The sequence below is a fragment of the Schistocerca nitens genome, chromosome 5 (assembly GCF_023898315.1).
Source record: "Schistocerca nitens isolate TAMUIC-IGC-003100 chromosome 5, iqSchNite1.1, whole genome shotgun sequence".
In the NCBI taxonomy this organism is placed as follows: Eukaryota; Metazoa; Arthropoda; class Insecta; order Orthoptera; family Acrididae; genus Schistocerca; species Schistocerca nitens.
The window spans coordinates 515,792,666-515,864,754 of NC_064618.1; positions in this window are offsets into that span (position 1 = coordinate 515,792,666).

Consider the following 72,089-nt stretch of genomic DNA (forward strand, 5'->3'; position numbering starts at 1 on the left):
GTCATTGTTACGTCGTGTCGGTTGTTCAATCTCAAAATTCGGTGCACATTGCCAATTTATTTCATAATTTCCGAAATGCGCTATGTTATTATTTTGTGGCTGTTCCGTATTTCTATGTCCCTCTTCCCGTATTGGGGGGCGAGTGTCCTCTGAAATACGTAATTCTTGTACTACTTGTGCCAACTGATCTTGCACTTCCCGGATTTCTCTTTGGTGTTGCGTATTAATTTGATTCTGATTTTGTTTGAATTTCCTAATTTGTTCGCACTCTTCTGTGTCATTAAAGACTACCGGTTTTGTGTCATTCAGATTATCATCTACCTTCGTAGATAAATTATTTAGCTGATCCGAAAGTTCAACTACTTTCTCTGATAATGAACTAATTTCCTCCATGTGTCTTTCTGAACCAATTTTCAGAGTATCTACTGTGTCCTTTAAGTTTTCCTGAGTTTTTGCAAGTTGCGTAACCGAATCAGTAGATGCAACTGAGTCAATTTTAGCTTGCAAGGTCTCATGATTTTCATGAACAATAATTTGCAGTTCTTTTATGGCTGCTTCGTGATTCTGTAATGCATTTTCATGCCGCGAAAAAATAGATTGAAAATGCTCACAAATTTGGGTTTTTACGTCGTTACAGACTTTTTGACATTTCGATTCGATTTTATGTAACTCAGTAGTGAAATCTTCACGTGTTTGTTCAAGCGTGGTGTGAAGATTTTGTTCCATTGCGTCTAACTGTTGCTGTGTTTGTCTCTGGTGTTGTTCCATTGTGTCTAACTTTTGAAGCTTTTGCTGTGTTTGTCTCTGATTTTGTTCCATTGTGTCTAACTTTTGAAGCTTTTGCTGTGTTTGTCCCATTTGTTGTATTAATTGTAATAACAATGCATTGGTGTCTGAAACATGTTCCTCAGTGCTTTTCGGCAGTGAATTTGCACCGGCAACATTCGCATTTTGACAAGCAGAAAATGTGTCTTGACTCATTTGAGAAAACGGTGAGAACCCAAAACCTGAGTCTACAGTTTTTGCGAGATCGTGTCGTGTCATTTCGGCTTCCTGAGGCGAGCTATTGCCGACCGATCGATCGATAATGCTTCCCTGTTCACTACTTGTTTCATTGTCTACGCCATTATTTGACGCCCGCTCCATTTCCCTATGCACAGTTACCAAATTACTACTTTGAATGTCTGTTAATTCATTACACAGAGGTGCTGATAAGCTACGCTCGTCGTCACTATTATTTCTCAGTTTACTTTGTAGCCTAGTGTTACGTTTTTCACACGCCATTATTGTCACAATATTTCACACGATAACATAGAAAAGCACAATTTGAAGAGCAAAAACAAGAGAACACATTAACATAGCACTGAAAATAATATCTAGTTAATTGCAGCTGCGAAATACTTGGTGCAAATCTACATGCATGCCACAACTGTTTTACTGTACAAGAATCAAAGACTGCAACTACAAAGGAGATTTTTCTCTACAATTAAGCGCTAGCAATTAACAAAAGCTACACTAATTACACAAACTACAAGAAAAAAACAGAAGATTCCAGTGAGGTATCCTAGGCTAAGGGTCGACATATGAAACTTCCCCTTTGAACAATTATAAAGGACTGTGCTTAAACTGACGCACAATATTTTTAGCGCAACGCAATCTGACTTTCAATAATCTCTACAAGAGAATGGCCCTGACTAACATTAACCTGTACTTTTCACAAATCACTTACCTCACAAAAATCTTGGTTACTCCCACTACTGCAATACAGCCAGCGCCACTACTGCCAGCTAAATAAAAGATTCAAACTATGGAAGGCACTAACTACTGATAGGGATAGTTAGCAAATGAAAGATATTAATAGAGAACAAACAATGTATTTACCTTGATATCATCATTTATAAATATAGCAGTTCATGACAAATTTCAAAACTCCGCCATCTCTCTCCCCACATCCACCACTGCTGGCGGCTCACCTCCAACTGCGCAACGCTACGCGCTGTTTACAGCCAGCTGCCTAGCACTACAATGGCGAGTATTACAACAATGCAAAGCAGTCACAGACTGCACACAGCACAGCCAGTGATTTTCATACAGAGGTGGCGTTACCAATAAAAAAACCTAAACAGCCTACTTACAGTTTCATGTGGCCATTCCAGTTACGGTCTCTGTGTATGGTTGCAGTTTGCCATCAATGTTGTGGTTGTACACTAGCGAAGATCTCCTATGTATGTGCAGTCTTTTATTTATGTTTATGGTCAAATGCAGTTCCAGCACCAACATCAATACTATGCAAGTCCTTTTGCAAATAGTTAGCGTTCTGGCGCAGCTATGGTTTCAGAGATAATAGTATCGTCTGGTGTCTTATGGAGATTCAGATATTTTCTACTAGATCACCATCATTTTTTTGGGGCCTTTGTACCGCTGCAGCGCGGGGTCGGGCATGTTACTATGGATTTGGCGTTGTTAGTGTCAGTGGATGGCCGGATGCCATTCCTGTCGCCACCCAATACCGCCGCCCCCCCCCCTTCCCCTGGGACAGAATTAGTGTACCACAGCTGTCTGCGTCTAGTGTAAGCCATTAAATATTGCAAAAGTTTTTCAAATGTCTGTGAGTCGTGTAATTGAGGCGAGACGTGAGGACCAGCCCGGTATTCACCTAGTGGGATGTGGAAAACCGCCTAAAAACTACACACACCAGCCCTCGTCGTTAATGCGCCAGGCGGATTGGATCCGTGGCCGGCGCGCCTAAACGAGTCCAGGAAGCAGTGCTAACGTGGCGTGTCGCATTTTCTACTAATCATTTATACGTATTGTAAACAGTAAAGGTCCTCTCTCACTTAGTTGTGGTACTCCTAAATTACTTTTGCATCTGCAGCTTTGTTCCATTAAGTGCGACATGTTCAAGGAAGTCCTAAATGACGTCGGTAATCAAGTCCTATATCCGGTAAGGTCGTTATCTTCTATTAAATTGCAGTGAAGGACAGTATTTCGCGCGTTCTCTGTTTGCAGAATCCATGTGATTGTCATGGAGGAGATTCTAATTCCCCGAAAACGTCATAATATTTGAGCATAAAATATGTTCCATAATTCCAACAGACTGATGTGAGCAACATAGTCCTATTTTTGGGTGTTCTACTACCCTTCTTGAAAGCGGAATGACCTGCGCTTTTTTCCAGTCGCTACCCTGTGTTCTTCCTATAACAAATTGCTGCAAATAGGGGAGCAAGATCATTCGCATAATCCCTGTAGGAGCTTACAGGTACCTATTCTGGCCCTAATGCCTTTCCACTACTAAGCGATTGTAGCTGCTTTTCTATTTCCGATCACTTATTTCAAAGTTAGTTTGATAATTGAAAGGAAGGACCATACTACAATCTTCCTCGAGGAAACCGTTTACTAATATCGAATTCAGTATTTCGGCCTTCTCTCTTTCGCTTTCCGTTTCGGTGTCAGTACGGTCCCTGAGTCACTGAAAAAATGACATCGATCCTCTTACTGATTGTACATTAGATAAAATTCTCTGAGAGTTTTTAGTCAGACCAGATGGCAAAATTTTACTTTCGAAATCATTGAATGCTTCTCCCACTGATCTCCTAAAGTTTATTTTCGCTTCTAACGGCTTTTTTGTCTACTGGGTTTTGGTTTTCCTTCTCCATCTACATGGATACTCAGTAAACCACACTTAAGTGCCTGGCAGAGTGTTCGTCGAGCCACCTTCACAATGACGCTCTATTACTCCCATTCTCAAACAGCGCGCAGGAAAAAGAACACTTATATCTTTCTGTGCGAGCTCTGATTTCCCTTATTGGAGTGTGATAATCATTTCTCCTTGTGTAGGCAGGCGTTAAAAATAATTTCGCATCCGGGGGAGAAAGTTGGTGACTGAAATTCCGCCGCTACGAAAAACGCCTTTGTGTTAGTGGTGTCCAGCCCCAAATCCTGAATTACGTCAGTGACACTCTTTCCCCTGTTTCGCGCTAATACGGAACGTGCTTCTCTTCTTTGAATTTTTTCGACATATTCCGTTAACCCTATCTGGTGAGGATACCATACTGCACAGTAGTAATCCAGACCACTTGCCCGCGAAAGGTTAAGGTCCCGAGTTCGAGTCTCGGTCCGGCACACAGTTTTAATCTGTCAGGAAGTTTCAGTCTTGTTCATGACTACCATTTCGTCCAATGAAAGACAGTATATGAGCAGTAGAAGAGTCATTTTCTGCAACATTCCCTGAGCGTATCTTCTTATTGTTTTATTGATGACGAGGGAGCTGACGACAAGCATCAAAAAGAAGAACACATAAAAAGACCTTTTTCTCGCTAAATATCAGTTTGTAAATAACTGCCGAGCAAAAAATAAGAATGGCTGCTCGTGCATACTCAGGCAACATCTCAGAAGAAAGTACGTTACATGCTTACAGGAGATTGTATTATGCCCAGCATTAAGCATTTAATATAATGTCTAGGTTCTTCTTGGATTGCTGATACGGTGTTAGCGCCTTTAAAATTAATAGAATGAGGAATACTATCTTTGAATTGTTGAACAAGGTCTCGGCTCACTGCCATGCGCGACTCTCGCCTCGTGGCCGTGACGTCACCGAGAGCTCCGCACGCGTCGCCAGCCTACGCCTAGCGCGCACGCAGCCAATTAAAACTTTGCGCCGCACCTGAGGGAGGAGCCCGCAGCCGTTCAGGGACTTCCCCGCCTAGCAGCCGGCCCGCCGGGCAGCTATCGACTAATTTTTAAGCATAGCTCGCGAAACTATATTTCAGGAATTTTTCCACGTCTCGTGGGCTTTTCCCGGTCCGTCGCTAACTTGCTAGATTTCACGAGTTTGAAAATTCCGTCTGCGGCAGCCGCAACTCGTTCCTGCGAAGCATTTACATTTCCCTTAAGCTCCCCTAGCACTCACTAATTTTCTGTGAGCAAACGACTGCTTCTCACCAAGTAGACGCCGTAGTGGGATATATTTCTGTCCCACCGAATTTGTAATGGAGTTACAGGCTGGGTGTACGAGGCTGTGTCATTTCAGGAACTTAACGATATTCAAAAGTATCCCCTGGAAAGTTGTGGCTGAATGTACAAGTGGAATCTGCGATACGTCAACCTTATAGCTTATATTGTGAAGTTCGTTGTTCTCTCATAGAACTGCTACGTTTTGTAGCTCACGTGATTTTGAAGTCATTCGAAATGTACGAAAATATGAATTTTAGCGCCCACTACTTTATGTAGAGAATAACATGAATAGAACCCTGTTTTCTGTTTAACCCTATATTTAGATCTTATGCAGTGCAAGTGCGAACAATGAAATGAACGCAGCGTGAAGTGATAATAAGCAACAGCCAACCAGAGTGTTCTGCACTCATCCTCGAGCCCCATCATCACTTACATGCAACTCTGGTTAATTACCGGACGAAAAGCTATCTCAGTTGATTGCATTCAATTTTGTCTTACAGGGCGTATTACTCATATGTACATGTACTTGGTGCTTGTAGCTGGGTGGCTGTGCAACTGAAACCGAAATAGTTTCTGTGGTGTTGCTGTATTTCCAACTGAAATATTCACTCCGTATAAAGCTGTCTTGGAAGAACACGTTAAGTCCATAATTAAGCTTCTGTAAATTATGTGCTTTTTACACTGCAGCGATAGAAGTCATGGGGCACCTTCTAATAGCGTGTCGGAATTCCTTTTGCGGGTCTTAATGCAGTAACTCGCAGTGGCATGGACTCGGCAAGTCGTAGGTAAACCCCTACAAAAAAAAAATGAGACGTGCTGCCCCTTTAGTCAACCATAATTGCGTAAGTATTGCCAAGCCAGAATGTTGTGCACGAACTGATCTCTCGATTATATCCCATAAATCTTCAATGGCATGGGCGATATCGGCCGATCTGGGTGGCCAAATCATTCGCTCGAATTGTTGAGACTGTTCTGTCGTAGCACATTGTCATTCATTCCGCCGTTGTCTGGGAATATTAAGTCCATGAATGGCTGAAAATAGTCTCCAAGTAGCTGAACCTAACCATTTCCAGTCAATGATAGGTTCAGTTGGACTAAAAGATCCAGTAAGACCATGTATACACATCACGCACCAGTATGGAGTCGCCACCAGCTTGCACAGTGTCATGTTGACAAATTGTGTGCCTGGCTTCGTGGGTTCTGCACCACACTCGAACCCTATCATCAGCTCTTACAAACTAAAATCGGGACTCATCTGACCAGGTCAGTCTTTTCCAGTCGTGTAGGGTTTAAACGGTATTCAAGGACCTGGCAGAGGAGGATAGGAACTCTGGGGACACCATACTACTCACAGGCCTGATCGACAGAGCCATAAATTCCTTTGAATGCGAGCGTCACGACTTCTACATCAGAGGTTCGAACGCCAATACGTGTTCCGTCCACAGGCGGTTACTGGAGGTCGTTACCACAAAGGAAAAGTTCCTTTTTTTTGGGGGGGGGGGGGAGGGGGGTCTCCTCAAGTCTTTTGCCTGGTTTGATCTGGTTCGTCACTACTTCTTCTCTGATGTCAACCTCTGCACTTCAGAGTACCACTTACATCTCCATTATTTGTTGGAAGTTTATCACTCTCTACCCTAGCCTACAGTTTTTACGCTCTACAGTTCCATCTTGTAAAATAGAATTTATTGCCTCATGTCTGATAGCAACCTTTCCTTTCTTCTTTTCAGTGTTTTCCATATGCTCCATTCCTCGACGATACTGCGGAGAACGGCCTCATTTCTTGTCTAAACAGTCCACCTAATTTCAGTATCTTTCTATTGCACCGCATGGCAAACTCTTCGATTCTTCTTTTCCGGTTTTCCTTACAGTCCCTGATATACTTGCTGTGCTTCAAATGCAAATTCTCAGAATTACCTTTCACAAGTTAAAGCCTCCGTTTGATACTAGTAGACTTCGTTTAGAGAGGAATATCCTCTCTGCATGTGCTAGACAGCTTCTTATATATTCCTAACCTCGTTCGTTATGCGTAATCTTGCTCCCAAGGTAGCAGAAATCCTTCATTTCCTCTACTTCTTTGTCCCAGATTCCGATGTCAAGTTGATCGCTATTCCAATTTCTACTACTCCTTTCGTTTTATTCCGTTTCCTTCAATCCGTATTTTGTGCTCTTTAGACTGTTCATTCCACTCACGACGTGCTCTAATACTTTCTCGCATTCACTGAGGATACCAACGTAATTAACGCATCTTATGGTCGATATCAATTAATCATTAATTTTCATCCAACTTCTACATCTATATATTATGCCTGTCTTTGTTTCTTCGATGTACAGATTGTACAGTAGGAGAAAAGCACTGCTGTCCTATTTTGCACGCTTTTAAATCCAATCAATTCGTCCTGGGTCTTCTTTACTAGTCATTCTCGGTTCTTGTACTTCTGTTTTACCCATCTTCCCTTATAGTTCATACGTATTTTTGATAGAATTTGAAACATTACACTATTTCACATTGTGGAAGGCTTTTTCTAAGTATAAAAATACATCATAGGTGTCTTTATTTCTCATAATAAAATCGAGTCGTTAGTTACCAAAATTTTTGTTCAGCTTCACCTGTTTCGACAGATTAAATTATCATCCTCAGAAGCCTACAAAATTAGGAATACTGTAAAGATTTAGACCTTGGCTATATATTTATGTGAAATATAAGAAGTATGTTGCAGAAGCAAAATGTTATGACCTGTCCAAAATTCTACATATTTTATGTGATTATTGCAAACACAGATTAATAATTTACAGTAGCTGAATCAAGTCTAAGTAGATGTGTAGCTATTGTGCCAGCAGTAAGGACCATATACAAAAGCATCTAAGAAATGGTATTGAGGTATATAAAGGAGTATAAGATCTAGACATAGCCGTTTGTGCAGTAATTATGTACAGGGAGGTGGACTAGATGCGGAGTGAAACTGCTGTGCTGGAAAACTGACTAGCCTAAGTATGGTTTACAGAGTCTTTGCCACACTCGCTTAGACAAATGCTGGGTTGGCCCCACGTTCCATCTCAGATATTGCGATACATGAACAGTTGAAATACAACCACACACAGAACAAAGTTTACATAATTAATAGCAGATGGTGCACAGGGCTTTCCTCCTCTCTCACGTTATCTTGACGAATCTGGCGTCAGAAAGGGTACTTGGTTTGAAAATTAAGCATTTAAATAAAATGTGACACATTCTGAAGTACATCACGTACCAGAGGGACTAAACGCTGGGGAAAATACGATTCTTATGGTTCTTTTCTTATAGCCTGCAAACTAGGTTCATACTTTGGGCGTTGGCACAAGCTTACTAACATTGTTCATCAGGAACACAGTAAGGTTCTCATATTTTTTCTGCTGTTGTAAATAAAATATAATTCACCTTTACTATAATGGGACATAGATGAATAAGTATACTGCATGAGTCATGACTCAGATCTTTGTATTTAGTTTATCTGTGGTTGGCTTCCTAGTCCGTCATTTGTGCAGCGCTGAAGTATTCTTATTTGAGGCATAGTAGCGTGCAGCTGAGTTTTTCAAAGATTGACGAGCTATCTAGAATACCTTATTATGGAGATGAGAACTCATTTATAATACTTTGTTGTTCTTTGTATTGATGGGGAAGATTTTAAAAGTATGTTTGTAGTTTCTTTGTAATGAGAGAATATTGTAATAGTAAGAGTCATCTTATCTTGTGCAGTCTCTTTGTCAATAATCAGAATCTAGTTTGTTAAAAAAATTTGGTTAAATTGAAACCGTTCTTCATGAAAGTAAGGCTTTAAATTATTTTCCTGTGTGCATTGCACCTTACACCATACAAAGTCACAAGTCGACTCTGAGAAAAAATTCAGAGTAGATTATTCATCATTAGCTGGTGCGTCTGTTGATTTGTATTTTGTCCCGAGAATTTCAATACGCCAGATACAAAAAACGGCATGCTGAGCAAAATGTAAGTCATTTTTTACGTCAGGACGGATCTCAGTTTGCACTCATCAGTAAACCCTGTGTAGTCGGGATTGTCATACGTAGGGCTAGCAAGTGAATTAATTTTCAGTGAACATGCTGGTAATTACAAACAGTTACTTTGTTTAGAGTGGCGCAGTAATTTATTTTTGTAGATATTCCTAGTCAAACATTGCACTTCCTGCCACACAACGTTTATAATGTACTTCGTTACTCAGTTTTAATTATGTAGTTATCATTGAGCATGCAGATAATTTCCTTTGGCAGTTAATTAGATTTATTTTCTTTATTTCACATTTTGCATTTTGTGAAGTTTTAAGCTTAATTTCACTACACTATTTACCTGCGAAACACAGGGCTAGCCAACAGTCACGTTTGCTCATATATAGAGTATGATACCTGTAAGTACCATTACACGTGGAGAAAGCTTTTGAAATCAGTATATTCAGTTTTCTCACATATAAAGAGATACTTAATAGAAAGCTTACACATGTCGCCCCTTTTCGCCTAGGCTAGCCCTGTGGTTTCTCTATGATTACGTAGTTAGGTTGCAAAACAGGTTCTCATAAGCACATCACCGCTACATGTATGAGTGCTATCATCAGTATTTTCTCTTTCAGCCATTGTAATTTGACTGTAATTTTTTATGTGATTTTCTGTGAAATTGAGTCTGAAGATCTTTGCAGTGTAGGCAGACAGCAGCACAAACTGTGTGAAATATCTCAGTGTTACATAGATTTTTATCAAATATTTCTGTAGAAATTTTGTTTGGTAATTCAGTTTTTACATTTCATTATAACTACCCAGTATTTCGTCGTGATACTAGATAGCAAACCATGTCACGAAGTAATTACACAATTATTAATGAAATAAAAGAAGCACAACGGTCGTTATCCATAAATAATTTGAGATTTCAGAAAATGCAAATAACTTTCCAACACAGCTGAGTTCATTATTAGGAAATACAACGGAACAAATATCCAACAGTGAACAAGAAATATTAGGAGATGAATCGGTAGGCGAAAAGTCACCTCGGTTATGCGAAATTTCAGAACAACCACTTGCTGAGATAGTCGTTATAGGTTTGCTGCCATTTCTTTTATCCAAACATCGTATGAGCCAACATCTATTACCGACAATGTGCACTCAGTCTTGCATATCCAGTAAACGTCAGTGTGAAAATCAATAATGCAACATTGTTATAGTAGCTACAAAATATGAATAAAACTTTGAACGCTACAAGTAAAACACCAGAACAAAACCCAGAATCACGATAAGAAATAAGCAATGATACAAAAAGTATGAAAAATGAACTCATATCTCACATTCGGAATTTAGAGCAAAAACAGCAAAACCTTTCTGTAGAAATCCGAGAAGGGATTATGGATGACTTACAACCTATCATTAAGAGTCTAGAGGTAAGGCTACGCAACCTTGGAACTAAACAAAATAATTTAAAAACTCCACAACAGAATGATAAAGAAGAGCTTCTCGCAAAAATAAATACCACAGTACCGAGTACGTTAGTCTCGTACATCAAAGAATGTCACGACTACCTTAGCATCACTGTTGCTACAATTAGTGAACAGGTAAATGCATTAAAATTAAATCTGACAAACAAAAAGTACAACTTTGTTAGTTAGCAAAGAGCACCAAATTAGCAGATAAAAGTTTAAACAGCGAAACAAGTGCGCAAAATGACAAAGTAGAACAACTATCTAAAGAAAACAATGTAACATACTGTTTCATTACGGCTCGTGGAGAACAACAACTCGAACATCTCGCTATTCCAACCTGTAAAAAATTCGAGTAAACAGCTATTTTTTCGACTAACATAAGCAGAAACCCAAACAGCGTTTTACCAGTTTGTTCTTCATGTGCAAAGAAACATTAAGCTTTGAGTCAATATAAAGAATAATCATGTAAGCATAATGGAGCTACAGCTTACTCCTATTGAAAGAAAATGCAAGTGCGGTGATTTTGGTTATTCTTATATACATTTTGGTTGTTTACGTATTTGTATGTAATCATGGTATTAGGTGACGGTTCGCGAGAACACAGTTGCAAATGCACTCGAAACAATATCCTTGGTGACATACCAAAGAAATTATCTGGATGCAGAAAGATTAGTTACGATTACAAATACTTACATATAGTTAACTTAGGCGATTATTTTCCTGTACGAAAATGCACTTGGACACAAGACAGTGAACAGTCCGTGCGCTATTATAGTGAGCATTTGAGCTAAAGAATTACGAAAAGAAATGACAATCTGAATTCCATATCTTTTCCTATGTTTAAAAGTAGGTAGGGCATCCGTTATAACATTTGGATACACTGATTGGTAGCGATGTCTCTCTGAGCTGGTTGTTAACTATCTTTCAGTTTCTTTGCATGTTCGTCTTCTCTTAATGTCTACTTTAGTTAATAAGTTCAAGGAATTTTCTTGTACTGTCCTAATACACTCCTGGAAATGGAAAAAAGAACACATTGACACCGGTGTGTCAGACCCACCATACTTGCTCCGGACACTGCGAGAGGGCTGTACAAGCAATGATCACACGCACGGCACAGCGGACACACCAGGAACGCGGTGTTGGCCGTCGAATGGCGCTAGCTGCGCAGCATTTGTGCACCGCCGCCGTCAGTGTCAGCCAGTTTGCCGTGGCATACGGAGCTCCATCGCAGTCTTTAACACTGGTAGCATGCCGCGACAGCGTGGACGTGAACCGTATGTGCAGTTGACGGACTTTGAGCGAGGGCGTATAGTGGGCATGCGGGAGGCCGGGTGGACGTACCGCCGAATTGCTCAACACGTGGGGCGTGAGGTCTCCACAGTACATCGATGTTGTCGCCAGTGGTCGGCGGAAGGTGCACGTGCCCGTCGACCTGGGACCGGACCGCAGCGACGCACGGATGCACGCCAAGACCGTAGGATCCTACGCAGTGCCGTAGGGGACCGCACCGCCACTTCCTAGCAAATTAGGGACACTGTTGCTCCTAGGGTATCGGCGAGGACCATTCGCAACCGTCTCCATGAAGCTGGGCTACGGTCCCGCACACCGTTAGGCCGTCTTCCGCTCACGCCCCAACATCGTGCAGCCCGCCTCCAGTGGTGTCGCGACAGGCGTGAATGGAGGGACGAATGGAGACGTGTCGTCTTCAGCGATGAGAGTCGCTTCTGCCGTGGTGCCAATGATGGTCGTATGCGTGTTTGGCGCCGTGCAGGTGAGCGCCACAATCAGGACTGCATACGACCGAGGCACACAGGGCCAACACCCGGCATCATGGTGTGGGGAGCGATCTCCTACACTGGCCGTACACCACTGGTGATCGTCGAGGGGTCACTGAATAGTGCATGGTACATCCAAACCGTCATCGAACCCATCGTTCTACCATTCCTAGACCGGCAAGGGAACTTGCTGTTCCAACAGGACAATGCACGTCGGCATGTATCCCGTGCCACCCAACGTGCTCTAGAAGGTGTAAGTCAACTACCCTGGCCAGCAAGATCTCCGGATCTGTCCCACATTGAGCATGTTTGGGACTGGATGAAGCGTCGTCACAAGCGGTCTGCACGTCCAGCACGAACGCTGGTCCAACTGAGGCGCCAGGTGGAAATGGCATGGCAAGCCGTTCCACAGGACTACATCCAGCATCTCTACGATCGTCTCCATGGGAGAATAGCAGCCTGCATTGCTGCGAAAGGTGGATATACACTGTACTAGTGCCGACATTGTGCACGCTCTGTTGCCTGTGTCTATGTGCCTGTGGTTCTGTCAGTGTGATCATGTGATGTATCTGACCCCAGGAATGTGTCAATAAAGTTTCCCCTTCCTGGGACAATGAATTCACGGTGTTCTTATTTCAATTTCCAGGAGTGTATATACGTGTCGAAAGTAATTTTAGTAACTTGTCAGCTTTGATTAAGAATGTCTCATATTGGGGACAAAGTACTTTTCAATTCCGACAAAACGGAGAACTTTGATCACACGCATATAGTGACTAACGAAATTTAAGTTCGATTAAAAACGCCTTACTGGTCGTTCCAGGCACGACGCTGAAATTCCCATCACAAGGAAATAGAAATACGAAATTTTTGAAAGTGAGTCACATATTCGCAAAACATGTATACAACTTTGAACACCCTTAGTTTTACATACAGTAGTAGCAGTCATGCATAATAAAATTAAAGATTTAGTACCAGTTCTGATGTGGTATGCAGATTATTGAGATTATAGTGATGTTATCCAAAAGGAAAGTCAGTTTTACAAATAGTAGTTGTATAGATGTATTTCACGCATCTAAAGGATTTTATATCAGTTCAAGAAATAATTACAGGTTGGTAAAGGTAAGACGGTGCTGTCTGAAAGAAATTATCAGTGTCCAAGGTAATATGTATTTTTGTAACTTTCTGGCAGATTCCGCTGCAGAGTGAAAATCTCGTTCCAGAATGTGTATTTTTGTTGAGATTTTCGTTTTATGATCAGTTGTTTAGTAATGAAGGTTTCTTTACTCTACAGTGTTATTTATGAAAAGTGACTGTGGAGTGTTTCTCGTGTAAAGATTAATTAATGAAGCAGGGTAGTGACTACTTACTAGATATGAGGATATTATAAGATATGAGCTTATTATGAGAAAAAAACAGAGTAGAGATAATGTGCTTGAGGAATTAGTGATTTTTGATGATGCTGATTATGAGGATAATGATAAGAATATGACATTAAAATAAAATGGTTATGAATTATGATGTATTATGAGGAGTGAGTGGGTAATGGTTAGAACATGGTTAGAGCATGGTTTTGTTGACGTTCACTTTTTCCTTGCATGGATATATTTCATTGACTTGCTTGTTGTTCAAGAAAGGTGGTGAATAGTTATATCGTTAGTAGTACAACTGAGATCTGAAATGGTAAGTAACATCAATATAGTAAAAGGAAACAATTAATTTTATGTGAAGGTTTTTGAATCGCCAGATATGACTGGTATGGCATTCATTTCTGATATATTTATATTGTATGGTGTGTGACCTCCTTTCTTGCTTGTGCTGCATGTCACATCTAAGTTTATTCCCCTTTGGAAGTGTGTACTACTTTTGTAACTAACTGCTCACGTTTTTGTCTTCAGGTCATAATATGACTGATATAGTTTGGCTACTATGCATATATCACATATATTCCAGGTTTATGAAACATAGTTGCACATAGGGTGCACCATTGAATGACAAGTTTTCATGATGACAATATGCAGAGAGGGAAGATATGAATGATCAAAATATAGATGTATGTTATTTTAAACTGTGCATTTTAGTGAACAATAGGATACTAATCCATAATGCTTTTTTCCTTCCTGCATTTTAGCACTTACTAATTAATTTTCTTACCACAGCTCGTGTTAGTATTGGAAATGTTTATAATCTTGTTGCATAATCCGAGTACTGCCTTTTGTGAAATCATTCATTACACTATCACTGGTGCAGCCACAACTTTTGACACTGCTGCTGATTGGCATTTTCTGATGACACATTTATCTTGCATTTTTGTTATAGCATACTTGTCTTTAGTTACAGCACTGCTTTTATGACGAAACTTTTGTCTATGATTTGTCTTAGCCTAAGAACGTGTATTTCATTTTTGGACTTAGCAGAATGAGGAAGTCTTAGATCCTGGTTTTCCTAATACGCAATAAAACTCACTTAATGCAGTATCATGGTAAACATGAAAAATGTGTGGCCACAGATGACCGTCGAAAGTGCACTGCTCGAAAGAATTAGGAGAATATAACTTTGGGCGCCTGCCACATTCCATTAGCAATAATTGAGTTCTGGATATGTTACTAAATATACATTTATCATCAACAAATGAAGTACACAGCAAAAGATCATTACATCCTCGATCCTTTACATAAAAAGGACTGAAATGTCCGACAGTTGTCGAAAACAGCTGCCATCTGTGAACCACAATGGAAATCACTGAGAAACCTATAACCATTTCCTTTTGGTGAGTTAGTTGACACTGTAATGCACAAGACAGCCAAAACATGGCTATTGGTCTTCATTGTTGCTTACATTGAAAACGAAGGGCTCAAGCCATTCAATAAGACCTCAGGTACAGCCTGTAACAAAACAGGTTTGACATACCAAACATTGGTACAAGTGTTTTCCTAATTCATTTGAAAAGTGTATGTGGATAAATGAAATATAAAATGTTGAAGTGGTAGAATGAATAGGTGAGCAAATATGTCGATGAAACAAGAGCTAACTAGGCGCTTAGTGAAGTTCTAAAGGAGACATTATAGGAGAAAACAAAGGTTAACTTAAATGAAGAAATCGTCGAAACTTTATCTGGTTGTTTTGCAATCATGAGACGACATCTGTGTATCTCATCTGTCTGTGTCTAGATTACATCTGATCTGGAAGTGTGAGAACGTTATCTACATGTACATCATCTCTTTCCAATTTACAATTAACTGGGTCATGGAGCCAATGTTAGCTTAACGTGTATCTGAGATGGGATCTTGGTACCAGCTACTTACCCAATTGGGTGTGGGAAAATGCCTGCAACCGCAACCAGCTAGGCACCTTATCAGTCCCCTATGTCAATCCGCGAGGGGCATTCAATCCGGTGCAGGCTCGTCTCCCCGAACCCTGGAAGCGGCGTGTTCACGAGTTCTGCTGTCTTGGAGGGTCACTGGATCGTGGAAACTTGTAGAAGAATTTTTACCTACAGCTCGAAACACTAGCGTACTGTAATAAGATTTCAAGAAACTGATGTCTAGAAAAATAGTTTAAAACGCTAGAAAACGTGGCAAGTAATTTGCGTTCCCAGTAATCTAGAATGTCAATAGTGTCATTAGCGAATGAAGCACATCATGATGGAAGGAAATGTGGGATCAGAAATGAAGATGTAAGGAACACGAAGGTTAAGAGCTAGAATAGTAAGAATGGTGGATGTATCGGACAAGGAAGCAAGAACAAAACGAAGAATATTCTCGGAAGATGAGAAAGCAAGAGTGACTTAGAGAATGAAGCAATACTGGCGAAGGCAAAGTGTACTCAAGGCAATTGTGTACTAGTATGCCACCGCAAGCTGAAACTGTAAAATAAATAAATAAAATTACAGTAATATAATTTGGCATCACCGGTTTCGGGTTGTATGTATCTTCAGGTGGTTTTACATTCATTTATATGTTTCATTGATGAATTTTGGTGATGGCTATTTAAATAAAAAGAAAACAAATCTCATGATGAGTAAATAGACCCAGCTGAAACAACAGGAAGTTGCCAAGTCACATGTGTTGTAAATTATTATAGTACTTACATACAACTGGATCGCGTGGAGCAACCGTGCGGTCTGAGGCACCTTGCCACGGTCCGCGCGGTTACCACCGTCGGAGGTTCGAGTCCTCCCTCGGGCGTGGTTGTGTGTGTTGTCCTTAGCGTCAGTTAGTTTAAGTTACATTAAGTAGTGTGTAATCTTATGGACCGATGATCTCAGCAGTTTGGTCCCATAAGACATTACCACAAATTTCCAAGTTTCCCACATACAGCTGGAGTATCCATGTCGTTTGCACGTTACTTTCATCACACCTTCTACAAAAATATCTCGAATTTTTTACACTGACTGTCTATTACATCATGGCAAATATTGGTACTTCTATGTTATGCCTTTGTCAGAATAATAAAAGTACCAATGTTTACCATGAAGTATAACAAACAGTTAATGTGTAAAAAATTGACATATTTTTGTAACACGTGTGATGGCTGTAAATTTGAAACGACATGGCTACTGCAATTGTAAGTAAGTGCTACAATGTTTTACATCACATGCCGCATCGCAACTTCCATTTGTTTTGGCTGGGTCTGTTTAGTCGTCATTACATTATTTGTTTATTATTGTAACAGAAATCTCCAACATTGAGCAGTGATACATGTAATTGAATGTAAAACCACCTTAAGATGGAAACAAGCTCGAAATTAGCCATATATTAAATAAAATCACCTTCTACTGTGACTGGTTGCGATTATTATTTCACAGAGTTCAGCTGCATCCATTATGTATAAAATTCAGTTATTTGAGTTCTGTTTGTGTCACAATGGTGCATCGTGCCGTCAACACTGTATGCACTGGCCGTTGTTCATTGGTATGTGCTCTGGTCGAAAAGGGTAAACAAATAAAATGAGAATCTACTCAAGAACAATCAACAGTCAAAATACCCTGGCTAAGTTCAAGTACGCTGAACGCCAATACATGAATCTTGATGACAAGTTCCAATAGCATCTCTCCAGCCTATGTTTTTATTTTTTGAAATACTCGATTGCTCTGCAGTTAATTGTTACGTACAGAAGCTATAGTTTGTATATGAAATAGGGGAATGGGATTGACAGGAAAATAACTCACTGGCACATAATGCATTTTTGAAGTTCAACGAGGAGAGTTAAAAATTGTGTCATACTAGGATTCGAGTCGGATCTACCGCTTCTAACGAGCGACTGCCTTAACCACTTCGTCCATCCGGACACGGTCCCTGAGTGACCCAAATTTCCTACTTTTCGCACGCTGCAATGTAGCGTATTTCTTCCATTAATCCTCTACTCGCAAATTATTGATTTCCCTAGGTGTTTGAGCGATATTAGTGGATCTGTATGAAATAAATGTATTGAGATGTCGCGATATCTATAGTGCGTCCCAAGAAACACCTGTAAACTTTAGGAAAAGTTCCTTACACCAAAACAGCAAAAATATGCCTAGTAAACAAGGGCTCCAAAGCGTATACCTTAAGTGATATGACCAACTGTTCATCTTCATTACTATGAAACGCAACATTTCTACTGATAGCTCTTCGCTTTTCAGGTTTTGGGAGGAGGTTGTATGGACCGCCAAAAGTTAAAAATGTCTAGTAACCATGGGATCCAAATCCATACCTCAAGATCTATGACCAGTTGTTTAATAGAAGAGAGGTTTTCACATAAGCGATGATGAGCTAGTGATCGTATCTCTTAAAATAAGCAATTTAGATCCATGTTTACTAAACACTTTTGTCTTGTGTTGGCCAGTATATTCTCCCCCAAAAACATGAAAAGTAAAAATATTGCAGTAGAAGAGTTCTGTTTCGTAGTGTCGAAAATGAACAGGTGCTCATACTTCTTAAGGTATGTATTTTAGAGCCCATCTTTATTAGACCTTTTTTATTTACATCTGTACAAGGAACCTGTCTCTTAAATTTTGTTGGTGTTTTTTTGGGACACCCTGCAAATACGAGTAGTGTCTATTCTGTCATACATGTGCATGTACGAAGCCATAGTTACCAGCCAGAGGCCAACATTGTCTCGTGTGCTGTGCTGGGCGCACTGTGATAGAACAGTCGCGACCTCGGGGTGCACAAACATTTGCGCATCGTGTGGACGGAGGATCTCGCTGGCGACGAGAGCTGGCATCTGCGACAACGACTGACGTCAGAGCGCAGAACAATGCACGCGTTGCTCTTTTGTTCGGAAGCGAGGACCGCCGCCTTGGCGTCTTTGAATGCCGCGGCAAACCTTTGGCGAGTGTTTTGGGATGTGCGACACTTCTAGAAATGAGGACAGCAGCATCAGCGCCGCCCGTCCCCTCGTTTGCAGCATCGCACACGCCACTCCACTTTCAGAAACTTCACTCGGCGTAAATTTCGGAACAAGGGCGAGGAATCTGTCTTTCATGTTATAGTTCTCATGATAGAACCGTGTAGGAATTGTTGAGCGGCCATTGTGCAAGTATATCACTACAGAAAATGTCAATGCTTAAATGTATTATTGTGTCATAAAATACAGATAGGGTGTCATCTATGAAAATGATGGATGTTCATTGACATTATCTCTAAAATATTTCTCAGAGAGATGAAGAACATGGAATGCTTTAATCTTTGCGAACATGGGTTGGGAGAAACACCTGTTCTTTGACTTTCCCCAGCTATGCCAAAATTTTCCAAGTGCTGTATATTCTGCGTAGAATTTGTTATTTTAGGCTCTTTCTAATTTTTTAATATAGACGACAGAGTGCACGAGACTCTTATTTATTAATAATTTGGTTCCGTTCATATCGAGAGAACAAAGTTTTGAGCTAAATGAACAACCTACCTTACACGAAGTGTGGTTCAGCTGCCCCTACCGATGTCGTTTTATGCACCCTGCTATGTTATACAAAATGTCTGACCTTCGAAAACTACGCGTGAGATTTTCATATACTCTTCCTCGCTACGTGCGAACTATTAGTCCTACAAAGGAAATTAACATGAGTATTTTGTGGGAAATTTCACGCACTTAAATTTTCTATTGCGGAACGTTTTCACTGGAGGCCACGATTTTTGAGGTATTCACGAAAAACGTACAAAAGTGACCTACAGATGCACCTCGACCTGCACAGTCATCCGTTCCCAGTCAGGATTCATAGAATTCCCAAAACTATGCCAAAAGTCTGACAAGGGAATGGCCAACACTTCTGAGCTCGAAGGTGATGAGAACTGAAGGTCTCGTACTCTTCTGTGAATCACACTAAAAAAAGTGCTCCTTTTTTCTGGATTTTGCCTTAGAATGTTTTCAGCAAAAAATTAAAAGAAATAAAATATCCGAACATCTGGTTAATTTCTCTAAAAATTTAGAACTCACTCTCACCACAGCTCATGAGTCACCTAATTCTGGACGTATTTTGCCTCAAAAAGTGAAGATCTTCGCAAGTGAGAGATATAATTATTAAAGAAATACCAGTTTTTTGCTGAAGACCAGATATACGTTGAATTATTAAAGAATGGAAGACCACAAATGAAATCATTACTACAGTCTTAAACACAGTTTGGAAGACAAAATACATACCTGATTACTGGAAAACTGCATGTATTATATACTTCATATTTATTAAGAATGAAGCTAATGTGTATGATAATTGCAGAGGAATGGCTTTAATGCAAATCACTTATAAAATCCTATCGATTTGCCTATCGAACAGGCTGACCCCAATAGCTGAAGAACTGACTGGGTACTACCTATGCGATTTCCGCAGAAATAGATCCGCATTAGATCATTTATTCAATCTAACACAAATAATTGAGAAGGTGTGAGAATTCAGAATGCAGGTCCATAGATGTTTTGTAGATTTCAAGGTCTATGATAGCATAGCCAGACAGGCACTCCTAAATATAATGAGGATATTTGAAATACCCTCCAATTTAATCAAATTAGTTAACAAATATGTACACTGAACTTTTCGGTGTACAAAGACACTTAGGCCTAGAGGAGAAACTGAAAATTTTAAGGTGTACATTGGATTTACAGAAAGGAAGCCATTTCACCTATTTCATTTAACCTCTTCTTGGAGAAGATCGACAGGCTTGCCTAAGCAGATGATGTAGCGTCAACAAATATTTCCAAACACGGTTAATTTGAATGATGCAAAATTATAACGAAATTTCTTGGAAAACAGAATTATGGTTTACTGAAGAAAAGATGGAATATATGGTCATAAGTAAGAAAATCCTAAGTGATACACCTTTGACTGTAGATATCTTCACATTTAAGGCAATTTGCTGCTTCAACTATGTAGGGAGTCTTTTTAACAACAACAATACCAAATAGATATTCGTCGAGCTACAGCGAATAAAACAATTTTTTGCTGTAGCAAAAGCGTAAGGAAAACAGAACTTAGTACTAACTTCAAAATCCGCTTATCTCAACCACCTATTATACCGGTAACACTATATGCACGTTAAACATTGATATTTAGAAAGAAAAACGAAGGAAAACACTAAGAAGAGAATTTGGCATGTATGTGATAAAAACAGCAAGGAATGGAAACAAGAAAAAATAAGGATTAAAGGAACTGTACAAACACCATAATATCGTCGAAGTGCTAAGAGACAGCTGGCATAGCAATAATGGCGGAGGATAGATTACCAACAATAGGACTCAGCATAACAATAACTGGAACGGTAGGGAACGGAAAACCCAGAATTAGATGGCAAGATAACACCTAGGACGACACAGCTAGGATAAAATCAGCTCCAAATGCTCAACAGAAAAAAACGGAAAAGGCTCATACTAAGGGTACATGTTGGATAAGGCCCTTGCCACATGTAAAATAAAGTAAAAGTGAGTGCCGACCAGAAAGTAAGACCCATCTCTAAAGAACTCAGTGTCAATGGGATATTAAACCTCAATCTTACTTCCTTCCTTCCCACAGAAAATGAAACAATCAAAAAGGTAAATAGAAACTACTATGAAAAATAAACATAAATGTATGATATGACAAGAAAAACACAACTAATAATGAGGTTTTTTTTCCAAATAATGTAAATTATTGGTATTGTGCACTGTAAAATGGAATAGGAACCTTCTCTCGCTTTGGTGTACACATATATTTTGCTTTAAATATATAACGGAAAAAGAAAGGTTACTTTGAACGTCAATTTGTTATTGATTAGAATGTCCACCGCCGTAGATCAGTGGACAGCGCGCTGGTTGGTCATGCGGGGGGCCCGGGTTCGATTCCCTGCTGGGTTGGAGATTTTCTCTGCTCAGGGACTTGGTGTTTTTGTCGTCTTCATCGTCATCGTTTCATCATCATCGACGCGCTAGTAGCTGAAGTGGCGTCACCTCAAAAGACTTGCACCAGGCCATTAGGTCTACCTGCTGGGACGATCTCGCCACACGACATTTCGTTTCATTGATTAGAATGAGACTGTTTATGAAATTCATAAGTTGTTACATAAATCCAGCATCCCCGCCCCCTCCCCCAACCCAGCACTACATTTTAGAAACACTATTGCGTAACAAGATGATATAAAGGCTCTAATCACAGTGTTACTTCACCATTACCTGCTGGTCACATACGCCTCGTTGCAAACAAGGCAGATTATATAAGGGGTGTTCAATAAGCAAAGGCCACTTTTGTCTGTTCACTGGCTGCCAGAACAGACCCAACAATGGCATGCGTTTACTACACTATTGTTCTTGTGCATTAGCAGTGTTGCTTTGTGAACAGCTCTATTCGCAGTGGCACTATATTCCCTATACACCAAGGATGAAAGCAGGGGAGTGAAAAATTTTCTATACTGTGAAGTGACTAAAGTTGTGGCATTATTCTTAGAATGCAGCGGTAATAATGTTATAGCTACCTAAGTAAATGAAAAATTCAGGATTGGATAATTACTGTAAAAGTAGAAGTGTATGACTGTCTGACGACGAGAGTTTGTGATGAGATATCTACCTCGAAATTGAACGGGACTGCCGAGGGAGCTGAGAGAATGACTCCTGTACAAAAGCCGGGCCTGAACTGACGATACTATGTGTGAAGTAAGCATGCACCACGGTTCGTTATTTGCAGTCATCCATGAATCTCTAAATTATCGCAAAGTTTGTGCTCGTTGGCTTCCATTTAAGATGGCAAACACAGACAGGAACGTTTGGATGTGTCGAAAACACACTTAAGAACTACTTAAAACATAAGAGAAGACTTTCTCAGTCGAGTAGAAACCATTGATGAGCTGTGAGTCCGTCACAAAGTGAGCAAAAGAGTATGGCGTGGAAACCTATATCCTCCCTTACAGCAAAAATTGTCAAAAGTCAAACATTTAGGAAAGTTGGTCAATGTGTTTTGGAAGATGAAAAGTACGCAAACGATTCATTACTGTCATCTCGTAGGGGTCAAACTAGCAGTACTTACAGCTCCAGTGCGATACTGTGACATCAAAAATCCAAAATTAAAACGAAGAGGAGATGGAAGCATTCAAAAAGTGTGATTTTGCTGAAGAATAATGCACACTCTCGGAGTGCTGCGAAAACAATCAAGCGCATTCAAAAATCTTCATTTTTGTTTGCTGAAACACTTACGGTGCAACGCTGTTATAGCTGCAAGTGGTTTTCACCATAAAAATACGATACCTTGATTGAATACAAATTTTCTTCGGATAATAAGTTTGTGGATGTATTGCAAGAGTGGATGTGTACGATTACTAAACGCTTCATTGACAACAGAATTACAAAATTTGTCGGGAGGTGGACCTAGTGCAGAAAGGTCGACATAGATTAAGTAGGCAAATGACGGTGCTAGCAAAGCTGTTTTTCAAGAAACAGTTCTTATTTAAACATAACTTTACTTTTTGACTTGCGCTAGTAAGAGCACAAAACATTTGTGCTAACAACATACGACAAAAATAATCAAGTGAATTCTCTTTATGTGGTCTCGCAAAAAATGTTTTTGAGATTTCATCTCACAGTGCACGCATGTCGAGGTTATTAGAGGCGAAACACAACTTCAGAGTAAAAAAATGATGACAAAACAGCGATCATCGTCTTGTTTGTTTTATATTTTTTTTTTACTTCCTGAAAAAACAGGCATTTCCCAGGTATTCATTTTGGCAATTTTGTCTTAGAAACATAAGGAAAAAATAAACTGTTGTAGTGAAGGTTTCAGGAATTTCGTTGGAGCATCGAAAAATCCCATCTGTTCATGAAAACACCTTTGAAATATTGGAACAGTTGTACAAAGAAATATGCAAAATGTACATATGTACAAGGACAGTGTCCAAATTAAGGACCATGAAACTGGACACTTTCTGTACGCCGGGAGAAACTCTGGTAAACGTCTCCATGGTAATGCCTCTGCATAGCTCTTTAGACTCACACTGTTTTCACCTACAGCCGTTTGCGCTTCGCAGTTGAAAGCTGCCAAAAGCGCTGTCAGGTGTTAGGAATTCCGTTGATTTGACACGACTCCACAAGTGTATTAAGACATCATACATGATGTGCCATTTTTTCACGTATGTCAGTATTTATGACGCCATATATCTTCAACTATGAGCCGTATAATGACAAACTGGTGTAGGTACATTCAGCATCATGTGTAGACAGTATCTGCGAAATATATTGCGAATAGAATTAGTAGCAAAGAAGAAATAAATTTAAATGTGAGGCATGATCAGATAGTTTCTCATGCGCCTCAGTGTTTATGACGTCGTATCTCGGGATTAATGTGTTTTAATGTGATATACTTTTGTAGGTACATTAAGCGGCATGCGTGGATACTGTACGAAATTTATTGCGAATAGAGTTAGCGGCACGAAAGTGATACATTTAAACGTCATGCATGATGCGGAACTTTTTCACGCACCTCATGGTTTTTGACGACATATCTCGTAAGCTATGTTAGGTAGGTGGTTCTTATCCCCACACTGATGGTTGTCTGACGGTAAATAATATGTGTATCAACTTTCGTTGAAATCACCCCTGTGGTTTAGGAGTACAAGTGGAAAACACACAAACACAGTTTTGTAATGTATATGGATTCCATACAACCGTCTTGCACTCCTAAAAAGGCATTTTACTCTTTGTAAAATAATTGAGTACGCTGCACAAGAGTAATATGAAATCTGCCTCCTAAACCCTCACTGTCATATTATTAACAATAGGCAAGGAATGTGGAAGCTGATGCTGATGTGTTTCAGAAACGCTTGCTGCATTCATGTGAAATTATTTGAGAAAACTACAAAATTCTCAAATTTCCGGCTCGACTGCGTTAACAAACATCTATACAAAAATAGTGATCAAAGCGCCATGTTTATTGCGAAATTTATTGTTGGATATGGCATTTATTGAATGTTCCATCTTCACTGTGCTTATTCGGGCTAATTATGAAATGAAATTGTTTAATAATGCAACGAATGTTTAACCTACGTGTTCATCAAGAAAATAGCCCTTACAATGGTCTTGAAAATTGTATGCATTGTAATTAAGCGATTCAGCTCCTGTAGAATTGAGTAGAAAGTCTATACTACCGAGCAACTTACAAGTTTGTTAGATGACGGACTAAAACGCGTTCCTCCCAAACAGAACATTTCTCTGTTTTGTTTGAATTCATGCAAATGTCAGTTTTGAACCCGATTTTATTTTCAACAGCAACCCTTTCCAGAGAGCAAATGTTATGTAACGTCAGTGTCACAATCACAAGATAATTAAACAGTGGTCATGATGAGGTTCATGATACATATATAGATTGCGGTCAACTTCACTACAAGATCACGATTGCCTTCCAGAAGTATCTTCCGTGTATTAATAATCCTAGAAACCTCGCTTGTTGCATTTCAGTTAATTATATCACAATTGTATGGGAGGAGAACGCCATCCTGAACGGATGTGCGTGTGATACTGACTGACAAGAAATTCAGAATTCATTTCAGTTGGTTAAAGTAAACTAAACTTGGATTGACGGAAAGATCGGGGAGCGAGGGGCTTCTTATAACAGGGGTAGGTAGTAACAGGCTCTTTTCACTAGGATCTTAAACTTTATTACCGTATTTCTTTGACTCGGTTTGACCTACAAACCGCGCCGCATCATGTTGCCATAGCCAGTGTCCTGCCGGCCGACCCAGTGAGCGGAAGTGTGCGCCCTTCAGTTTTGCCAGGTAATGTAAAGTTGTACTGTCGTAACATTTTGGTTTGCGTTATTACTATAGATTAATTGCAAACTTTCTATATCTTATTTACATTCAAATTTATCTATCGCTGATAATGTGTAACAGTTTATCAGATTGCTAAATTGTTTAAATAGTTATCTTGGTAAATGTAAAAAATCATACCATGGGGTTAGTTGCAACAAAATCCCGGGGCTTGTTGTAACGTGTTGCAACATGCCCCACGTTTTGGTGTAGATACTTACTTATTTTTTTCCTTTTTTCTAGAATGAGGGTGTACAAAAGAAAGTCAGAGTGGGCAACACAAAGCCAAGAAGTGTACGAGTTGGCGGTAGCTGAAGTTGTAGAAAAAAAAAATGCAGTATTCGGAAAGCTAGTCAGAATTTCTGATTATGTCACGTCTCTCTTTATAGATAAATAAATAAAAAGAAGAATAATAAATGTTTAAGAGTTGGTTATTTTAAGCCTAGACAAGTGTCTACTGCAGAAGAAGAGGGTAAGATGGCTTCCTACCTACTCAAGTGCATCGAAAAATTTTTTGGACTACTTCCTATAGAAGTAAGGAAACTAGCTTACCAATGCGATGTGCAGCTTAATGCTAAAAACATTCCTCCTTCTTGGCATAAAAACAACATGGCTGGTACTGACTGGTTCCAAAATTTTATGCGCAGAAAGCCACAGTTATCTTTAAGGACACTAGAACCGAAGTCTTTAAGTCGAGCGACGTCGTTCAATAAGACTAATGTTAATTCATTCTTTGCAATATATCAACGACTTCTCCAAAAATATCAGTTTAGTGCCTCTAGAATATGGAACATTGATGAAACAGGGGTCACAACGGTTAAAAAATATAAGAAAATAGTAGCTGCTCATGGCCAAAAGCAAATTGGTGCTATCACATCGGCTGAGAGGGGAACTCTTGTAACACTTGCTTGTGCCTCTAACGTCGAGGGTAATTTTATCCCGCCGATGTTCGTTTGTCCCAGGCTCAAATATTCTGAAATGTTTATTCGTGGTGGACCTCCAGATTGCATTGGAGCTGGTAATTCCTCTGGATGGATGACCGAAAAAGAATTTATAATTTTTATGAATCATTTTATCAAACACGCCAAACCCACCAAGGAAGAGCCAGTTCTGCTGCTACTTGATAACCACAGCTCACACGTGAATATTGGAGTTGTTGAAAAAGCCAAAGAAAATAATGTCATCATATTATCGTTTCCCACACACTGCTCCCACAATTTGCAACCTTCAAACGTAGGAGTGTACGGCCCTTTTAAAAATTACGTAAATAGGGCACAGAGAGCATGGATGCACAACAGTCCGGGGAAAACGATGACAATATATGACATCCCAGGTATCGTGAAAGAGTCGTTACCGCTTGCCTTAAACCCTGCTAATATTATGAGTGGATTTAAAGCTACTGGTATGTGGCATTTGAATGCTGGTATTTCCCAAGATTCCGACTTTGCGACATTTTATGTTACTGATCGTCCAGATACTACACAAGAGCCAGATGTCGTAAATGTCACTGAAAATTTATCATTGAATCTTGAAAATCCAGGACTACTAGATTCTGCCCCTGAATTAGAGAGATATCAGCACCACGGAAATTATAAGCCAAATCGAAACTGCCAACGAACCAACTCCGAGTTGCTCCAGTCTACAGAAACCTTTTTCGCCATCGAAGATGCGACCTCTATCAAAGGCGCCAACAATAAAAACTAATACAAATAGCAGACGCAAAATAAAATCTACAGTATTGACGGACACTCCTGAAATAGAAGCTTTACAAAAGGAACATGAGGAAAAGATGAAGAAGGAAAAAAGATGACAAAATTAAAGGGAAAGGTAAAGGAAAGGGGAAGGGGAAAGGCAAAGGTAAATCAACAAAACATAAAACCGGAGTGGGCAGAGCTAAAAAAATGATTTTATGTTCAGATTCAGAATCTGAATCAGAAGAGTGGTATTGTCTGGTATGTGGTGACGCTTACACAAATGCAAATAAAGAAGATTGGGTAGAGTGTTGCATTCGTAAGATGTGGGCACATGTAGGATGTGTTACAGGAGACACTATATCTTTTATTTGCATTAATTGTAGCTCAGATGAAGACTGAATTTATTTGTAATGAAACCCACGTATACAAGTGCAATACTTTGTTAGATAGACATTAAAAAGAGATAATTACGAAGCATACCTTAGATATAAATAATGTAATTACTTACTGTGATTGAAAAGTGCCATGATGATTATAAATAGTGTTTAACTAAATAAAACTGTTAATTACTTCATTTTTAGGTGTTGATTACTTAAAAAGTGTATTTAAGTTGATTTTTGATAAGAATTACATAATACCTACTTTAGAAAGATGTCAGTTTTGTTACCAATAAGCAAAGAATAAATGATTAGAGGTATTATTGTTGTTGTTTTTTTTGTCGTTACTACTTGCCCCGGTAGACGTTACAACTTGCCCCAAGCACGAGGTAAGTCGTAACACCGCACTTCTTCTAGCAAATAATTGATTGTAAAATAATGACCAATAGTTATGGTATTATTTTTACTTGATTTGATAGAGGAAGAGTTACAGCATCCATCCATCTTTATTTAGTAGCAATTTCGTCAATGGATCTCAAGATAAATTAATTTTCATGAAAACTGTTACAACAAGTCCCTCTCGCTCCCCTACTGAAACGCAGCAGCGTGTGGTTCAGCATAGTGTACAGTACGCTTCAGATTTGAAAACTTTTCGGGAAATGTGTATATTGTGATTAAAAAACCATTTGTTTCATTTTATTTCTTTTTATTTTACTTTTCATGATTTTTTTTGTTGTAAAAGGAACTTCACTGGTTTCGTTTGTGTGCACTTGACGGAACTCTACGTCTTTGCTGAGCTGGAACACGTTCTTCCCTATGCTATCACGACGGTCCCTAGGGGAGTAGACACTATGTGCAGCGAACTGTGCACTGGAATTTTCCAGGTCGCAGGAGAAACAGCGGCCAGCAGGTGGAATGCCCACATCCCAGAACGGAACGCCGTGTAAATTCTTCTTGTGTTCGTACGTTAAGCTTGGGAGCATAGTCCTCCTGTTTTATGCGTGTATACAAAAAACAGGGTGATTTCCCTAAATCGTTTCAGGCAAATGCTGGGATGGTTCCTTTTAAAGGGCACGGCCGATTTCCTTCCCAACCCTTCCCTAACCCGAGCTTGCGCTCCGTCTCTAATGACCTCGTTGTCGACGGGACGTTAAACACTAACCACCACCACCACCACCACAAAAAACAGGAGACGTATGTTCTCAAAATGTAGAAGTCCTGCTACGAATTCTTCGAACACTATGTAGCTGACCGCTATAGAGTATGCGGAGAATGCAGAATAAGTCTGCTAAACGTGGCCAAAGTATCTGAGATGGAAGCAGTACCACTTTTTCTTCCCCTTCTTCCAGGTATTGAGACATTTCAGTTTGATGCTCGTCTAATATTTCAATATATATACTGTAGTTCTTAGTTTTTCTGCCTTCTGTGTATAACTTGGAGCAGTTTTACCACCTTAGTGTACATATACTGTTGCAATGCCTAGCGCAATTATAGTTATTCAGAACAGATGACCAATATACACAACGCCCTTGACTAGTTTTCTACTCAATGGTATTTGACGAAACCTGGAAAATAAAAGTGGAGACAGGTAACTATATTGTTCCAGTTTCGTAACCTCTTTGAGTCATTGTCAGTCGATACTGAGACAGTGAAATGTCTTTCGTAAAAACAAATGAAGTTGCACCTAGGTCTTTGATAATACTCAGTGCAGTCGATTCTAATCAAATTAATACAACTTTTCAGATAGTCTTCAGTAAGGACGTATTTACAATTCATCGAGTTTGCCCCCCTCACCTTTATTCTGCGGTAAACGACGGGCAAAACTAATACTAGACGTGCTGTGCGAAATTGTTACTACAAAAATCCTTCATGAATACGCATTTCCAAACCATTCGCTGTGTGAACTAGATTTGCACGGTTCCTCGTAAATTTAAATTTGGCCTTTATTGTTTAACATAAGAGAATCTAACTTGTATTATACACTATTGGCCACACCATGAAGATGACGTGCTACAGACGCGAAATTCAACCGACAGGAAGCAGATGCTGTGTTATGCAAATGATTAGCTTTTCAGCGCATTCAAACAAGGTTGGCGCCTGTGAGACACCTACAACGTGCTGACATGAGGAAAGTTTTCAACCGATTCCTCAGACAAAACAGCAGTTGACCGGCGTTGCCTGGTGAAACGTTGTTGTGATGCCTCGTGTAAGGAGGAGAAATACGTACAATCACGTTTCCGACTTTGATAAAGGTCGGATTGTAGCCTACTGCGATTGCGGTTTATCGTATCGCGACATTGCTGCTCGCGTTGGTCGAGATCCAATGACTGTTAGCAGAATATGGAATTGGTGGGTTCAGGAGGGTAATACGGAACGCCGTGGTGGATGCCAACGGCCTCGTATCACTAGCAGTCGACATGACAAGCATCTTATACGCATGATTGTAACGGATCGTGCAGCCAAGTCTCGATCCCTGAGATGGGGACGTGTGCAAGACAACAACCATCTGCACGAACAGTTCGACGACGTTTGCAGCAGCATGGTCTATCAGCTCGGACACCATGGCTGCGGTTACCCTCGACGCTGCATCAAAGACACGAGCGCCTGCGATATTGTACTCAACGACGAACCTGGGTGCACGAATGGCAAAACGTCATTTTTTCGGATGAATACAGGTTCTGTTTACAGCATCATGATAGTCGCATCCGTGTTTGGCGACATCGCGGAGAACGCACATTGGAAGCTTGTATTCGTCATCGCCATACTGGCTTGGTGGTATGGGGTGCCATTGGCTACACCTCTCGGTCATCTCTTGTTCGCATTGACGGCACTTTGAACAGTGGACGTTTCATTTCAGATGTGTTACGACCCGTGGCTCTACCCTTCATTCAATCCCTGCGAAACCCAACATTTCAGCAGGATAATGCACGACCGCATGCTGCAGGTCCTGTACGGGCCTCCTGGATACAGAAAATTTTCGAATGCTGCCCTTCTCCACGTCTCACACCAATTGAGAACGTCTGTTCAATGGTTGCCGAGCAACTGGCTCGTCACAATACTCCAGTCACTACTCTTGATGAACTGTGGTATCGTGTTGAAGCTGCATGGGCAGCTGTACCTGTACACGCCATCCAAGCTCTGTTTGACTCAATGCCCAGGCGTATCAAGGCCGTTATTACAACCAGAGGTGATTGTTCTGCGTACTGATTTCTCAGGATCTATGCACCCAAATTGCATGAAAATGTAATCACATGTCAGTTCTAGTATAATATATTTGTCCAATGAATATCCGTTTATCATCTGCATTTCATCTTGGTGTAGCAATTTTAATGGCCAGTAATATAAGTTTTTTTTTTTCATAATAGCCAACAAGTTCTCAATTGAAAGCAAGGAACAACAACTAAATAAGAGACTAATCAAAACAAATGTAACATAGTAAAACGCACTCCAGAGTGACGTGTGTTGTTCATAGGTAAAATAATGTTAACAGAAATTGTGACGGAAGGTAATAAAATACTGTGTGTCAACCAAGACAACAATGGAAGACTGTAAACTAAATACGTAGGGATTACAATAACGTGTAACTTAAGTTGGAACTATCAGATACACAATATTTGTGGGCAAAGCAAACCAAAGACTATGATTTCTTGGCAGAATACTGACAAAATGCAACAGGTCTACTAAAGAGACTACCTACACTATGCTTGTGAGTCCTCATGTGGAGTACTGCTGTGCGGTGTGCGACCCGCATCAGGCAGGATCGACGTAGGACGTAAATAAAGTTCAAAGAAGGCAAGCTCGCACTGTACTATCGTAGGGGAGAGAACTCAGAGCTCGCACAGAATGATTTAACTGTTCGTTTTTTCCGCGGTATGTTCGAGATTGAAATCGTAGGAAAACAGCTTGAAGGGGGTTGGATGAAGCCTCTGACAGGCACTTAATTGTAAACTGCGAAGTAATCATGTAGATGTAGATGCAGAATGGGATTAGACTTCCGCCACTTAATGTTGGTAACCGATTATTTTTATGTTTACTGCTTCAGAAGACGAATGGATGTCGCCAGAATTAGACAGGATTGAAGAAAAACAAAAGCATTATTACCAATGCTATGGGGAGCGGGAAATATTTTCTGGGATATAACTACAGTTATTAATTCACGTTGATGTTGGGGTGGGAACAGTCCGAAGATGCGTTTGATGCAGATTTCCAAGAAACCCTATCCCATGCATGCTTCTTTATCTATTCATCTCCACGGCAGCCTGTGTCTACTACAGCCAAGCCTTCGTCTCCCTGTATAATTTTAGATCTCCGCACTTCACTTCATCACCAAATTAATTAATGCTTGGTGCCTCAGGATATGTCGCTTCAACTGACCGCCTCATTTAGTCGTCTTCTTCCATAAATTTCTTTTCTTGCAGATTCTGTTTGGTACCTCTTCATTAGTTACTCTATCTACTCGTCTTATCTTCCTTATTCTTCCTGTTCCACCACATTTCAAATGTTTCTGTCCTCTTCTAACCGAATTGTTTATCGTCAACGTTTCACGTCTGTTGAAAACTACACTGCAGGCAAACATCTTCAGAGAATACATCCTAACTCTCAAATTTATATTCTATTTTGACTTTTTTTCTTTCTCAGAAAAGCTTTTCTTGCTATTGTCTGAATTTCATATCCTAATCTTTTCAGCTATCATTAATTAATTCCCCCCCTCCCAACTAGCAAAACTCATTAATTGTTTATAGTCTCCTATCTCTAATGTAATTCTCTCAGCATCACCTTATTTGAATAGATTACATTCCGTTACCATCTTTTTGCTTTTGTTGGTATCCATATTGTAGTATATTTTCAAGACGAGGACAAGTCATATGTCAAGTCATGCACTGTCTCCAAGAGAATTAGAATGTCAAACGTCACAGCACTTACTGATCTCCGTGATCTTTTGTTCCCTTTCCATATTTCTCCTTTGTATCCTTTAGTGCTTACTCAATGTAGAAATTGAATGACACTGAAGATAGGCTACTATCTGTGTCAACACATTCTCAAATGCTGCCTTCCTTTCATATCGTTTCACCTTTATAACTGCTGCCTGGTTCTATAAAAATTGTTGATAAAACTTTGTTCCCTACGTTTTATCCTTGATATTCTCAGAATCACAAAGAGTATATTCCAGTTACACTGAGGAAATCTTTCTCTTAATTTGCAAATGTTGTAATTATATATTTGCCTTTATCAGTCTATCTACTGATATTAATCTTGGAGACAGTATTGCCAAGCGCCTTTCAGTATTTCTCCTGAAACCAAATTGATCTTCTATGAGACCTACTGTCATCATTTTTTCCAGCCTCATGTACACAATCGTGTAGGTATTTCGCTACACTTGGTAATTAAACTGAGGATACGGTGATGCTTAGCGGTGTCAGATTTACATGATTTCGTTGTGAAATACAAGACCGTACCATATCAATTTTCACAAAATACTTCTCAGTTCACAAATCATGATGTGCAGTGCGAGTATACAAACATAGTCATAAATTTATGGACTGATAAATGGGAACAGAGACTTTAAGTATAACTATGCTTCGTTAACCCATGACTGCACTACACATTTTCATAAAGTTCACCCACCTAGACGAGTTAGCAGAATATTTCTTAATAAATTTCTTGTTTAAAGTCACTTTCCTTAATACTTGTTTGAACTATAAAACAAAACATTACGCTGCATTATAAAATTTCTACCGCAAACTCCAGCCATACGCAGTGCTCTCTCAATAAGAAGTTATACAGTTACAAAAATATAAAAAAATATAAAAATATAAAAAAAGCCGTTTTGACATTCTTCTATTGATATAATCTCGTTTTCCTTCCTCAAAATATATAATCACAAAATCCTTTTTAAGTAATGTTATCTCCACTACACGGCAGGCCAGCTTCCATCTTTATCAAACCAAGTACATAGCCAGACTGCCCAACACAAGCTACACACGGCTGCTCTCTGACTTACTAGAACCTCTTTGGTCTCAAAACACAGACTTACAAAGAATATGATTATATCGATATTACAGATGTCGAGTACATTTATCAAACATACACCTTAATTCCATTTATGGCCAAAACTTTCCGAAAATCGGAAGGGAAGTAGGACAGTCCCGTTTAACGTTTTTCGCATTAATACACGCAGAATGACTATTTGATATCACTGCTGTCTTTACAGAACTGGAAAAAGTATTGAATGAAGGTGGGACCCATAAAATTAATTACATGAAAAGCAGATGCTCGGTCAAATTGTATTGATGTTTCCATCAACGTGATAAGTGGATTCACCAGGATGTTGTTCCCTGATGAAGCGAAGGTACAGAGGACAAGGGTGGGCTGACATGTTAACTGATTGCAGTCAGGCAACAGAAAGGGATGGTAGTGTTGCACGGTACCAGATGAAAATATGATGTAAGGCCTTTATATTTCTTTCCTTTAAGAAGCGTGTAATAAAAACGGTTGTATCTTAACAGAAAGGTGACCAATACATTTAAGTTTCCTTTTCATGAAGAGAGGAACCGATAATGGTGCCAGATATGCCTTGCTCCAGACACGGTAAGGTGCCTTCTGCACCGCAGATGTAGGTATACAGGGTGTTTCACAATTCATGTTGCACAGTTGTTGAGGTTACAGAGGGCACTTAGTTTATCAAGTTTTCACGGGAATCCATGCCCGGAAACATTATCCAACGACAGTACAGAGCGTCAAAGTTATAGGCGCCGGCACCTGTAAATGTGCGTATATAGGGAGAACATTAATAAAACCGAAGAACTAGGGCAGATTCGTGACGAAATGGAGGAAAAAAAGTACTATGAAGCTGTGTTCGTAAATGCACCGTTGCCGTGCTCGACTACGTTGACGAACGACAGTACCTCTGATCACGTCCCGTGTGCTCCTTGCCTATTGCAGGCTGTGTGACTGATGAAGCGTACTGTAAGCAGCAGAATGGTCAGGTTTTCATGTCGGAAATAAGTCGAGATGGTGTTTGTGTTCGGCTAAGCAGACTGAGGTGGTCGGTAGGCAACACAGCTATACCTAAACAAGTATACCATATGTCCTTTCAGACAGACGAATGTGCAGGGAGTCTGCGGACTGTGCGTACACCAGATCTGGAGAACCAGGCTTTACAGGCTATTGAGATGGACCCTACCACAAGCTCTAGGCAAGTGGCCCGCAAACATGGAGTAAGCCTAAGTACGAGTATGTGTATATGCATAACAACCGATAATATCCCCATCACCTGGAACCAGTGCAAGGATTATCAGCAGCGGATTTCCCTCTAAGGAAAGGATTTTGTCGATGGTTTTTGAAGCAGGCCATCACATTTGTAGGATTTCTGTCATCGGTCCTCTTTACCGATACCGATGAAACAACCTTTGCAAGAACTGGGATCATCAGCCGGCCGGAGTGGCCGAGCGGTTCAAGGCGCTTCAGTCTGGAACCGCGCGACCGCTACAGTCGCAGGTTCGAATCCTGCCTCGGGCATGGATGTGTGTGATGACCTTAGGTTAGTTAGGTTTAGGTAGTTCTAAGTTCTAGGGGACTGATGACCTCAGCTGTTAAATCCTATAGTGCTCAGAGCCATTTGATCCGGTTTTTTTTTTTTTTTTTTTTTTTTTTTTTTTTTTTTTTTTTGGGATCATCAACCTCCATAATCGTCATCTATGGGCTACAGACATGACACGTGGTCAGACAAACTTTCATTCGTCAGTGCCATCTATCGCGGCATCGGTACATTTCCGGACACATTGAAAGGGTACAGTACCGCCCAACATTGAGAATAGGTACGAAATTCTGTCAGAACAACACATTTTTTTTGTAAAAGTAACTCAATAATTTCAATTAATACAGCGAAGCCGGATACCAGTGTGGGAAAGAATGACAATTTATTTATTTAATTGATCACATGTGCACTTCCTCAACATAAATCCTTACATCCAGTTTGGTGAGATCTGTGTGGTGTAAATGAATGAATGTATGGTCGTCTGCTAACCACAGATAGTGAATCGACATGAGCATCTTTGAGTCGATCCTTTGGCTACCTTTGGTGAGACCAAAGAGATGGAAGTTACCAGAGCTTTGAGCGTCTGAAATGGGGCTGACCAATAAGGTAGCAAGGTGCTTCTCCCACTTCGAGAGAGGTGCGAGAGAACGAAAAGACGGCCATGTTTCAGACTCGGCACTCTGGCGCTGAACCTTCTGTTGTGAAGACCTGTTTTTTGTTGTGCTCCGTAATGAAAGCGTGGAGGCATGGTATGGATGTGGAATACTTAAGAGTAGTTAGAACTAATCATTTCTCTGTCCTAGGATCTTTTGTTGGGGAAAATTACAAAGTGAGGCAGGTAATTTTAAAGGGATTATAGTAAACCAACGGTCACAAAGGGACCACGTGTAGTTATAAGTTGAGATACTAGCGTGGGTACAATAAGCTGAAATATTTAAGAATTAATATCGTGTGTACCATAAGCTGAAATATTTGAGAATTAATAGCGTGTGTACAATAAGCTGAAATATTTAAGAATTAATATCGTGTGTACAATAAGCTGATATATTTAAGAATTGCGTGTGTATCATAAATTGAAGTATTTAAGAAATATCATTCCGTGTGACGCTGAATTTAAACTCTGAGAGAAAATCAAGGTGAGTCGGCCGTTTTTCCAGCAACGCCACTTGGCTTGCATTGCACAGGAAGACGAGCGTTTATCTCCAGAGTTCACAGTAGGAAACTGGAATTACAAATTGGGGCAGTGTCGAGTGAAACTGGGTTAAATATTGATTGAAGTGGGAAAGCGGAAAATGATGAAGTTGTAACGGTTCTTGTGTATTATTTCAGATTGTTGTATTGGGTATGTCTTGTAATTTGAATATGTGTGTTTTGCATGGGAGTAGCAAAGTAGTTTCGGAAGATTTTGTGGGTATGCCTGTTCCTTCTGCATCGCTCGATCTGGAGGAATGTTTCTGGAGAATGATTGTGAGAGGCGAAGTGTGAGGTATAATAAAAGATCCACCATCCGATCCAGGGAGTGCACAGTTGTGGTAGATAGATTACGAGACCGTAGTATGGAAATTCTCTTATGATATTGTCGTAGGTTGTAGAATTTGTGTGCTAATGAATAAATCAAATAGTGAAAAGAAAGAGATTAGTGGCCTATTTCATTAAATTGTATGTTATCATAATGTCCCGAATTTGTAGAAAAGCCGTTAAATCAAAGACAAAAAGTAAGTGTGGTATTGCCAGTGCGTAGTGTGCAGACAGAGTTCTATAGTCAGATGCGTGTTTCCGTTGCGTATTATTCATGCAGGAGGATAATTTATAACAAAATCGTAAGATGCGAGAATTCATGTTGCTAATCCACTCGCTTGGCAAACCACCCATCTTGCAGGCCTGACTGCTTGATGCCACAGTATGAGAAAGGCAAGTGGGTGCCTCTCAACATGTTCATAGGACCCCTTTTCACCCATTTTCAGCCAGAAATCTGTCCCTTCTATGATAAAATAATGTCGTGTTACTAGGGCCTCCCGTCGGGTAGACCGTTCCTCGGATGCAAGTCTTTCGATTTGAAGCCCATTCGGCGACTTGCGCGTCCGTGGGAATGAAATAATGATGATTAGGACAACACAACACCCAGTCTCTGAGCGGAGAAAATATCCGACCCAGCCGGGAATCGAACCCGTGCCCTTAGAATTGACATTCTGTCGCGCTGATCACTCAGCTACCGGAGGCGTACCCTTCTATGATGATAGACCGGAATAAAAGTATCAATTTGAGGTAAGGGACCCTGTACCGGAAATGAACGACTCGATAGTTAGAAGCGAAAACCGGTCTGATACCGGTGATAGGAATACATGTACTGGTACTGTTGTTGCTAAGATTGTAGGGTAAGCAACTTTCAGAGGTGGTAGGATTGACCGAAAGGAAAAAAGTGTCCAGTAAACGTGGGCTCTAAAATGTTTACCGTAAGAACTATAGGCACTTGTTCAATAGGGGAGATGTGTTTCACAGCAGCGAAGATGAACAAGTGCTCATGGCTTCTCCTGTATTCCACTGTCAGAAGTATCGGGACGATTTTTGCTTCTAACTTCCGACTCGTTCGTTTCCAGTACAGGGACACTTATTTCAAATTGATACATTTATCACGTTCTATCATCCTAGTCAGTAACATCAATCACCGTGTAGAAATACATTTACATGCGCCGACTCGTAACTTCGACGCTCTGTAGCGGCGTTGGATGACGTTTCTGGACATGGGTTCCTATGTAAGACCTGGTCTGCTAATCCATTCTACATTCTCTAGAGGTGTGTAACATGAGCTGTGCAACACCTGTAGACTCAGATTTAGTTTTTGAAAGAACTCTGCATTACCGATCGTATATTATTACAGAGGGAGTTTGATCTGTTGATTAGCTGCATAACTCTTTATATATGAATGTAGTTAAACATTTTGACATGTTGTTACCTATGACGAAGCTACTTCGCAATTGTTCACAAAACTGTACAGAGATTGCTCAAATGTTAGGTTTTAACTTCCTGAAGTTTTGTCCTCATTAGCTTTAGAAGTATGGAAAGGCAGTATCATGAATGATTATAGGGCAGAGCGACAGTCGGCACGGTCTTAACGATGTTACTGTCCCCATGAAACACAGCTTCTGAGTAGTGCATTTTCCAAAGCGTGGTGACCAGATGAGAGACATTCATGGGCATAAACAAGCTGTGGACAATAACGAATACCATAGGGTAACACAGTATTCCTTTGAGTAAGATAAGGATCCCCCCATTATCTAATTTCTTTTACCAGTTTAGTGATGTATGATTTTTGAGATATGGTGTCCACTGATTTTATTTGATAAAAGTAAAATGGCAACAATTACTTCATAGGTCAAAGATTACATTAGCAGTCGCAAGTAACAGTAGCAGGAGAGTTTCTCTGGGTGGACTTGGCGTGACTAGAGATTGTAGTCTCAATCGTGCGAAGTAAGGTGGTGAGGGGGATGTTCATTATACAAAAAGCCCTATGTAAACGATGTTGTTGAAGAGGTCTGTCCATTAAATTGACAGATGTTTCTGGAACCAATCTGGAACCGGATCTGGAAGAGGACGACGCGCGGAAGCAGTATGCATAGTGATTCGTGAGCTGCTTCAGCATTTAGATAAAGTGACCTGAGTAGGAACGGTATTGCAGCTGCACCGTCTTGAAGGGTCACAAAATGCTTCAATACGCTGACTTTTTGTAAAATCAACGTTATCGTATATTAACGTCCCTTTTGTCCACTGCGTATTCTTGATTCTTGCTGCCTGTAAGCAATGAGATAATTTACCGTTGAAAAGTAACATCGGTTAATAGCTTTACTGTTTGAAGTATTTACCTGTGATGGTGAAACAAAGACTTGGTTAATAAAATATTCTGGTGTTTCAAGCCGAGTCAAGAAGTTAACTGCCCACAAGCTTTCGGCAGAGATCTCCACTGTCAAGTGGTTGACTGTCGTGTGAATGCCGCTGCTGTGTTATTACAGCTGCGCCGTCAGTGACGTCATTGGTGCCCAGATCTTCACCATATATGGCACTGAAGACGTCACGGCATATTTACATAAATCCATGATTTGTCTTAAACGAGCCGGAACAGGAAATGTATAGAGACTGTGATGGGCACACACGTGAATAGGGAAACCACAACAAAGCTGACCATAGTATCCCCTTCACCAAAGCGTAGACGTTTAATTGGATCGACGAGGTCCACCGTATTCTTTATATGGTGCGTAAAATGTTCAACGTGTTTCTAGAGGAGGCTGGCCAAATGCTTTGGAAATGTGTAGGTTGGCGACCTGATGGAGTTTACTATAGGCCTTAGAGGTGTATCCTTCTTGTGTACATTTGGAATACTGTAATAAGTGTGTGGTCTGGGTGTACGAAGATTTTTAATGGCACTCTCTTCCAGCGATATCCTTTTGAGACGCTCCGAAGTGTTCCTCACTGTTCTTCTCTCTATTCTGGATGTACTAAATGGATCAACGGCTTCTGGGATACCGTAATAAATGAAGCAATAGAGATCAAATTATCGGACAACACCTTCAATAAAGATGGTCGATTGCAGCTGAGTACGGCCTGGTATCGAGTGACAGGGCAGTTGAAGCAGGCGCAGCGGGTGCACTACCAAAACGTTGCGACATGTGGTGGGGGACTGGGCACCTGTGACGTCACTGGGGGCGGCGCAGCTTATATAGTGCAATGGCATTAACACGACAATTAATCATTTGACAATGGCAGAGAAGATCTCTGCTGGACGCTCGTGGGTAGGTAACCACTTGAAACGCCTTGAAACCCGAGAATATTTAATTAAAAGATATCGCCGCGAGAGCGTGCATTCGTGCACACCTTATTACACAGTGTGGATACATTTTAATCAGCTGATAGTTGAGAATTCCACTTTGTGCCAGTTCGTTGTAAATTCTAAAACACAATAGATATTAAAGGTTCAAGCCAATCCGTCAATAATCCGTTGAATAGCATTCTGTAATGTAGTCCAGTTAAAATACAGGCATTAAAACAGTTTTGCATCACCCCCGTTCCCAGAATTCCTGAAGATAGTCGTTGACTGTGGATATTATATCACAGACAAAATCCCTTTCACTGTTCAGAGATGACACTAAACCCGCCCAAAGATGTATACAACCACGCATGAGCAGCGCCTATTAGACGGAGGAGGTCCGACAGCCGAACAGTTCCAGTCATTCCACCAGGAAGGAGATAAACGGCTCGTTTTGTCTGTAGTTCAACCATGCCTAGACGGCCAATACCGCAGTTCGATTGCGTCCTCATTGTTACTTTGTGCCACGAAGGGCTCTCAACAATGGAAGTGTCGAAGCGTCTGGGAGTAACCAAAGCGATGTTGTTCGGATATGGAGGAGATATAAAGAAACTGTCGATGACAAGCCTCGCTCAGGACGCCCAAGGGTTACTACTGCAGTGGATGACTGCTACCTACGGATTATGTCTTGGAGGAACCCTGACAGCAACGCCACCATGTAGAACAAACATGTCTTCCGTGCAGCCACAGGACGTCGTGTTACGACTCAAACTGGGCGCTGCATGATACACAACTTCACTCTCGACGTCCATGGCGAGGTCCATCTTTGCAACCACGGTACCATGAAGCGCGGTTCAGATGATGGGCCCAACAACATGCCGAATGGACAGTCAGCACGGGTATCACATTCTCTTCACCGTTGAGTGTCGCATATGATTTCAATTAGACAATCGTCGGTGACGTGTTTGGAGGCAACCCGGTCAGGCTGAACACCTTAGTCACAATGTCCAGCGAGTGCAGCAAGGTGGAGGTTCCCTGCTGTTTTTGGGTTGGCATTATGTGAGTTCGAGGCAAGGCGCTGGTGGCCATGGAAGGCACCATAACGGTTGTCCGATACGTGAATGCCATCCTCCGATCGATATTGCAACCATATCGGCAGCATATTGACGAAGCATTCGTCTTCATGGACGACAATTCGCGGTACCATCGTGCACATCATGTGAATGAATTCCTTCAGGATAACGACATCGCTCGACTAGAGTGCCCAGCATGTTCTCCAGACATGAACCCTATCGAACATGCCTGCGATAGATTGAAAAGGGCTATTTATGGACGACATGACCCACCAAACACTCTGAGGGATCTAAGTCGAATCGCTGTTGTGGAGCGGGACAATTTGGACCAACAGTGCCTTGATGAACTTGTGGATAGTATGCCAGACGAATACAGGCATGCATCAATGCAAGAGGACATAGGTACTGGAAATTAGAGGTACCGGTGTGTACAGCAATCTGGATCACCACTTCTGAATATCTCGCTGTATGGTGGTACAAAATGCAATGTTTGGTTTTCATGAGCAATAAACATGTCGGAAATGATGGTTATGTTGATCTCTGATCCAATTTTGTGTACCGTTTCCGAGGTGATGCAAAACGTTCTCTGATGTATGTAGAATAGACAGCCACGTCACGAAAGTATGGTGGAAGTGAGGTAAAAATTTAGTTTGGCACAATTGGAAGTGTCTGGCAGGAGTGTAGTAGCCAGCTTTTATCTCCTGCTTAACGACAACGGTTAGGACCAGGTGACCGCCATCTCGAGCCTCGTAAGAGCCACAGGATGAGAGCTCCAGGCAAATGCCGGAATGGTTCCTCTGAAAGGGCACGGCCGACTTCCTTCCCCATCCTTCCCTAATCCGATGAGACCGATGACCACGCTGTCTGGTCTCCTTCCCCAAAACCAACCAACCAACCACAGGATGAGTCGTTGACAGCGGACATCATGCAGTATCGAGCACGCTGTCGAACGCCAAAGGTATACCATTTTGTAACTGTCTGAGATCCTTGAACGACTAAATTTACTAAATTCGATGTTATTAGTGTAGAGTTCTAAGCTACATTCCACTGACTCTAACTGTGATATCTTTTAGTTACTTTTCAGATGTAAATGGGATTTTTCGTTTTTCTGTACCAGTGATTTGATACTAAATGACGTTATTTGAGGTAACCTATTTATCTTGTACACTGCCTGCCTGCCGACTATACATGTAAATTATTTAAGAGTAATATTTGAGTACTAAGTGCATGATTTACTACTGGCAATTTGTATGGTAGCATACGACTCCTGTTTACTAGAAAATTTCAACTCTTAAATTCTTTTCATGTACACTGCTCTGTAAAACTTAAAGATGAGATACATAAAGTACCATAGCAGATAAACTACAAAATCGAAGTGAAAGAAAATGTGGTAGTTCTGGAATGGTTCCCTACACAATACCACAACTGATAACCATCTTCCACGCTTCTCCAAGTGAGCTAGTGTTTTGTTTCTAATGAACTCTCTATCGATGTAACATAAAACTCCAAACTGCCCTCCTTGTTTACATTGCTGTCACAACTCCTGTTCTCACTTCTCCCTGTCCTGCAAGGAATTCTGTGCGCCACACGTCATTTGGTCAAGAATGACTATAGCACCAAATACAGCTGGCCCTGCTATGCGAGGCGGTTTAAGGATCTGGAAGAAAACAGCGAGCAGTTGCGGAGCACTGTGATGGTGGTCTGGATTACCACACAGGCCAGAGGCACCATCTGGATGTCAACACGCGGGAATGAAAAATCGGGAATCTCGAAGAAGGACGAAATGTGACAAATGTAGCCCAGGACTTTGGTATTGCTAACAGCGTTGCTTCAAACGCACGAGGAGTACTGACAATTGGAACTACTGTCCCGAGGAGAGGAGTTGGTCGACCTTAGTCAGCTACAGTAACAGATGACCGCAACACTTTGCAACGGGCAAGAAGAACACACGTGACACCGCGGTTGCAATTGTAACCACATTTCACTTGACTGTAAGACACGCAGTATCACGCTCCACAGCAGCAGGTGACTGCATGGAGGTGGTCTCTTTGCCCAACAACCAGTAAATTTCGTCCCATTGACACTCGTACATCGCCGAAATATTTTCCTATGGTGCCAAGAGCACAAGGAATGGACCAACGAAAAGGGAGGTCGTGTGCGCGGATGAGAGCAGATTCATTCTGAATAGTTGAGGTATCCTCATATGGAGATAGATGGGCGCACTTAATGGACCCAGGAGCATTGTCGGACATGACCGTTTTGGTGGTCCGGGTACTACAGTGTGGGGAAGCGTAATGATGCACGGGCGTACTAACGAACAAATGCTTCACCACTGTATACTCACCGGTCAACGTTATTGCGACAGTGTACTCCTCCCCAGTGTGTGTCTCTTCATATATGCATTGGTTCAAAATGACTCTGAGCACTATGGGACTTAACTTCAGAGGTCATCAGTCCCCTAGAACTTAGAACTACTTAAACCTAACTAACCTAAGGACATCACACACATCCATGCCCGAGGGAGGATTCGAACCTGCGACCGTAGCGGTCGCGCGGTCCAGACTGTAGCACCTAGAACCATATGTGCATTTGGCCCTGGATTTATTTTTATGAAAGGAAACGCTCGACCTCATCGAACAGTCCCGATGGAAGAGCTCTTGGAACGAGAGGATATTCGTCAAATGTATCAACCTGCCCCTTTTCCTGACTTAAATCCCACTGTGCACGTTTGGTATGCGTTGGGGGAACGTACTGTTGCATTTCCACGTGCACCAATGACCATCCAGCAGTGGTCAACCACGCTGGTGGAGAAATGGAACGCTATACCAAAAGAATGTATCCTCTGACCACCATGCGAGTACGTTACGCGGCATGCAGTGTTGTCCACGGTGGTCACACACCCTGTTAATAACCATTCTCCGCGTTTTCTGATGTCCAGGAACCATCATAAATCAAGGTGACTTTGTGTAATTATTGTCTTTAAATAAAAGTGTCATTATATTCCTCTAACAGGGTATTTCTTTGTTACTTTCTGTACTATACTGTAGCAGTTCTTTCGGCTGCATAGAGCTATGTTACTTGGCAGTGACTCATCAAGCGGAAGGAATTTTTATCTCTACATTTTGCACACACAGTCTAGTGAAAGTGCAACAGAATGCACAATTCGTCAAAATATGTATCTAGTTTTCTACTTTCATGACATCTCACACACGTCGTATAACTGAAACAATTGTACGTGGCGCAATGGCTATGGCACTGGACCTTTCCTACTCCAGAATTCAGGAAGGCGTTGCTTCAGATCTCCGTTCGGCCATTTAAATTCAGGGTTTCCGTCAGTTTACTAAAGTTCCTAATGTTTAGACCTTGATGAATTCTTTGAACGGTCGAGGACAACGTCCTGCCTCACCGTTCTCCAATCCAAACGCTCTCTGCTGTTCACCTCTTCTTCGACGAGACGCGAAACTGTAATCTTTCTTCATTTCTTATTCCACAAAAGCAGCTGACAAGTTAGCGTCCGATCATCCAGGTTTTTGTTATTTTACCCGCAATCATCTTTGGCAAGTTCTGGAATGGTTCCCTACACAATACCACAACTGATAACTATCTCCCACGCTTCTCCAAGTGAGCTACTGTTTTGTTTCTAACGAACTCTCTATCGATGTAACATAAAAGTCCAAACTGCCCTCCTTGTTTACATTGCTGTCACAACTCCTACTCTCACTTCCCTCCATTGCCGCTCTGAAGCACCGAACAGAAGTTGTGAAGTACATTGTTTTATAAGAATAATGTCGCAACGCGCTGAAAATGATGTCACTTCGAATGTTAATAAAACAGATTTGTATTCATCTCACCTGGTCACAGAATACAAAACCAGTCACTGTAACTGTATAAGTTTCAAACTTGTAACCTCCAAATATGTGGTCCTCTCCCGTATGCTCTTTACACATTCAAGCAGTAAACTTGCGCTAGACGTAGTGTGATTTCTTGGTAAAATAAATAGCAAAAGAAAGATGCGTCAGAATGGAATTTAGTTGTAGAAAAGAATTGTATCCCTCTCAGTACGTCCCAACCATATTTTCAAGCCACGATTGAAGAAGAACACAACTATGAAACAATCCTAAAGTCTTGTGGAAATGTGGAGGAGCTTATATAATTGTAGAAGGTTATTTCTTTGTAACCGGTTCGCGCAACAATCAGTTTTCGAAAGTAGTTCGAACGAGTTACGTACTACGCTAGGCTCAATGAAGAAGTGCCCTTTTCCTAATCATAGTTATGGTAAAATATCAACACTACCTTTCTCACTAACACTTCAGAGATTAGCGACAGGCGACTGAATCTGGTAGCCTTCATCGATCTCGCACATTATTCAGCATTGTCATGAAGGTAGATTACAACATCAATAAAAGATTTATCATTAATATTTAAGGGAGAATAACGACACCCAGTCAATTCGAAAGGTAAAGAATGACAGAGCATAGATTGGTACGAATAAAAAAGGTTAAAAACAAAATTATTTCTATAAATTTCAAATACGTTTTTATAAATACTATCCATCACACTAAAGATCGCATGCCACAAGTGACAATGTCAATCTTCATGATGCTTAGAAATGTATTGGGAATATAGATTAGGGTGACAAACGTGAAAGGATACAGATATGTACATACACAGATGGCGGAAGTATCGCGTACACATTGTCTAAAACGGCAGTGAATTGTAGGAGGTGTCATTTATACGCGAGTAACTAGTGTGAAAAGGCTTTCGACGTGCTTAAGACTGCACGACGGGAACTAACGGGCTCTGAACGCCGAATGGTAGTTGGCGCTAGAAGTACGGGACATTTCGAAAATCGTTAGGGAATTCTATATTCAGAGACCCACAGTGTCAAAAGATTGCCGAGAATATCAAATTTCAGGCATTAGCTGTCAGAACATACAACGTAGTGGCCCACACCCTTCACTTAACGACCGAGAGCAGAGGCGTTTGCGTAGAGTTATCAGTGCCAACAGACAAGCAACATTCCTGAAATAAGAGCATAAATCAATATGGGGCGTACGGACAACGTATACGTTAGGTCAGTGCCGCGAAATATGGAGTTAAAAGGCTATTGCAGCAGACGAAATACTTGAGTGCATTTTCTAACAGCACGACTTCGTCTACAGCCCCTCTTTTGTGCTCGTAACCATATCGGTTGGATCCTAGACGACTGAAAAACCGTGGCCTGGTCATATGATTGTGATGTCGGGTGCGGAGCAGACTCCACGAAGTCATGAAATCAGGTTGTCAACAAGGCTCTTAGCAAGCTGGTGGTGATTCCAGAATGGTGAGGGTTGTTTTTACATGGAATAGACTGAGTCCTCTGGGCCAACTGCACCGATGATTGAGTGGAAATGTCTATTTTCGGCCATTGGGAGACCATTTGAAGCCATTCATGGACTTTATGTTCCAAAACAACAATGAAATTTTTATGGATGGCTTTATCCCATGTCACATACGCCATAATTGTTCGCGAATGGTCGGAAGAACATTCTGCACGTTACTAGCGATTGATCTGGCCACCCAGATCTCAGGTCATGAATCCCATCGAACATTTATGGGACGTAATCGAGAGGTCAGTTCGAGCAGAAAGTCCTGCATCAGCAACTTTTTCGCAATTATCGGCGGCTTTAGAGACAGCATGGCTCAGTAGTCCTTCAGAGGACTTCCAACGACTTGGTGAGTCCATGCCACGTCGACTTGCTGCACTACACCGGGCAAATGGAGGCGTGACACGATATTAGGGTCATCCCAGGCTTTTATCACCTCAATGTACAGTATGCCAAGAACAAGGCAATAATAAAGGAAGGATGGAGGCATAAAGGAATAAAATTGAAGTACGGAAAGCTATAGGAGAGCGAATAACGTGTCAGCAACAGTCTTTCCTATCCATGGACCCGCTATAAAGTTTGTGAGGTAGTACTGTGATAATAAACTGGTCTAAAATGATGACAAGATAGCTAGAGCCCCGATCTACAAAGATATGCTGCGGGAATATCAAAGTTCATGCTGCTATGTTCAAGTGACAACGCAGTCAGGAAACAAGTAATTGAATAAATCGTCACAATAACACACACACTCTTGAAGTCCTACCCAAAATTCATACTGTGTGGTACTTTCAACACATAACCCAAAGGTTGGCTATGTGGATTTTTCTAGTAACTGTATAAAGTGAAGCCCTCTCTGCCATACGAAGAAACACATTATATAGTCTCCCACAGCATTCTGAATTCCAGAACAGCGTCCAAAGTTAACCTACGTGCTTTACCGTAGTTCCCATCGCAATTAACAAATATGACTGACATCAGTATTCCTTACCCGCTGTATCTAAGGCACTGATAACAAGAGTTTCAGCGTAATGACACTGACACTAAATATCTTACTGTAGTGTAAACATTAGTACACATCATCTTATTGACCAAAATCAATTCGATGCACCGAACTGGTTTGCAGTGTTAAAGGTGAGCTTATAGTGTTCGATAATCGCGCACAGTTTTTATTTGTGGCCGAAGTGGCCGTGCGGTTAAAGGGCCGGCACGGTAGCTCAGCGTGTTCGGCCAGAGAGCCGATTGGCCTCTGTTATAAAAAAACTGAGTGGAAGGATCAACCACCGAACTTGAACAGGATGTCTTGCGACGTCCGCAACGACCCAACAAAACGAACAACAATGAACAAAATGCACAAAAAAAGTGGTAATCTTCGTGCATTTTTTTACATCTTAAAAAAAAAAAAAAAAAAGGCGCTGCAGTCTGGAACTGCAAGACCGCTACGGTCGCAGGTTCGAATCCTGCCTCGGGCATGGATGTTTGTGATGTCCTTAGGTTAGTTAGGTTTAACTAGTTCTAAGTTCTAGGGGACTAATGACCTCAGCAGTTGAGTCCCATAGTGCTCAGAGCCATTTGAACCATTTTTTTATTTGTCGATTATCTGACATCAGCTACTCAGAATTATTATTCTGGCCTAATTACTAGTAATTATTACTTGTCACTTGCTTCTATGTAAACCATTCAGCATCGTTATTGACGAATTTGTTACGGACACAAAAATAATGCTGTCTACATGTAAGTCACCTCAAGTTAAGAGACTATTACGTTAGATAGTCGACAAGTTTTATCCGTGAAGTTCACACTGATGTTATCTGATTACCATGACTTATTATTTTACAATGACTTCTTCATTTATTGCTTTGGAGGTGAATTGTTGTTTGACAACGTACTCTTTCAGTGGTATATGTTTAGTGTGTGTTCTTGGCTTATAGTAGTTTAGTCGCATTTGGTACTTGGGTTTTACATGGATCTTTTATAACCAATGTGCGACTCCTAGGAATTAAAAACTCCTTCTTAAGAAAATAACATCACTGTTACCGAAACCTAGGTCAAAGGTTCGAATAAACTCTTTGTTACGCAACTGGTTGGCTGACGTTTTGTTCTCATTCTTTCCAAGTTTTGTTAATATTACAGCAGTCGCCTGTTGAATCACTGACATAAATGTTTCCTGTGTATCATACCGCGTTATAATGTATTTTTTTTTGTTTTTTTGCGTTACGACGTGGTACGACACTTAGAAAACTTTTATGTCCACTGACTGGCCGCTGAAGCCGACGCAGTTATGTGAAGTCACTGTTCATTTGAGAGCGGAATTTGTATGATGTATAGGGTTAAGAATTAATCCAAGATATTTTAGAGTAAAAGTACAACCATAACGGTTAGGTGAAATTCATGGAGGTTAAAGCTGTTAGTTCATTTCTCTATAGTTATTGCCTGGGAGTCTCAAGGATTTGATTTGAGAAAATTGCTGGTTGTACCAGCAGGAACACTGGTTGAGATGGAGCTGGATGGCCCATTGGTATTTGTAGAGGTTAGGTTAAACTGCTGAGAAAGATGACGTCACGCTGGAGATGAACTAGAGGAATTGGTATAATAACATATCAGCAGTTTTCCTCCTCAACTTCGCTTGAAATAGAGACATTGCGGTATCCATGTACTACTTGGTGTTTTCCTGGTTCGTCCTCATCCATATTTATAAATTTTAATTTCCATGAGCAATTTTTCGTTGTCTATATTCTTCAGATTCTCGTCTGTCTTTTCACTGAGGCTAAATATTTGTAGTTTGTTTCTTTATCGTTTCGTTTATTTTTCTCGTAGGGAAATAATTTGTTGATGGACTTGTGCGATGTGAACTGTTTTAGAGCTCATAGCAGGAGGCAGATATTGAAAGAATACTTGACGTGACATTTACAACAAATACCCCACATAAGGAAGCAAAATTAACGTGTTTGAACGTGACCGAGCTAGATGGAGCTGTGTTTAGCACACAGGACAAGCATTTCTGAACACGACTGTTCGAACCCGTTCCCGGCCATACTGATTTAGGTTTTTCGTGACTTACCTAAATCACTTCAGACAAATACCACGACGATTCCTTTGAAAGGACACGGCCGATTTCCTTTCCCATTCTTCCCAGATCGGAGCTTCTCTTCCGTCTGTAATGACCTCGTTGTCAACGGGACGCTAAACACTAATCTCCTCTTCCACTAATCTCCGTGTTCAAGGTGTTGTACAATATTTTCTGTTAATTGTTGGTTATATGGCAACATTTAAATTTTAAACTGGTTATTCGTTCACACTGTTTAGAGAGAGTTACATTTATCACACCTGAGATCGATTTATTCAATGTTTTTCTTGTAATTAGTTGAAAACGTAATAAAATGTGAACTATAAGTTGAGATGGGTTGAAAATTGGCTCAGATATTTAGGTTCTACATCTAAGTTACTTTCAAATAAACTTATTACAAATCTTATCAAAGATCTCATTAGGACTGTCAGATTTTGTATCATTACAAGGAAGCCTGATAATTTGAAACAGTACAGTGAATACATATGCTTCACTCCGAAACAGTAACCAATTTAAAGACTATATCTAAATTCTGAAGACTTTAGTGTTTTTCGTACACGCAAATCAGCTTAGACAAGTTTAATTTATGACCTGTCCACACAAGTAAATATTCTTTTGAAAGTGTGGAATCTGGCCTGTAGGTAAATAAAAATATTTGGGTTTGCTATATTTCCTAATGAAGATGAAACTTATGATATTGTTTAAGAAATCGACGATGTTTAGTTATTGGCGAACAGAACTCGTTCAAGTCAAAACATAGACGGGCCTGCGATTGGCCGGCTTAAGCCGCAAAACCCGATCGTGGAATAGGCGTGAGATGCGCGGTGCTTGGTGCAGATCAAAAGGAGTCAGTAGCGGGAGTTCGAAACGAATTGTCGATTGTGAATCTGAAAAGAAGTTATTGCTTCTACATTACGTGGTCTAAACTATATGTGAAGAAAAGGGTGTGTAGATCAAGATGAGTGATTTTTTTTAGGTAGTGAAATTCGTCAGCAACGTAAAGGAAATATACGGTCCAGGTAACTTCGGACCAAAACTTCGCGAGCGCTCGGAGTGTCTTGTTTTACGCTGCAACTTAGAATTTAACATTCTTTTGAGATTTATCATGCTTTCCAAGAAAAAATTACACTTGGGAGACACAGAGGTAAACGAGTTTTAGCTTTGCTTATCAGCATTGATATTACGTTTCATGCACTTGCAACACCATCGACCGCTGGAAAACCTTTCCAATCTGCACAAAGATGTCATATAATAATAGATGAACAGTAATAAGAATTATTGGGCTTGATCTGCTGACGATGCTTATGAAAAACCTAGAATAAAAACGAAACAGTACTAGTGTATTTTCGTTTTTCAACCAAGTACCTAGATCGACGAAATAAATTTTCGGCTTTTCTATACACAGCACAGCTCTACGGCTATACGGCTCCATGGCTAAGAAAGCTGTAAAGATGGAGCTGATAGGCGAATATAGTAGGGAAAGCTGTTTTGGCGCCTTTTCAGGTGACAGAGACAAAAATAATTACGTAATTTGTACTAAATATTACCTTGTGTCACGAAGTACTAGTATAGAGATGTTTGATTAGCTGAGCGTGGAAGCGCAACGAACATCAAACATCTCGCCCTGGCGCATACTGCCTACGCCAATACCGGTCCTCAATTTCACAGGAATGTCTTTCGTTGCGCCTGTAATTGTCTCTTACTCAGAACACAGCATTCACTTTGACATGTGGACCTCAAGACAGCGATCGTCTTATAGAGTTTTTTAAATCTCTCCTTTTGTGCTTTATTTCTCGTGTTTCTACTAACTGTTAGATACATTATATAGAATTTGACTATATTCGTAAACTGTTTGCTGTCAAGTAATCTGACACTACTAGTTCTGTTCACTCACTGATAACTAAAACGGGAGAGGCACTTCTTTTGTTTATGTGAAGGGAATTTCCCTGTTGTATTCTTTGTGTATTTTACTGCATTTAATAGAAGAATGCTTTCATTGTCAATGAATCAACTCTGTCTTACAGTTTTAGTGTTTAACCCTGACACTTTGCTACTTATGATATATTTTAGTCCTTCTATCAACTCAGCCGTGACTATACAATAACTTTTAATTATTTTTTCTGTCGCTTTTGCTTGTTCTGTTTTTGTATCTCACATGATTTACACCAGTGCGTTTTTCCTCTCCACTTTTTTGATGTTGCTAATTTTAATTTATCTCTTCACATCAAATTCTAAGATTTCACTATGTTATAAGCTACGTAAGGTAAGGATGTCAGTTTGATTTTTCTAAGAAAGATTTACTGTAAAGGACAGCAACGATGATTAAGATTTATTTTGTATATTGATTAAAATTGCAGCAGTTTGTCGGAATGAGTATTTTCAGCTGGTTAACTTTGTTCACGTGCTCAGACCTGAGAGAAAGACCACCCCACTTCCCTGAATAATGTATTAACGTATCAACTGATTAAGCTATTTGGTTTGTACAGAAATTCTCTATTAACACTGCACCCTTTTTTAAATCACTGTTATTCAGACCATTGTTGTGTGAAGATCAAGCGAAGATTCTGCCTTTTTCAAAAGATACTTTATTTTGAGATTGTTGTCTTGCTTATATGATTTCGTAAGAATAATTACTTTCCCCAACCGACTGTCTAAAGAAGGTATATCATTACGAATTACCAAATTGCACCATGTGGTGTTTAACAGTGTGAATACAGTTCGGAAATTTTATTTAAAAATAAAAATCTAGCATCGCCACCGCCTGCTTGCTGTTTGCTGTTATACTTTCGAGAAACCTGCAACAGTGTTGTCAAGACGCAAATTTTGATTAGGGCCAGATAATTTGGGAAGGACTTACAGCTGTTTCCTATAGATCATAAACATGATCCGTGATTTGGTAATACATCTCTTCCATTGTTGCTGGAGTTCCCTTTTCGCTGAAAACCTTCGCTTGTGGTGGTATTTACTGCTTTTATCATTCTCTTTTTAGCCTTCTGCTTCTCTTAAGTACCTCGTTCGATATCATTCAATATTTTAAGTCCTTGCCTGTATGCTATTCAATCTTCTTTCTCTGTTTCGTATTTGCTGCGTTTTGGGACTGTACCTCCCAAGTTGCGCAATTTGTCCAAGCTATTTTTGCTTCATTCAGTTACAGGTCTTTGTTCAATCGATTATCGTACATATTTCTCATGTTATCCGCAGTAAGACGATACATCGAAAAAACATGTTCGCTTTGTACGAATATAGATTTGACCAACAAAAAAAATGCAGGTGACATTGTTTGCTGGTTTACTACACGAAACCAGGATTTCATACCAGTAATTGGACAGTGATGAAAATACTTGATGGAAGCTGATGCCCCTGCAACCCTATAGGCGGAGTACATTATATCTGTTGAAAAGAATGGTCAGTCTTTCCTGGTATGCAAAAGACCTTCTTCTTATGTATTATCTCGCAGAAAGTGAAGAACAACTATTGAAAAACACGCTAGTCCACGCAGAACCCAAAGAATATATCGTTGTAACTTGTGTGTCTTTTTTACTATAAAACACGGTCACTCGCTACTTTGTACTATTAAAAACGAACCCACCTGAAAATGTACAACGTGCACATTTTCAACTACTTTTTTCATGGTACGCTTCCAAATGACAATTGAGGTCTTACAATTAATCTTCAACAATTACAGAACGCCCTTGTTCCACCAATTAGCCTCTTTAAACATTGAAAGTGACGCTGATGTTACTTCATCAAGTATTGGGACATGGCATCTATTGGTCTGCTGCAGCAGTTCGTAGCGTTTTCGCATAAGTTTAATCAGCACAACAGATACACATAACAGAGACCTTACACATCTACAATACAGACATAAAAAAAAGTTTTGCATCACCTCGGATCCGAGAGTTCCGGAACTTGTACAGAAAATTAGAGATCAACATAAACATCATTTCCGCCCTTCTTATTGTCATGAAAACCACACATTGCATTCTGTACCACTATACAAAAGAACCTTCCGAGGTGGTTGTCCAGACTTCTGTGCATATCGGTACCTCTAATACCCAGTAGCACGTCCTCTTGCATTGATGCATGCCTGCATCCACAAGTTCATCAAGGCACTGTTGGTCCAGATTGTCCCACTCTTCAACGGCTATTCGGTGGAGATCCCTCAGAGTGGTTGGTAGGCCACTTCGTCCACAAACAGCACTTTTGAATCCATCCCAGGCACGGTCGATAGGGTTCAAGTCTGAAGAACATGCTCGCCACTCTAGTCGAGAGATGTCGTTATCCTGAAGGAAGTCATTCACAAGATGTGCACGATGGGAGCGCGAATTGTCGTCCATGAAGACGAATGCCTCGCCAATATGCAGCCGATATGGTTGCACTATCGGTCGGAGGATGGCATTCACATATCGTACAGCCGTTACGGCGCCTTCCGTGACCACCAGCGGCGTACGTCGGCCACACATAATGCCACCCCGAAACAGCAGGAAACTTCCACCTCGCTGCACACGCTGGACAGTGTGTCTAAGGCGTTCAGCCTGACCAGGTAGCGTCCAAACTAATCTGCGACGATTGTCTGGTTGAAGACACATGCGACACTCATGGGGGAAGAGAACGTATTGTCAATCCTGAGCGGTCCATTCGGCATGTTGTTGGGCCCATCTATACCGCGCTACATGGTGTCGTGTTTGCAAAGATGGAGCTCGCCATGGTGTCGAGAGCGAAGTTGCGCATCAAGCAGCCTATTACGCACAGTTTGGGTCGTAACACGGCGTCCTGTGGCTGCACGAAAATCATTATTCAACATGGCGACGTTGCTGCCAGCGTTCCTCCAAGCCATAATCCGTAGGTAGCGGTCATCCACTACAGTAGTAACCCTTGGGCGATCTGAGCGAGGCATGTCATCGACAGTTCCTGTCTCTGTGTATCTCCTCCGTGTCCGAACAACATCGCTTTGGTTCACTCCGTGACGCGTGAACACTTCCCTTGTTGAAAGCCCTTCCTGGCACTAAGTAACAATGCGCATGCGATCGAACCACAGTATTGACGTCTAGGCATGGTTGAGCTACAGACAACACGAGCCATGTATCTCCTTCCTGGTGGAATTGCTGGAACTGATCGGCTGTCGGACCCCCTCCGTCTAATAGGCGCTGCTCATGCATGGTTGTTTACATCTTTGGGAGGGTTTAGTGACATATCTGAACAGTCAAAGGGACTTTGTCTGTGATACAATATCCACAATCAACCTCTATCTTCAGGAGATCTGGGAACCGGGGTGATGCAAAATTTTTTTGATGTGAGTATATGCTACTGCACTGTTTATGCTAGACCATCTGCGACTGTGGAAATCACTTGGTTTTGAGGGCAAGAGCTCGTCGAGCGATTTTCGGCGTTCAATTTCATCAGGAAAGGACGTTTCTTGAAGGCAGTTCGACTGAGAGCGGAAATGGTGAAAATCTTAGGGCGAACGATAAGGTGAATAAGGTTGGTGCGGAATGACTTCCCAAACCAACACGTTTATAGTGCTTTTGACAGTCTACCAAAATGGGGTCTGGCGCTATAGTGGAGTAGCATTACTTAACGCAGTCTTTCTTGTCGTTGTGCTTGGATTATGTCTCCAAGACGTCTCAGTTGTTTTCATAAATGCCAGTAGCAATGGTTAGCCCACCTGGCAAGCAATTCGTAGTACACCACAGCGTCGCTGCCGATGCGCGCTGGTCTTTATGCATGGAGTTGCTGCTTTGTTTGGGCTCAACCATTCCTTTCTTTTCCTTATGTTAGCACAAAGACACCGTTTCTCAACACCATTAACGATACAATGTAGGTATGGTCCGTGATGATCCCTACTCAGTTGGTGACGGGCAAGCAGAGACGCACGTGTGGCCACCCGCTGATTTTTGTGATTCTGGTTTAGAGCATGAGGTACCCAAACACCAGATATTTAACTCTTCCCCATTTCATACAAATGTCGCAATAGGGTGGAATAATCACAGTTCATATATTCCTGTTCTAGAGTACAACAACGTGGATCATTGTGGATTAATGCGTTTAAAAGACCTTCATCAAACCCGGAAAGTCTACCTGAACGTGGAGAGTCACTAATGTCAAAACGAGCCTCTTTAAAACGAGAAAACTATTTCCTTGCTGTGCTCTGTCCAATGGCGTTATCTCCATGCACCGCGCAAATGTTTTCTGGCAGCCTCCACTGCTGTCACCCCTCTATCTAATTCAAACAGAAAACTATGTCAGAAAGTTCAGATTTCTCCACGTGGTACTCCCACATTTTCTCTCACTATTCTAAACGACGAAATGTAAATTCAAGTAGAAACTGGAAACTACAAATAAAAATGACAATCGATAAATAAATCCCAAGCAACTGGAATACGAACATGCGAAAAAAGTAATAATAACTATACATGTTGATCTTCAGCTACCATGATACGCAGTAAACACCTTTCTCCGTCAAGGGCGTCAATGTTCGAGGTAAGTCTCAAACTTTCAGTTCTCTTTCATACGTCTATATTAATGTGGTCAACACTTAGTCATTAAGAACTCACGTTGTTCTTGAGACACATTATTCTTATGCAGTTACCGTAACAAGATATTGATATCACAATTGATTTATTCATATGCTGTGACGGCCATCTCCATGTCTTCTCTTGGTTTGCTGCAATAATCTTTTCATCACTTCAAGCGATTAGCAATAATAACCCAGACAAAGTATATGGAGTGATCAAAAATTTTGGTTTGAGGGAGTTGCTGCAGCGTATAAGCAACCCATCTCGACTCCGATGCGGGTATATAAGCACTCACATGTAGGCAAGGGGCTAGTGTGCCCTTCGAATAGAAACTTTTTGATAGACCCTTATGTAACACGTTTACTAATTTTCGCTTTACCATAAAAATCTTTCTCGTTTACTCCTCCCCCCCCCCCCCCCACCACCGCCACTTATATTTCCACTACTCTTGAGTGCCTTTAAAAGTATTACGTCAACTTAAGTCTGCTTCCATTTAATATTTACCATACACCGTGGACTCTTTTCTTCCTTGTTGGTAGAGTGCCCACGATGTGAGCTACATTCGAACTTTTTTCAAATTGATAGCGAGTCGATAGTGCTACGATCGCAATGTTTTTCCTAGGATTGTGTTAAAGTGGGAGGGAGGGAGGGGTGGTCACTGCTACTCCTGATCCTAATTGGGTAAGGTGTCATCTTTTATTCTTCCAACACCTTTTGATTTCTTTGTCTATTTCAATTTTAGCCTACTTCAATAGCACAAATTTTTTCTTTTACGATATACTCACAGCCTGCATGCTCTTGTGTCCAAGACACACAGTTTCAGTAAGTGGCACCAGAAGATTATTATTATTGTTATTTCATTTGTGGAAAGCTTCTCGGCCTTTGCAATACAGTTAATTAGAATGACGATCTCAGAATTAAGTCGGCGCGCACAGGAATTTTATTAGTGTAATATTAGAATTAAGGTACGAATTTAGAATCGTTTCGACTGTGTCCCCTAAATGTCTCTGTCTGTACCTGCTAAGCATCTGCTTTTACAATAAATTAGAGTGGCAAATCACTCAGGTATGTCCTTTCGATGGTGCTCATGCATATGCGAGCGCCGGCGAGGCAGCTTCGCGGGACGATAAGTTAACGTTTCCGGTCTGAGCGAACTCACAGCAACGCAGCTCTTTAGCAGCTGTTCGTAAAGCACTCCACGTCCTGGACGGTGCGTGACATGACTGACAACTAGGTGCCAAATTCAGACTGTCAGCTTCCGCTGCTCTTCTCTTCGTAAGCTTTACGTGATTGCAGGGATTCCGCAACGAAACTGTTTCACGTCAGGCACTATGACGCCTCTGTACTGCCCAGCGATACGTACTTCCGAAATTCACCTTGCCCTGTTTTGTTAAGGACCTTTATCAGTATTTTCTTGACGACTGAAATTATGCCGGATCCCTGCCTTTCTCTCAGAATCCTGCTCAAAACTGTAGTGTGATACTACCTACCCCTCCACCTTTTCAAAATTCATAGAGTCAAGGATTGTCGTAGTAGAATTAAAGCTCAACTTCAGGAAAAGTCCTTTAAGTTTTGGGTAGGTCGTCTACCTGTATATCCTTTGTCCCAAGAGTGAATCTTATGCCTAAATGTCGGTGAAATCAAAAACATTCTTCTGCAGAATTAACCCCGCGCACCTGCTGCGTAGGTTGTTGTAACTACGCTGTACGCGTATCACTAGGAAGCCCTTACACATCCTCCATACAGTTCCGATCTCTTCCCACGTGATTTCCACGCATTTAGATGATACAGTTCCGATTTCTTCCCGTATGATTTCCATATATTTGGAGCCTCGAATACAGACGTTAGTTGTTGTCCATTTGCTTCGGACGAATGGGTTCACCCCTTGGTACAATCATAGATCTGTAGGCAACTGCGGCGGCCGTTGTGGCCGAGCGGTTCCAGGCGCTTCAGTCTGGAACCGCGCTACCGCTACGGTCGCAGGATCGAATCCTGCCACGGGCATGGATGTGTGTGATGTCCTTAAGTTAGTTAGGTTTAAGTATTTCTATGTTCTAGGGTACTGGTGACCTCACATGTTAAGTCCCATAGTGCTCAGAGCCGTTTGAATTTTGTAGGCCACTGCAGACATTTCCTTGTGAAGGCAACGACAGTATAGTCTTACAGTGGGACAAATTTACGATTAGTTATGGCGATTACTTTTGAAAGAAGAGACACTTATTTTTTCCATCTGCCTCTTTTCCATTTATATACGACGAGCCATCCGAATTACATCCAAAATGAACAAATATATCAAGGATCACTTTCCACCAAGCTATAGCGGACTATATGGCGAACTTCCTGACGTTCGCAAGTATTTCTTATCGTTTACAGTCGCTGAATTATGACACCGAGTTTTTTTCTGATGGAACTAATTAGTTTCTTCTCTGTCATTTGAAAGAAGCTTCTACCAGAATTTCAACGACATAACATACATGGGACTAGATCAACTACTATAGCGCCACATCCCACAGTTCCGCCATCAAAAGAAGAGGTTCCACAAACGTCTTTCCTATTATATCAAATGGAAGTTACCACGGCTGTCATACCAACTGCTCAAATTATTGACCTTGAGCGCTGCTACACGCTATAAGGTGATTCAGGGGAGAGAATACAGCACGATCACTTGCAGTTCACATGGAGGTAACGGCAGCACGGGCCCGTGTTATTCTCTATTTGATTCCACCGGCAATCGTCGGTGTTCCCTAATAGACCTCTTTGTTTTCATATTCGCCGCAGATAAAACTATAGGAGTGTTAAATTTTGGGAGTCTGCAGACTATTTTCCGTTTCCTGAAAGACCGTGCGAATGTTCTTGAAATGGTACACTACTAACCATTAAAATTGCTACACCACGAAGATGACGTGCTACAGAGGCGAAATTTAACCGACAGGAAGAAGATGCTGTGATATGCAAATGGTTAGCTTTTCAGAGCATTCACACAAGGTTGGCGCCGGTGGCGACACCTACTACGTGCTGACATGAGGAGAGTTTCCAACCGATTTCTCATACACAAACAGCAGTTGACCGGCGTGTGCCTGGTGAAACGTTGTTGTGATGCCTCGTGTAAGGAGGAGAAATGCGTACCATCACGTTTACGACTTTGATAAAGGTCGGATTGTAGCCTACTGCAATTGCGGTTTATCGTATCGCGACATTGCTGCTCGTGTTGGTCGAGAACCAATGACTGTTAGCAGAATATGGAATCGGTGGGTTCAGGAGGGTATTATGGAACGCCATGCTGGATCCCAACGGCCTCGTATCACTAGCAGTCGAGATGACAGGCATCTTATTCGCATGGCTGTAACGGATCGTGCAGCCACGTCTCGATTCCTGAGTCAACAGATGGGGACGTTCGCGAGACAACAACCATCTTCACGAACAGTTCGACGACGTTTGCAGCAGCTTGAACTATCAGCTCGGAGACCATGACTGCAGTTACCCTTGACGCTGAATCACAGACAGGAGCGCCTGCGATGGTGTACTCAATGACGAACCTGGGTACACGAATGGCAAAACGTCATTTTTTCGGATGAATCCAGGTTCTGTTTACAGCATCATGATGGTCGCATCCGTGTTTGGCGACATCGTGGTGAACGCACATTGGAAGCGTGTATCCGTCATCGCCATACTGGCGTATCAACCGGCGTGATGGTATAGGGTGCCATTGGCTACACGTCTCGGTCACCTCTTGTTCGCATTGACGGCACTTTGAACAGTGGACGTTACATTACCGATGTGCTACGCCCTGTGGCTCTACCCTTCATTCGATCCCTGCGAAACCCAACATTTCAGCAGGATAATGCATGACCGCATGTTGAAGTTCCTGTACGGTCCTTTCTGGATACAGAAAATGTTCGACTGCTGCCCTGTCCAGCACATTCTCCACGTCTCTCACCAATTGAGAACGTCTGGTCAATGGTGGCCGAGCAACTGGCTCGTCACAATACTCCAGTCACTACTCTTGATGAACTGTGGTATCGTGTTGAAGCTGCATGGGCAGTTGTACCTGTACACGCAATCCAAGCTCTTTTTGACTGAATGCCCAGTCGTATCAAGGCGGTTATTACGGCCAGTTGTGGTTGTTCTGGGTACTGATTTCTCAGGATCTATGCACCCAAATTGCGTGAAAATGTAATCATATGTCAGTTCTAGTATAATATATTTGTCCAATGAATACCCATTTATCATCTGCATTTCTTCTTGGTGTAGCAATTTTAATTGCCAGTAGTGTATCTTAAGAGGGTCTGTGAATAAAACAGGCACCAATAATGCGGGTCGTGAAAAACACGCACGTATTGTTGACGTATCAAGAGCGTTGTTTCTATCCACTTCCTTGAGTCAGCATGTATTTTCAGCTGAATATTAGTGCAAACTGCGAAGAGTGGCTTGCCCATGGTTTGTAAATGATGCTTCAGTCTTAAATGAAATTTTGCATAGATATGCCGCATCACTTCGCACCCTTCCTCGACAAACTTCTGAAAACTGTAACCGATTTTGGAAGTCATTGTCGTGGAGATGCAGATGCAGCGAAATGTGAAGAGGATGAAATGCAATGGAATGTAGTGTTTGCAGACCACTTATTTCATTGATCCCTCTCGTACTTCCGAACTGCCTCTTAGTGACATTTGCATTTTGAGCTACTGCTGATAAAATGTTATTTTCATTTCTTTCGCCAGTTGCTCTTCTTTTTCCCTGGCTAATTTTACTCTCCGCACCTCCAGTTTCTAGAACTGTTATTTACAATATCTGTAAAGACAAATTGTGAGTGGTTCACACGATATGGATACTCTTCAGCTTACAACCATACAGCAGCTCTAATACTTTGACGACATTTGCCATAAACTGCAATCACTCCTTCGATTGTCGAAGTGGGAGAGGGGGGGTGGGGGAGAGGGTGCTTTACGTTGTGAGTGTGTAGTAGTATATACACTGTAACAATGAATTCACGGTGTTCTTATTTCAATTTCCAGGAGTGTATTTAAGGAATCAAATGAAGTGCAATTACTGTGTTGCGAGCCATCAGAGATGACAGTGTGGTTATACCAAAATGCTTAGAAAATTTTGCTGAACAATCTCCTAAGTTTTGTCGATGTATTTGTGGTTTACCCCGAAATGTTATGACAAGTTTATTTTGGACGATAATCAGAGAAGGGCCTACTCGTCTAGAACTGCACTAAGAGTATCAACAGGCTTAACATTCTCCATCCGGCAGGCGGATCATCACCAATAGTGTGACATGCCCTCCTTTCATGTCATACTGCAGAAAGGTTTGGAATTTAATGAAGGACGTTCGCACAGTAAACTGTCTAGGAACTTTACACCATCACCATTACTCGTCTTTTTGATCGAATACTAACGGTGCAAATTTCTTCCATCACCAGTATTCAAACCAGCTTCCTCTGAGTCGGGCTCCACCACACAGAAAACCGCGCTGGAATTCTCTATATGTCGGGTATCGTTCGCATGTTTCAGTTGCCTACAAGTCCGTGTCTTCTTGCACATATCCTGTAAAGATTATTTTCTTGATAGAACATCATGGACTGATTTTATTAAAACAGAATGCCAATTCTTCTAAAGAGGAACAAATTAACTATACTGTGGATGCCTCCTGGTCATACTGTGTTCTATAAAAGTATGCAGGGAAACATATAGGCATCAAAAGTACTCCGTAGAAGGGAACATTCCAAAGTGTTGATACACGATGTTAATTAAACTTTCCGCATGTGTAAAGGGTGCAAAAGAATGCAATACGTACTTTTTTGTTTGTGTGCAGTTGCACTTTTAAGGAATGAAATACACATGGAAAAGTGATTTGTAATTTTAGGGAATATCTTGGGAGAGAATATCTTCGGAGAGAATATCTTCGAAACGACGGTATATAAATAATATTTGATGTAAAGGGTGTTCTTGAAAACAGATAATCGAATTCTGTAGTAATCTGAAATTTTGAAAAATACCCACCACCATTAATTAATTTTGAGAAATAAAGCTTTTGTTATACCGTGAGTGAAAGAAGCTTTCAAGCAACATTCATAAATGTGTAATAAAGCTGCTTACTGAAATTAAGCTGTACACGATGTGCTCAATGTGCTTTCAGAATATTTTCAACATACCGAATTAAAATATTTGAATATTCATTGTTACTCTAGTTATTTTATTAATTTTTTGTTTTAAACTCCTGCTTTATGTACGTTTTATGTCCACTTCTATTTTTTAGTTTGGCGTTTCACATATGTATGTTTTATTAATTAAAAATAATAAATAATAACGATACAAAATATTACAATAATGATAGCCTGTAAATAAATGCTTAAAACATAACATTTTCTTACACCATGTATATATAAGAACGACATTTTTTCACGTAATATTCACGACGAAGAAGACCATACATAATAAAATTCAACAGGCTTTCAAATTGTCTCAGGGGATCCTCTAAATGTCTGATTCGTATTGGGAATATCACAGTACATTGTTAAGCCTTCTCAAACAGAACTGATTATGCATTAGTGACTGCATGTTGATTATACTGGTTGCCAAGTGTTGATTAACATCATACTCGTTCAAAAGAACTAGATCTAAAAAGCTTCTCACAAAGTTCTTCCAACATCGAAAGTAGTATATTTCTCACTATTGTACCTGTGCCATCGGGCCCTTTGGAATCACTAGATGAGCAAATTCCTTGTCCTTGGATATGATGGCTCAAACGATTTATCGCACTGAACACCTACATTTCACAATTTAAAAGTAACATATTGTGAATTTGGACCAAGAGTTCGAGATTCTCATTCTGAAGAAGCAAATGTTCTTGTGACGACATCGAAATGTGGTAAACAAAGACCGACCTGACCAAAAGATATCTGAAAGAAGTTTTCTTCCCCATTGTTAGTTTCTTGGAGCTGTCTTTGTGAAACACAAAGCATCATACCTCAGGACAAGGAACTTGTTCATCTAGTGATCTCAAAGGGTTTGACGGCACAGGTATCGTCGTGAAATGAATATGGATTTTGATGTTGGAAGAAAAATTGTCAGAAGAGTTTCAGATATAGTTCTCTTGAATGATTGTTATGTCAATCGACGCTTGAGAAATAATATAATCAACCTGAAGTCACTACCACGTAATCATTTCTCTGAGTCATGGTTTACCAATGTAAAGAAACATTCCTGATACCAATCATGATCTGAAACCCTGTTGAACATTTTTATATTGTGTTCCCTATCGTGTATATTATGTCAAGAAATGTTACTCATTTCATGTGCATGGTATTGTAATGATTTTGTATTATACTAATGAGTTACTTATTTGCGGTTCAAAAAACGGTAAATCGTAAAACAAAAATAGAAACATATGTAAAATGTAGAATAACAGTATAAAACATAAAACAAATATTAGTAAAATAAATTACTAGACTAATAATGAATGTTTAGATATTTTAGCTACGTTTGTTGAAAGTACCCTGGCAGCACACTGTGCACAGCTTATTTTCCGAAAATGGTATTTTCGAGACCAGCTTTATTCAAAGAAGACGTACTTAATTTGAAAGCTTCTTTAGTTTACGTTGTAACAAAAGTTTTCATTTTTCTAAATTAATTAATGGTTGTGGGATATTTTCAAAAAATTCAGAGTATTGCGAACTTCGATTATGCATTAATTGTATAAGGCCTATCAACTTTTATATCAAAACGTTTTTATAAATCATTGTTTTGAAGATACTCCCTCCAACGTAACATGCCACATCACCTTTTAGGGTGTGTTTCAGCCTTAAAAGTGAAATTGGGCACAATCAAAAATATACATACAGCATTATTTTGCCCAGTCTGCGCCCTGACAAGTTCAATCAGGATCCTTTACTGACACTAGGGAATGTTTCCTTGTTAGTTATACTATTTTCATACCATTCGCTCTGTTGGTAACACGCCTTACTTCTCCTGGCACTCAATTTATTTGATGCAAAAGTCGCAATCGTCTCACTGACCAGTCGCGAATTACGATCACCTAATTGTACAACAGAAAACACAATTAGTTGCAAAAGTGTGGTAAAATTATACTGATTGATCTAACGTATTCATTGAGACTGGAAAAGATCATTTCGAGCAAATGCTGTGTGAACTGTGCGTGGCTCGTGTTCGTGCCATAGCTTATTTGACATTCTGATTTTACTGTACTACCACCTTGTTATGTTAATTTCAATTATTGGTGTCACTGAGTTGCCGCCTTGCTGGCCCGTCAGCGGCATCACCGGCTTTTATCGATATAAGCCCTGGTGTATTATCTTTACTGACTGCTATTACTTCCCGGTTGTCGTGTGCTGTGAGTTAGTTCGGCTCTGCCAGTCAGTTGGAACGTACCAGCAGTTAGGTCGGACCTGGCAGTGTTGGCGTTGGTACGCGACTCAAGTTCAACCGGGCCATGGCAGGAGTGGGTTTGCTGTGTGTGTGCTGAAGTGTGATTAGTCCCTGTTCTTGTATAGTCACTGCCGTTAGCATTGTCTAGTCCGTCGAGAAAGTGTTCATGAAACTGTGTGTAGTTTGTGTGATTTTGACTGACGAGTTATTTTAAATGTTGTCGGCGTACTGGCTGCGAGGAGTTGGTCGGTTGGTATGGATCAGCCAGGCAATCACCATGTGGCGCAATTGGCTGGGCCCGCTGGCGGTCTCTCCGCAGTGTCGGACTGTGTGAGAGCTCTTCGAATTGCTACAGGGTTCGTGGCTCACTGACCCACGTCATCAAAGTTCAGTGGTGATTTAATTATCGAAGCCAGACTGTTCACATTGTGCTGTTGGTTTTCATGGTTGGCTGTTGAGGGTATTCCTGTGAGCAACAGCGTGTGTTCGAGTTGGCAAAAGTTTGGGCACTATCCGGTGGCGTTTAATATTTCTAGTGCAGACTGACCCCCGGAAACTTCTGAGCGCCGCTGGCTGTAATGCCTTTTCTTATTGGTGTTTGTGTATATTAATGGCTTATAGCCGATTGTTTAAATTTGTATGCTTTTAGTTGGGTTTTAAATAATGGGCATTTAGCCATTTTAAAATTGAAAGTTCCTTACTTGTCATGTCTTGCATTGTTTGGGCCTTCAGCCTAATTTAAAATATTTTTATTTTGGATAAAGCTTTGGGCCTTCTGCCTTTCGAAAGTTTATTGTAGTTGTGTTTTTCAATAATGGGCCTTCAGCCACTTGTTAAGTCTTAGGTTGTTTGGGCTTTCAGCCTGTGTAAAATATTGTTCAAAGATAAAGCTTTGGGTCTGCTGCCAAGTAAAAGGTATTTTAATTGTTTTAAGTAATCGGCCTTCAGCCGTTTTTAAATTAAAGTTCTTGTCTTTCAAGTATCAAGCAGTGTGGGGCCTTCTGCCTAATTGAAGATAAGGCCTTCTGCCTTGTTTTTTTTTAAATTAATTTTATCTGCAATGTTAAAACATGGGCCTTGAGCCGTCTTTAAATTATACTTGTTTGCTTTTGAAGTGTTAGATTTGTTAGGCCTTCAATCAAGTGATAGAACTTACTTATGTGAGGCCTTCTACCTTCTAAATATTCTGTTTTCAGTCTGAATTTTAAGTTAATGGGTTTCAGATGTTTTTAATTTAAAGTGGTTGTGTCCTTAAGGCATAAGATTGTTATCGGCTGAATAGACCACACTAAGTTCAAAAAGTTTTGCAGTATTGTTTGGACAACTAAATAAAGTTTGTTTGAGTGTAACTGACAGCTGCTTTTTGGCCCCTTTCCACGATTCCATCTACTTGTTCTGTTTTGCAGATTTAAGTAGGGCATTTCACTTATGAGCTTAAATTGCCACTATAAACTTTAAGTCCTCAAATAAATAAGAAACAAATCATTTCCGAACAAATGTTCTTGGCCATTATGGAGAAATTTGGATTCTGTAGCACCATATAACTTTGAATTTAAACATTTGGCACTCTTACAGCAGCTTCATGCATTGTTTACAACAGGAGATCACATCAGGTGAAGCAGTGTAGACCAAAGAATTCCTGGGAACCGCAAAACGGTGTCAGCGTTCCTCGGAAATTATGGAGTTACTCTTCTGAATGTATAGGACGGAAGTTCTATAAATAATGCTACCGATTTTTTTCTCGGCCAATTTCAAATGAATATGTTCGGAATTTGTTGTGGTATATCATGGAATATTCCCGCTTCAGCCCATGTAACTTCATCTAGTTCCGATTTGTCGAGCACTACGCGTAACCTTGCGTCTGTAACGTAGCAGAGAGTTGTCATGTCATTGTGTTTCTTTCGGAGGAAAACCACGGCACGGCAAATATTCATAGCCGCTTGTAGAATGTCAACGAAGACTTGACAGTGAACAAAAGCACGGTGAGTTATTCGTTGAGGCATGTGGCGAACTTCTCCATGACAGAACAAGGCCTCACAGAAGTGAGAGGAGCTCACAAAAATTTATTGGACTGTTCTCCCTCATCCACCCTACAGCCCGTATCTCGAAGCTCCCGACTTCTATCTGTTTGGCCCAATGGAGGATGCACTCCACGGGAGCGTACGTGGATGATGGGGAGGTTACTGATGCATCAGGACGTCGGCTCCGACATCGACTAGTAGAGTGGTACCACACGGGTATACAGGCCCACCCAGTAATGTGGTGTAAGGCTGTCGCACTGAACGGAGGTTACATTGAACAATAGCGTCTTTTAGCCGAAAGAGGGGAGAATAAATGATGTATTGGAATCCCGAATAAAACCAACCTTCTTTCAGAAAAAGTGATTTATTTGTGAACGACTATCGTATTTGTTACCCTTCCTCGTATTCGTAACAAGTCTCTTGAATTCGTAAAACTTGGTACTGTTTTTTGTAGTTTGTGACAGCATTCAATGCGAGCTCTGTGCCATGCACCCGAATTCTATAGAGTACTCTTAATCAAATGAAAGTACCCCTTTTTCGACGTAATCATGAGACAATTGCAATTTTTGTAGCACAGTTTAATACGTGTAAATAAATGCACATCTCTAAATGCAATTTAACCCACCGCATGTAAACCGCCCTCATTTCCTTTGAACTGGGAAAGTCGTTTTCCAATCTATTGATTAAAGCTCTGTTTTAACGAAAATTAGAGCACTTTTAATTTAAAAACTGAAATTCTGTCGCTATCCTTTGTTTGTAAATGCGTCGAACAGCCAAAATATGTGCCGCACGACAGATCACAGTCGAATTAGTGTGTAATGTGACAGACTGACAGAACGCCACCAAACAACCAAATGACGCTAATAATTTGTAATTTCAGTAAAAAATAAAATCAGTCTCGTAGATGTTGAAACGTCCCCTTAGAAAACTTAATGAATTACTATGCAGTTACACCTCTTACATCATTTGATTTTCAGACAGTTGAGCAGAACTGAACGTACTCAGACATTACTCCCTTTACTTATTCTGATCAACACTAAACTGACAATATTTTTGGCGCAACGAAATCTGACTTTCAATAATCCCTACAAGAGAATGGCCCTGACTAAATTAACCTATACGTTTCACAAATCACTTACCTCACAAAAATCTTCGGTACTCGAACTACTGCAATACAGCGAGCGCCACTACTGCCAGCTAAATAAAAGATTCTAACTACGGAAGGCACTTACTGATAGGCATAGTTAGCAAATGAAAGATTTTGATAGAGAATGAACGATGTATTTACCTTAACAGTGTTCAAAAGTCATCAGTCCATGATATCCAATATTACAAATTTACTGTCTCTGATGGACACGTCCAGATCGTCCGCTCTAAAAAAATTCCGCCATCTCTCTCCCCACATCCACCACTGCTGGCGGCTTACCTCCAACTGCGCAAGGCTCCGTGCTGTTAACAGCCAACTGCCCAACGCTACAATGCCGAGTATTACAACAATGCCAACCGGCCACAGACTGCAAACAGCAGTCAGTGATTTTCATACATAGCGCTACGTGGCGTTACCAATATAAAACCCTAATTAGTCCACTTACACAGCCCCCATGCTCCCCACAAAAAAATTTTACAAATTGTTTTGGGCACTGGCCAATACATTTGTTAAAATTTTTTTCACAATTACAATAACAAAGTGTGGTGTCACCGTCAGACACCACACTTGCTAGGTGGTAGCCTTTAAATCGGCCGCGGTCCGTTAGTATACGTCGGACCCGCGTGTCGCCACTATCAGAGATTGCAGACCGAGCGCCGCCACACGGCAGGTCTAGAGAGACTTCCTAGCACTCGCCCCAGTTGTACAACCGACTTTGCTAGCGATGGTTCACTGACAAAATACGCTCTCATTTGCCGAGACGATAGTTAGCATAGCCTTCAGCTACGTCATTTGCTACGACCTAGCAAGGCGCCATTATCAGTTGCTATTGATATTGTAAATAATGTACAGACAAGAGCTACGTTCAATATTAATGGATTGAAGTTAAGTATTCCACCATCTGCGTCCGTTTTTCTAAGTTCTAATTTCCTTGTCCTGTTCCAGACCTCACGCCTGCCTGCGTGAGCTTAAACGCGTGCCTTTCGGCTTCCTGTAAACTTCGTGGGATGGCTCCTGCCAATCCACAACACAAAGAAATCAAATGCACACACTTATTGATACAATGTTGGTCAAAAGCTAAAATTCTCACAGTCCATAAAGACAGTCATCATTCATCACAGTAAAATTGCAGGGGTTTTTTCTCGGCGTCTGAGCAGTAAAAGAAAATGCACACAGAAGTAGTGGATTTCCATGCAGTCTTGAAGAAGTAGGTTTGTCTTTCCAACGGAAAGACAGTGTTGACTCTTGACATGCAGACAGGCAATGGGCCACAACAGAGCAAACCCACTGCAGATTCAGTCGAAGTTTTAAAGAATATTGGTAGGTAGGTCATCACAGAGCAGCCCCACTGTTGTCCTGGTATTGGTGGGCCACCTGAGGTGCAGACCCACTGCAGAAATTATGGTATTGGTGGATCATCAAAGGTGGAAACCCACTTCAGTCCTTGTAGAGACGGCCAGCAGCCATCTGTTGCGACTGTGCAGGTGCACAATCACCATCGAAGAGTCTTGTACTATATAGCAAGTCTATGAACCACCACTTGTGCACTCACAGTTTATATATATATAACGTCCTTAGAACCAGCAATGCTGTTAACCAGTCCCTTGCTGAATTAGTAACACACGTGCAAGCACTAACAGTCCCAACTTCTCACATACTGTGCATATATTATGACCAACAAAAATGTGTGCAGTGAAATGATAATTTGAAGAACTTTTGTCAATTACAATTTTATAACATGAGAATATAAGTACAAAGGTACAGAAAACATTAAAAAACATAAAAATTCAGATAACATTTGTAGTAATACAGGCCTTACAAAAGAATCGAAATAACACATACATCAGTGTTACAGGAATGAAGACATAAGTAAATACATAAATCATCAGAATAACTATTGAAACATCAACTTCACATGAGCAACAAAACAGAACAGATAAATAATGTCTAAACATCTTTACAAAGTAAATAACATATTATTAGAAAAATTCTACAACATAACTCATCAGCTAAACACATAAAACAGGAAAAACAAATACACAATGGTACACAAACACATAGCAGAACACCACAAGAGGAAAGGGAAGGGTTTGTTTTCAGTGTGACATTTGGTACTGCAGTCCAAACCAAAACTTCATTCCATAGATCTTTCGTCTTATTTCAACATTTGTTTCCACCAAAAAATCCTCTCCAAGCATGCTTTCTGTATTTATAGTGTGTGTGTGTTGGGGTTTATGGGCGCTCAACATCGAGGTCATCAGCGCCCCTGTATTTATATGTTCACATATTTCTTACCTCATTTTCCATTATCTTACCTCATAATTCATTTCCAAGAAAATCCTACCTCAGCCTGTTGTCCCTAAATCCTACTTTTTTGTTCATATCCTCTTTCAAAATACTTTTTGGCCAAATCATTTTCTTATAGCTTCTCAATGCATTTCTTCCAATTCATCACAACTCGTTCTCGCATAAAGCCTACCTCATCTTAAGCTAACTTAAATCTACTGAGCTCAGATGCTAAACTAAGGGACGAGGCAATGCAGCAGCACATAACAAATTAACACAAACAGCAATGACAAAAAATGGAAATTGGCAAAGCAAGCAGCAGTATATATAAATTAGCAAAGCAATTGCAATATTACAAGTAATATAAGGCAACGTGCAGCAAACAAGAAAAATAAATCCGAAGTAAAACTGGCTTAACAGAGTAATACAAAGTGAAATTCAGTAACACTATGCCTGGCAAACAGCAGCAGCAAATGCTATAACTTATACCTAAACATGACAAAGCTCAAGCAGAAAAAATATTACACTAAAGATAACAATGCAGATAAGGGAAATGTATATTCACATCTTAATGTGTATGTAATTAAAGTGGTGCACCATAAACTATTCTACGAAAAATATTACCAAGTAGTTGAGAAGAAAATTATGTATGCAATTCCTGTGAAGGGAAATGTCTGTGCTCTTTCGTTTTCTTTTTGAAGTAGATCATAAAGTTATTATTTACTGGATCTGTAGGCATAAAAAATATCTATATTAGTACATCTATAGAATTTTATTTTAACCAATGCTGCAGTGCAGCTAGAAACTAGATATTAAACAAAATGAGCAATCTCTCAACTAGAAAGACAATAGATGTAAAATGTTTCTCATAATTTCATTAGGCATTTTAGTAAATATAAATTAAGAGCTCCACAGTATAATCATATGTTTTCAAGTTTGAGCCTGTCGTATCTCTGATGCTTTCTATGAAGAAATGTCAATAGCGAGGATAATGCCCTCCTTTTTTCTCCACCTGTGCCTCTGAAAGGCACACACTAATGGCTTTTTTCCAGGTGACTGTCACACAGCTCAGTGCCCACAACGCATTACGTGAAGGTCACTTAACTTTCATACCGAAATAGACACCAGTTTGCACTACAGTGACAGTCTCATAAAAAATTTCACAGGTCGAGAATTTGCGTTGCAAATGTGTAGAAACAAAATCCTATGAATATAACAGTGTGCAAAAAATTTTCGCCTGCATTGTGATACATTCACGCATTTACACACATTTCATAACTCTTAAAGTACGATTCTCAGCTTATTGATCAGAAACATACCTCAACAGCATAATACACATCGTCATCGTAATAATAACATCATATAACAGAACAGTCACATCTCAGAATCGTCACAGCTTCTTTCAATAATTTCAAGACCTTCAATAAAGTCATCTACCTCAAACGTACTTCAAAAATAATGATCCCTTACCAAATACATCATTCAAAGCTCTCATAGTATCACAATGGTTCTGAACAAATATGAACAGTTCACAAAGTACAGACAAAATACTATTTCCTAAGTGTGAAGTTATCCAACTGTGTAATTGCATAAACATATGTCACTGATGTAGTAAAAAAAAAATGTTTGTCTCTCTCAGTTAAATGATCAGATAGCTGTGTAATTTATGTGTTAGAGAAATATGGTACCGATGGGTGAAGTTGTATAAGCAAATACCATATTAGCTAGGGTTCCTTGTGCATGCCAAACACATGGTATACAAAGTAAGTGTGTACCCCCCTGAGGAGTAATGTAATTATAACCTCAGGTGTTACAGATTACAGCAATGGAATGAAATTTATCACGGAAAAGCTTTGTATCATTGTAATTCAAAAATCTTTAAAAATAAATGTTTTAAGTACAAAATTAATCACTCAAATGAGTGTCCTGTAACGCTAAATGTGCGTCTTGCTGTAAGATAATTCTGTGGAACTGTCTTAGTTATCGTCCTCTGTAAGCAAAGTTCTGCTGAAGTCAATGTACTCACCTCCTCGTAAACAATCGTGAAATGCTTTGCGTATAGATATCTTAGTGATTACGCTCATTGCCGTGATGAAGAAAGTACTGTGCTGCAACGTATTGTGCTACGGAAAAGGCTGTCTCATTGCAGCTATACCACAAAAGTTACTACTAAAACATGTTTTACTTTCCAGAAGAATTCAGAAAAACTATGCAGATAAACAACAGATACAGCGCAAAAGCAATAATATAAATTGTGTCACTCATTAGTAGCGTCATGATATAATCGTGTAGCTGTCAAATAAACTAACCACTGTGTCATCTGGTATCTCTCAGAAAGTACTTTAAATCCAGAATGTATTTTCAAGTAAACCAAAATGTTGCACTCTCATTAGCAGTACCGGTACATGTTGTA